General features: G+C 34.4%; 3 protein-coding genes across 5 annotated transcripts; 1 reads left to right on the top strand and 2 right to left on the bottom strand.

The window, feature by feature from the left end:
* The first annotated feature begins 38,809 nt into the window (after positions 1-38,809).
* Positions 38,810-41,731, top strand: LOC133309308 (jasmonate-induced oxygenase 2-like). The gene is made up of 3 exons (XM_061510070.1): positions 38,810-39,342; positions 40,721-41,054; positions 41,483-41,731. The coding sequence occupies exons 1-3, from the start codon at positions 38,810-38,812 to the stop codon at positions 41,729-41,731; spliced, it is 1,116 nt and encodes a 371-aa protein (XP_061366054.1).
* A 6,467-nt stretch (positions 41,732-48,198) lies between these two features.
* LOC133309306 (myb family transcription factor PHL7-like) lies at positions 48,199-54,770 on the bottom strand. The gene is made up of 6 exons (XM_061510068.1): positions 54,659-54,770; positions 53,930-54,015; positions 49,406-49,445; positions 49,235-49,292; positions 49,047-49,116; positions 48,199-48,546 (listed from the first exon to the last, which is right to left on the bottom strand). The coding sequence occupies exons 1-6, from the start codon at positions 54,768-54,770 to the stop codon at positions 48,199-48,201; spliced, it is 714 nt and encodes a 237-aa protein (XP_061366052.1).
* A 1,414-nt stretch (positions 54,771-56,184) lies between these two features.
* On the bottom strand, positions 56,185-63,090 carry LOC133309309 (PHD finger protein ALFIN-LIKE 1-like). Of its 3 annotated transcripts, none has more exons than XM_061510071.1 (5): positions 62,844-63,066; positions 62,716-62,748; positions 62,026-62,248; positions 57,540-57,666; positions 56,185-56,665 (listed from the first exon to the last, which is right to left on the bottom strand). In XM_061510071.1, the coding sequence occupies exons 1-5, from the start codon at positions 62,932-62,934 to the stop codon at positions 56,414-56,416; spliced, it is 726 nt and encodes a 241-aa protein (XP_061366055.1). In that variant the 5' UTR covers positions 62,935-63,066; the 3' UTR covers positions 56,185-56,413. The 3 variants fall into 3 exon arrangements, with proteins under 3 accessions (XP_061366055.1, XP_061366056.1, XP_061366057.1); XM_061510073.1 differs by having other exon boundaries at positions 56,186-56,665; positions 57,546-57,666; positions 62,844-63,090; XM_061510072.1 differs by lacking the exon at positions 62,716-62,748 and having other exon boundaries at positions 57,546-57,666.
* Positions 63,091-72,089: the final 8,999 nt, after the last annotated feature.

Genomic DNA, 72,089 nt, shown 5'->3' with positions numbered 1-72,089 from the left:
ATCACATGCAAAATTATCTTTTGATGACACTTGCGGGTACAACTACGTGTTTAGAAAGAAATCTCTATATCCATATTATAATGCTATCTCTCTTTTGGATTTTTACGAAGGGAATATTCTAATAGTTTGTAGATTACCAAATTTTCAACTTTGTTGGTATCTGTACACACACTTTCACGATGCAATGTTTGCCTATTTCAATATTCTAATATTTCACTATTGCAATGTTGACATCTAGCATTTGATTATTGAAATATATTAATATTATAAATTAGCAAACATGAACTCTTTTGATCTATGTATCTGCGCATCTTATTATTATATGAATAATACTCAATGTCAAGTCTTATATGAATAATACTCAATGTCAAGTCTAGTTGAATTTTTCTATTTATTAGGTTGAAGGTATCATGCCACCAATTGCTTTATTAAGCTAAGATTTGAAACATATCGAAAGCTAGGAAATCAAAAAGCATGTAAAACGAAACACAAAAAATAAAAATTTAAAAAATAAAACAATAAGCCTTCGTTACTTTTCGGTCCTTGAGCGTGTGTTAGTTAATTCAAGAATATGCTCATAAGCGATGGAGATATTAGCTAAGCTGCGACAGCTTGTTAATCCCATTATTTGTTTAGAATCATTTCGACTGTGACAGTCCGATGATTTTAGACCATTTAATAATAATAAACGAACAAACAAAAAATAAAGTTTTATTTAAAATTATTGATTTTGGATTAATTTAAAACATAAAGAATAAAAAATTAGTTCGATATCAATTGAAATAGGAGTCAACTGAGCCGTGACGGCTTGTTAACCCCACACATTTTGTTTTGACTCATTTTTGCCGAGACGGCTTGATGATTCAAAATTAAATCAAATTTATCATAAAATTTACAATAACAAAAAATAATAATATGAATATTATTATTCTTTTAAAAGAAAGGATTAGCTGAGTTGAGACAGCTTGTTAATCCTGCAATTATTTCGGATTATTTTAACTGCGACAGTTTGATATTCCGAAACCATCAAATCCAAAACCTTCAAATTATTTTCTTTAAAACTACTTTCAAAATTAAAATCAATCAACACACAAATATTTTCTACAGAACGACGTAGCTTTGAGTTCCCTATTGTACCGAGGGATACGTCGGAGCGGGACTCATCCCGTCAAGCACAAAAATAAAATTTCAAAATTAGTTTTCTTTTCCAACGATCAATTTTATTTATTTAGGGTGAAATAAATATTTAAAATATTATCAATAATTTGCACAAGTAATATAAGGTAACCGTTTCTTAACGGACGGTGTAGGGCGCTAATACCTTCCCTACTCGTAATCGACTCCCGAATCCATTTCTTTTGTTTTCAAAGACCAGTTGTCTTTAAAAATGGTTTTTCCAATGTTTTCCTAAATAAACTTTGGTGGCGACTCCATTGATTTAACCATTCAATATTCTTGCGCCGTCACGTCGCGATACGGTTGCGACAATCAGATTTATCACGGGACTTTGATCGTCCCCTCGATCTTCCTCTGTGACCAGACTTTGATTTGTCATCACTCATCCCTCTAGCAACCAGAGCCTCATTGTTGGTACCTTCAGAACCTACCCTTCTCATCTCCTCAGACAATAAGGCAGCAACAACCGTCTCAAACGACAGTTTATTAACACTAGTACCAATTGACACAATGATGTGCTCCCAAGAGTTGGGCAGTGAACACAACAAGGTGCAAGCTTTGTCTTCCTCATCCAGGTTAATGTCTATAGACGAAAGTTGTGCACAAATAGTATTAAATTCATTTAAATGAGCAGAGAAAGAATCACCTTCGCTCATCCGCAGATTATACAGCCTCCTTCGCAGGAACAGCTTGTTTACGAGTGACTTGCTCTGATAGAGACTTCCCAGCTTCGTCCAGAGATCCTTCGCGGTCTTCTCAGAAGTTACGTTCACCAGAACGTTATCAGCCAGGCATAACCAGATCAGGCTTCGCGCCTTTCGATCGTCTCTGGTCCACGCCTTCAACTCCTTCGACTCGCCATCACCTGACGTTTCTTCACCGACAGGTTTTGTTGGTACGGACGGCTTATCATCTTCGATCACGTACCACACGTCCCTGTCAACGAGCAGAGTTTCCGTCTTCAGCTTCCATAACTCGAACCCTTTTCCTCCGAACTTTTCAACCTCGACCCGTGATTGGCCAGTCGACATCCTCTCCAGATCAATTTCGCAGTTTTATCTATGCCAAGAAAAAACCCTAAATCGCGAAACCCCAATCTGTCACAGGAACCCTGGTCGCAGAACCAAAGCTCTTGATACCAATTGTTGGAAATCGACAATCACACAGAATCGAGAAAATAGAAAAAGAGATAAGAGTAGAGAGATTGACACGATGATTTACCCTGGTTCACCCAATATAGGCTACGTCCAGCTTGTCTGTACTATATTCACCTCACCGCCACTCGTTACAAGTCTCTCGGTTTACAAGGCAAATATAAATAGGATTACAAGAAACCCTAACAGCAGCTATTCATGGGCCTAAGCCCAAACTGCTAAGAAAATTACAATAGAAACAGAGGCCTAAACATTACCTAGCCTCTACGGGCCTGGGGGCGCTGCCCCCCAGACCCCCGCCCGCTCACCTGGGAGCGGGACCCCAGTTGCCTTTCTGCTGACCCCGAAAATTAGGGCCAACATCATAATGTGAAGTATGAGCCATACCCAACAATTCACTTTGGAAATACAAACATTTGTTAATTTAGAGGAGAAAGAATAGGGATCTAACAGAGAATATTATTTCTAACACTAAAAAAATAATTGGCCTCTAACAAACCATTGTATTTGCTTTTTAACATACAAACCACGATATTGATTTAAACCTATCCCATGTAGGATTAAAGGCCCAAGAGGTCCAACAATTATCACTTCTAGGAGAAGGAAATGCGGCTAGTCTACGTATCTTGGTAATCCCACAAACACTCTAACAAACGACATTAGCTGCTCAGTAAATTGCGGCTACACGATATCAGCAGCTCAGGACTTTACAACCTCCTTAATAGCCAATGGCTAGAGGACATGCACTTGCTTACAACTGCACTTATGAAATATAGCCCAACATCAGGTATCACGAACACGGGATCACTTGCAAAGGCCATTTCTGCCCATCAATGAGAATGAACACTATCACACTAAGGCGACATCACTAGGATGTTAAACTACTATATAAATAGAGGTACTAAGTTCAGGTATGGTCATTTATCCATTCAGATTTCACCACATAAGATATCTACTGATTTAAGCGTCAGAGGGCCTTGTATGTACCTCCCTCAGTATCTCCAATCAATACCAAGAACCAGAGTCATACCTCCCATCTCGAAGGACATCTCGCTGATCCGATATACATCTCGCTGGAGTGTCATCTCGCAAAATCAGTTCCAACAAAGACCTAGATATTTAGTGGGCTAGCCTTAACCGTGTGTAATTCAGTCCAATAATTATTGGACTAATCAGGTATCTAATCTATTTAAAAATTGATTAAATAAAAGCTATGCGAATGAAAAAAATTCAAAAATTTATTACTTTTTGAGATTTTAAGTTAAGATATAAGTTTTATTTAACCCGTTGATACTTTGATAAAGTTCCCCCGTACTTTTTAGTAGGGCTTCCCATGGGCACCTTCCTTAGCAAAGTAAAGTTTAACCAGAAAACAACCAAAAAAACCTAGAACCGAATGAGTCTTGTGATCATCAATCTAACAACGCTAATAAAGAATGTCAATGTAATTTAATTCACAACCTTGAAGGCACGAGTACAAGTCAAAGAAATATGCAGGAATATAAATCAAAGTGAAATAACTAAAATAACAAAGAATAGTATGGGAAGAATCAAATAAATCCAAATTATTCAACCATCATCATCATATGTGTAAATAATCAATTCAACCCAAAAGCTTAAACTGGTGGGTGATGTTACATTAATAGTTTTATATATCTCTAACACGTCCCCTCACAAGAAAGCTCATTGGACTTGAAAGGTGGATGAACATCATGCAGCCTACATGTGCTAAGAAATTTCACAAAGAAAATGAAGGACGGCGAGAATCGAACCCGGAACACCGAAAATCTAATACCATGTAAAGAACCAATTCAACCCAAAAACTTAAATTGTTGGGTGATGACCCTTTTAATGGTTTATATTATTCTCTAACATGCCCCCTCACAAAAGAGCCCATTAGGCTTGTAGTGTGAACAATGCATAGACTTACTTACCTGTGCTAAGAAAGAAATTCCACTAGAAAGAAAGTCAATTCAACCCAAAAACTTAAGCTGGTAGGCGAAGCTACACTAATGATTTTATATATCTCTAACAATACATATACAAAACAAATTATTCTCCTTTTAAATGTAACTTTACAAGAGATACAAGAGATGGAAGGTATTTTTTTGAATCCATCCGTGAAAATCAAAGTGACTAAAGGGATTTTGTATATATATAAGTAGGGTTTAGTACATGTGTGTCATTTAAAAGGACACAAGTTGTGTCATTTTAGTGACTTACACAGTGTAAGTTTGAAAAGTTATTTTTTTCACTTTACACGTCAGCGATGTGACTGAGGAGAGAGTAAAAAAAACAACTTTTCAGATTTACACAAAATATGACCGGTCATACTCTGTATAAATCATCTAAAAGGACACAACTTGTGTCCTTTTAAATGATACTTCTTTCTCCCATTTAAGTATCACGCAGGTCGAATTTTATTTGGATTTTCTTCGTCCCATATATATAAACCCTTTGGTTGCATATCTTGTCGAAAAACCTAAACATCATAGTCTTGATGCTATCATAAAAACCTATTTAATCGAAAAATAATATTTTACACAAACACTTACTCGTCAAACTAATCTAACCCATTTTTAACATAAACATGCATGGTGGCTATAATTAATTAACACCATGTTAGAACGAACAAGTGGACGACAAACCAACGAGAAAAGCCATTCAAGCTTTTGAGGAAGTCTCCCTAATCTATATTAAAAAGTTATGCATGGGGCCTTTACCATGGAGTCGTATTTGGGAGGTTAAGCAGGAAAAATGAGCTCGAAAGAAACTATGTGAAAGGTTCCACCATTATGGGTCCACGTACTGGCGGGATTTACTTTTTTTTTTTTAGTAATCTTTTTCGTCTTCGCTGTTTATTTAGATATCTTTATTTTCGAACAATGTTGCTTTCTTCATTAAAGTATCATGATATAAAATAAATTAACTACCCAAATCCTTTGGCACAGTTGGTCCGGAGGCTGTGTTCCCTTAACCAGTGGTCTCGAGTTCGAGCTCTGGGTATGGAAAAAAAGGATTGGGTAGAGCCGCCCCCGCAAGGGTCCTACGGTGCTCGGTTTGGGATTAGTCTCACCCCCGAAAGGGGGTGGGGATACCTTTCAGTTTACTGAAAAAAAAAAAAATTAACTAATTGGGTTGGTTGCAAATTTAAGCTAAGGGAGTCTCATTTAATTGGGCACAAATTAAGTGATACCATCATCATATGTCTCATTAATATGATATATATTCAGCCTATTTATTATGATTTTTCGTTAAGTTGGGTAACCTATATTGGTTAAAAATAAGTTAGATATATCTTTGGAGAGGGGGCGCGGAGAAAACCTGAGTTCGATTCTCATCAAATATATTTTTAGACATGGGAGATGAGCTTTAATTGTGACTAAATCCCAAATCGGAATTAGTCTTATATCCGGCTCAAAAAATTGAAACTTGAGAAATATCTAAGAGCCAACTCACTTGAAAGAGATAATTAAAGTTGGTATACCCAATAAATAAATAAATAAATAATATCATACAAGCGAAATGATTTATAAATTAATTGCAGGTTAGTTCTGAATTAATAAGTTAGGCTCCTTGACCACCTAAATATACTCGATTTTTCAACTTTCTTTTTGCTTCATGTGATAAACGAAAATCTTGAATTAAGTCTTCAATTAAAATGAGCAAATAGGAAACGACCATAACTGGGACCCTTTAGTACTTTTTCTACTAAAGTATAATCGATTGTATTAATTATTTTAAAACGTACGTTGAAGTCATCTATTGAATTAGCTCAAAGGGTAAAGGAGTTATTTACCTCTTTTTGAATTTTTTTTTTTTTGGAAATATTCCAATCGGTTCATCGCTTCGCAACTAATTCGATTCGGGGCGGGTCCAGGATTAAGGCTTTAAACCCCTCCCAAAGGTGGTACTGGGAGGATTCGAACACATGTTCTCTCTCCACTTGCTCAGCTCTCATGCGCCAACTGAGCTACTACCATTTGGTCCCTCTTTTTGAAACTTGAGTTTGAATCTCAACTACATCCCTTTGGCATGATGGCTTGCTTCGTTTGGTAATGTACCCTTTATTTGATTGGTGTTAGTTATAATTACACTCCTAATAAAAATAATTAAGTCATTAGGTTTGGTTTAAGTGGTGAGGAGTTTGAGTAATTTGTATTAGGTTATGTATTTAATTCTCACTTGTATCAAAAACAAATATAATTAAGTACCTATTTAGCACAAAAACTACATAATTAATAGCAATTTAAGTACTATATATGTACAAAACTTGTAACATATTCTTAACCCACAGTGCTTAAATATATATTAATTAATTTTTTCTAATAAATCATTATTTTAAAATAAAAAACATTGTATTGATGGGTGTTTACAAATTTCAGTGTCCTTGAAGGTTCAATCATGCTCAGTTGTCAGTGCTTATAAATTGATTTAATACTCAATCTTATGTTGATCTAAAATTGAGTCAGATTACCATATCTGGTCAGACAGAAATCGTTTGATGAAAAGAAGTAATTAACTATATATCTTGTACAAAAATCTTGGTGTGTGTTGTGTGAAAGAGCAAAACTACAAGTGAAAATTAAGATTCAGAGCATTAACTGCCTTTTTCTAACAATTTCCAACGTCGATATCCCATTATGAAAACATTTACACATGTGATATGGTTGCCTTATATTTCTTTGACAAAAATGTTGGGATGTATTGTGTGAAAGAGCAAACTACAAGTGAAAAAAAAAAAGAAAAAGATTCGGAGCATTAACCCATTTTCTCACAATTTCCAACGTCGATCTTCCTTTATGAACGCATTTACACATACGATATGGTTGCCTTGTATTTTTGTGACAAAAGCGATTGCATGCCTAATTTGATAAGAACAATTATGCATGGTGTGTGTGTTTTAGCCACACCATGAATGGAAAGAAGTCCCTCCTAGACTTTTAGCCACTTGAGACGTTGTGTGTGTTTGGTTGAGTAATTTTTAAGGGTTTAATATCTTTCATGTTGTAAAAGATAATTTTATCTTCTACACATATAAAATGTATGCGACTCAAATTTTTTCTCTTTCTCTTCTCTTCATATATCTTTATATAGGTCTCACACATTTTTATATATCTATAAGAGATAAAACAACATAAGAAATATAAAATCCAAATTTTAATATGTGAAAGTGCAAATTATAAATGAATGCACAAATAATCTCCTGCACGAATAATCAAATTGTGGGGCCCACTATAATTTAATACAGAAAAAACTATTCTCATGTCAAATTGTGGGGCCCACCATAATTTAATACGAGAAAAATTATTTTCATGTTATATGAGACAAGTTTTTTCTCTTACACATCCTTCGGTAACTGTGTCATATTTTTCTTTTCTTTTATTTTTTTCAAGTGGTGGAGCCCACTAGTTTGTCTCTATGATATAAGATAACTATCTTCTTTAACATGAGATTAATAAAACCCATTTAATACATAAGAAAAGGTTAAGGTATGGTTTTTTGTGAGTGCCGGAGAGAATCATAAATGAAATCAAATTGTGGGGCCCACCATAATTTAATGCATAAGAAAAGGTTAAGGTATGGATTTTTTGTGAGTGCTGGAGAGAATCATAAATGAAATGGTCCAGAGCATTAACTCCCTTTCATAACAATTTCCAACGTCGATCTCCTTTTATGAGAACATTTGCACATGTGATAGGGTTGCCTTATATTTATGTGACAAAAGAGATTATTGCATAATTGCTCTATCGGGAATGAATTTTCTTATGTTAAAATTTTATGATCAGAAATTTTTGTATTTATTTTTTTATTAATAATAATTGGGTTCTTTTTATTGAATGCATGTGAAGAAAAAGATAGACACAGAAATTTAAATGTAATATTTTAACATGAAAGGATCAACTCCTTTCTTATGATGTCTATAAATGAAAAACAAAACTCCTAGAATTATAGCCACTTGAGGATTGAGGTTGTGTGTGGTTATGGTTGAGTAATTTACTGTCACATTGCTCCATGCACATGGCAGTGGAATTGACTATGGACCTAGAAGTGATGCTAAGTTGCTAACAGCCTAACATCACTACTAATGTGTAATGTGAGTTTTGCACATGTTCTTGATGTCAGAACTTGGACACAACGTTTTCACAAAAGCGAGTCTAAGATAAAAAACAACCAATATCAATATGAAATATTTATGTTTGGCGACAATATATCCAACAAAAAGTAAAAATGGTCCCCCAGACCAGACACGCCAAGGCGAAGCAATTTATGCTTCTATTTAATAATTGTACTATCCATTTCTCCGGGGTACGTAATTAGCACAAACCAAATCTGATTAGAATTTGAGTACACCATATGTTGCGGATTTCCGCAAATATATGGGTCATACATATAATAAAATAATGAGTAAAAATATTGTTCTTGCGAAAATTAATAATTTCAAGCACCAAATAGTTATATTTGATTTATTTGGATGGATGAGAGGGATATGAATTGGATATAAGAACAATAAATTTTAAAAGAATAAAAAATGTGAATCAAATCTAATAAAAACTCAAGAACAGAAGAATTAAGGAAAATAATGATTAACACGAAGAAGTTACAATTTATGATGCACTCACACTTCAAAAACTCAGACGTGTCGTGTCCGACACTTCTCGACACTCCGATATTTTTCGACACTTTAGCACGCGTTGCAAATACTCAAAAAAAGTTCAAAGATTGCGTTGCGTTGCATTTTTAATTCTAACCATTAGATTCGTTGGATTACGATTACAATTTTATTGAGATTAATATAAATATTTGGGATATCTTATATTTCTTTGCAAAATTGATGGGTATTATAAGTTTAGCTTTATTTTTTGTTAAATTTTTGAATATTAAATATAATATACACTACATAAATTTAAAATATTATTTAATATCAAAATCTATCATAACGTGTCGAAATTTAATATTTTTTAGAATTAATGTGTCGGAATGTCGTATCGTGACATGTTCCATATAAACATTAGTGCAACATAGGTTACAATGACGAAAACAATTAGGGTTTAGATTTTCTCTAATTTTTTCAGTGGTGTAACTTAATTCAATTCTCAATCAATTCCCCTGTCAATATCAACAATCAATTCAATATAATTAATTAAAATTTAATTTCTTGGTATCCTAACCCTTTACTACATCCAAGAAACTTAATTTTTTAGCATCTCTTAAAAGTGTTTAAGCATTACAAGAGAATTATTAAGTTTGCACATTTTAATATGTTTATTCCTAGAATCATACAAAGATATGGTAGAATTATACAAGTCTAGTTCAAATGCCAACGGTCTTATATTGTTGTACATAAACCTAAAATAAATCCACATGGATAAATTTATGGAAGCATTACACGTAGAATAAGTACCTTATTGAAAGAAAATATTGTATTGAAACTGCAAATCAAATCATATCAAGATTCAATTGAGTTTCATCTAACCCCTACACAAGAAATTTAGAAGGTGCTAAAGATAAGAACAAAGTAGCAAGAAGTAAAAGAAAACTTCATAAAGATCTTGGGAAAGAAGGCCATTTGGTCTTGAAATCCTAGATGTCTCCTCTTCCATTAAAATGCATCCACAAACAAGTCTCCCTTCAAGAAAAACTCACAGTTGTTGCTTTTATTAAAAATTATGCCCTAAAAAATTATAAAAGTCATATTTATAAAGACACCAGCGCTAGTTATTGAGCGCTCAGGGACATTGACCTTTTTGCCATTGTTTTAAATAGTATTTACCAGTATGCTACGATCCAATGAAATTTTCCTAAAATGCCACGTCACATTCTCGCTACATCACCAAGCGAGACTAGATTAGACACGTGGCAGTGTCTTGCAGGCCACCAATCTCGCACAGCAGTGTAGCGAGACTCATGGTCAATGTGGCAGACTGCCACATCTGCAAAAAGTTGTCCACGTTCTTAATCTCGCTAGGCTACCCAGCGAGAATAGGTGTACCTTTTCCATGTGTCAGTGCCCTGGCCTATCTCGTTGGGCTGCTGATCGAGAATTGTTGAAACCATACAACCAACAAATGCATGTCATCCACGTATCGCATCCTCACCAATCTCGCTGGGTAGGCTAGCGAGTTATATGCAGCCAACCCCCTATATACACTCCACCACCCATCACTCTCAACTCTCTCACTATCTCTCTACAAATTTTCTCTTTCTACAAAATTTGTCTCTCTAATTGTGGATTTTCATTTTAAGGTTAGTATTTATTTTTTGTTATTGTTGTTATTAGCATGTGTTAATATAAAAATCATAGAATAAATGACATGTTTAATATTTATTATATGAATTAGTATAAGTAAATTTTAGGATAGTTAATTATTTTAATTAGTAATTAGGTTAGTATTTATTTTTTATTATTGTTGTTTTTAGCATTTGTTAATATAAAAAATATAGGATATAGATGACATGTTTAATATTTATTACATGAATTAGTATAAGTAAACTTTAGGGTAGTTAATTATTTTAATTAGTATTTAGGTTAGTATTTATTTTTCATTGTTGTTGTTATTAGCATTTGTTAATATAAAAAATATAGGATAGATAACATGTTTAATATTTATTACATGAATTATTATAAGTAAATTTTAGGGTAGTTAATTATTTTAATTAGTAATTAGGTTACTAACTATTTTTTATTATTGTCATTATTAGCATGTATTAATACAACAAAATCGTAGAATAAGAGACATTGTTAATATTTATTACACGAATTAATATAAGTATATTTTTGGATAGTTAATTATTTTAATTAGTAATTAGGTTAGTTTTTATTTTTTATTTTTTTTATTATTAGCATGTATTAATACAAAAATTCCTAGGATAAGAGGCATTGTTAATATTTATTACAAGAATTAGGATAAGTATATTTTAGGATAGTTAATTATTTTTATTAGTATTTAGGTTATTATTTATTTTATTTTAATGTCATTTAATTTAATTTGATATTATATTTTAAATTAAGTCAATAACAAGGAATCTAATATTGGTTTGATTTTTTATAATGTTAATTTATTTTTATTTTTAATGTAATGTTATAAATAATTAATTTTAACGACACATAATTTAGGATTGTAAAATGTATAATGTTTGAGATATTTTTTTTGTTTTCACTATATTAATATTTATAATTAGCAAGACTATGATTGTTTAATTTTAATTTTAATTTTATAATAGATTCATGGCATCCCATCCTAGTTCACCGCATGATTCATTGTGTGGTTCACCGCCCTATGAGAACCATGACCCAACACCTCCTAGATCCCCAGACTCTCCTCCTAGGTTGATTACACTGGGGGGCCATTGACCCGTCTCTTTTGACATTATATGAGAAGCACATATCCACATACGTGTGGAATGGTGCGGCAGATCGGCGACTTAATGTCAGGATGGCGGCCACACATGATCCTATGCACATACTTGAGGATATTCATCCGTACTTGAGGCTGGCAGGTTTCTTTCACGTTGCACGACTGCGCAACCATGATGTGAGTATGCATGTTTTGTTTATTGTGGTTCACATGTTTTAATAGTAATATTGTGAATACTTCACCCTTTTTTATTGTTCTAGATTGACCATGTGCTTATTTCTGCTCTTGTGGAGCGTTGGCGGCCAGAGACACAGACATTTCATATGGCCCACGGTGAGATGACCATTACTTTGGAGGATGTACACCATTTGTTGGGTTTGCCAACAGATGGTTAGGTTGTCTCCGGTCGGGCTGGATAGTATGATTGGCGACAGTTGATACATGTGTACCTTGGACTTATGTCCGCCACAGGGCAAGACTTAAATGGAGGGGGGTTGAGTCTACGTTTTTTATTTGAGGCATATGGTGACTATTCTCAGCATAACATGACTGAGGCACAATGCATTATGTACACCGTGCCCTGATCATGCGTATCTTGGGGGGTTGCTGTTCGTGGATACTGCCTTCAGTTTTGTGCCCGTACAATTTTTACTATTCCTTGATGATTTTCAGCACACATGCACTTTTAGTTGGGGTTCTGCGGTATTTGCTTTTCTATATCGTGAGTTGGCTAAAGCGACAGACATAGCTCAGTCAGATATGGGTGGATGTGTATTTCTTATCCAGCTTTAGGCGTGGACGCAATTGCGACGAGTCTCCCCTCCTCTCCCCGACATGGTTGACCTAGAGGCCATATATTATCACATGTATGATGTAGAAGTTACTTTTATTAATGTGGTATATTTGCCATAATTATTACTGATACAAAATTTTTTATTATGCAGATTTAATGTATATGATAGGTGGCAACATCGATCCGCCAACTTGCTTAGATATCAGTATCGCCTGGATGCTATATGCAGGCACGAGATTGGTTGGATGCCCTATACAAAATTGTTTTATCGCCATCTACACATCGTGCTTGTTGTCAAACACCTGGTCTTTATATAGCTCTTGACCCATCTACCAGTTGGGTACTTGTGCTCCATCCATTGTCGGCAACTCTCGATCTGGGCGAGCCCAATTAATGTGTGTATATTGATTTCTTTGAGACCATAATGGAACACTCTCTTATCTTGTATCAGCACATATGCATTGCAATGACTCAACATCTTGTATGTTTAAAAATTAATTTTTAATAAATTAGTTTCTAATTCGGGATACTTACCTGCCACTCTCGGCTCGTGCATTCCAAAAAATGCCCGATAAAGGAACCGGATAACACTCAGCAGTGGATTGACATGGATCAAAATCTCCATCCACATTGATGTCCGATGAGTCACTGTCCGGGACAACACCTTCGTCCACCTCTTCATCGGAACTATCAGTACGCCATGTCGGATCATACATATTGTGAGAAGGAACATTTTCCGCAAATATTGGTGGGGTGGGGGTGGTTAGGGTGACACTAATCTGTCTTCAGGATTCACCACCGGCTCCATATTAATGTCGATGGAGTGAATAGAAGGGAGAGAATGTTGACTGCTAGACTGTCTACTAGAGTCTACTTCCGCATATAGTGCAATAAATGTGAAGTGTGGATGATCTTGAAATGCATCTATTACTACAGGGATAGCTTCATCCTCAACAATCTCTACAGGAACCCAACTTTCAGGTCCCAAGGCACATCTACCAACCAAGCGAGATAGAACTTTCCATCGTTGTAATCTCAGCTTCTGATATATTATCCTCTTAAGTTCATTAAAACTACACCGCCGGTTCATATGAAATATTTTCGTATCTCCTTCGAAAACTTGGCCATTGGGACCAAAATATTTTCTTCCATTGTAATATAATAAGGCAATTACTAAATCATTACATTCACTCATTTTGAAAATAATAACATAAAACTATAATAGAAAGAAACAATTACAAAATCTGACCTGAAATATAAACAAATAAAAGATCATCGATGGAAGTGTTGCTGGACTGTGGTGGTTTAGTTACTATATATAGAAGTATCAAAATCGGTAGGCAGCCTAGCGAGATAGGCCTGAGTGCTGACACGTGGAAATATCTAAACTAAACTCGCCTAGCAGCCCTGCGAGATGCGTAGGGTGCTGACACGTGGAGAAAGTACACCTATTCTCGCTGGACAGCCCAGCTAGATAGGCCAAGGAGCAGACACGTGAAAAAAGTAAATCTATTCTAGCTGGGCAGCATAGCGAGATTAGCCATGTGGTAACTTTTTGCAGATGTGGCAGTCTGCCACATTGACTAAGAGTCTCGATACACTGCTGGGCGAGATTGTGGCCAACAAGACACTGCCACGTGTCCAATCCAGTCTCTTGGTGACGTAGCGAGAATGTGACGTGGCATACTGGTAAATACTATTCAAAATAGTGGCAAAAGGGTCAATGTCCCAGCGCTCAAGGCTCGAATCACAATGTGGAAATTTTGAGTGTGTTGGGTGCCTGGGCGGAAGCCAACTCGAAAGCGACTTTGATTTTAGCATTTTAGCGCTTAGGCGCTGATAAGTGGGCACTCAGATGTTAAGCAACCCAATAGCAATACCAATATTTGCATTTTAGCGCCTAAGTGTTGGCTCTTGGACACTCAAGCGTCGGATATTTTGGACCATGATATTTGTACTCTATCTCTTCCTAATTATCTAAATATATATATATATATATATATATATATATATATATATATATATATATATTGAAATTAACTTAATTAAACATGAAAAGAATAACTTATCAACAAATCATCTAATGACTTCAATATCAACAATTTAAGACATTAAATCTATACTTTTATCCTTAACTTGGAGTTTTAGGCAATGTTATTAAAACCGGCCCGGTCATTGACCTGGTCGAGGTACTAGGTCATAGGGTCACTGGTTCAACCGCATGACCCGGTAATTATATGCAATTTTATAATTTATATTAAAAAATTATAAACATATTCAAGTATCTAAAAAAATTACAAAAAAATTCAAATGTTTTAATATAAAAAATAATAATTCACATATTATTATACAATAAAGGATCAAACAAAAATATAATGATCATGATACGTTGTTCAGAAAACAACATCTCTAACTATAAATCAAATCAAAATTTTTTGCATAGTGCATAATTGAGATAATATTAGTGTTGAAGATACATAACTTATATAAGTCAATAAGTAAACAAATATTCAAATATGTCCATTATGAATTTTTTTTTTTGAAAAAAAATTTGGAATTTTTTTTTTAGGGACCGAGCCAGGTCATCGATTAACCGACCGGATCATCGATTTTCATGATCCAGCAAAAGGACCGTTACTTCAACCGGACCGATTATATGACCGATTTACCGGTTTCTGGATCGACTCGGCCGAGTCGATCCGGTTTTATTAACACTGGTTTTAGGACTCCATTTTGCATTCAAAGCATCATGAATTTAAGGTTTATCACTCTAGCAATTAAAAAATTTATTTGTTAACACATTAGTTTTTTTTTTGGTAAACACCTTATTTTTTAATAATGCAATATTTTTATCTTTATTTACAAAAACCATAAATATATGTTATATTAATCTTTCTTAAAGGACTAATGTGTCTTGTGCGTAAGTACTAATAACACTGACATTTATGGTTCTTAAAAATGAGAATGAGATTTTACATTCTCAAAAACTAATATACTTATAGTGAATTTTTTTAAAATTAATTGAGAAGTCAAAACAGCTCCATCTTATCAATTGAAAAAAAATAAGCCCTCCCGAATTTGAATATTTCGTTAATTCTTTTATGAGAAGGAGAATATAGAATAAATGTCATAAAAGAAAACAAACACACAAAATAAGGGAACAAGAAATTGCATATGAGTTTAGGTAGTAAAGTTTTTCGAAAAATGTAAATATATTCAACTTTTATAAATTACATATATTATATAAGAGAGGTTTCTGACTTTTCTGCTTTATGGTGTCTCCTTCAACAATGTTGTTTTAAGAGGTATATAAATGAGCAAGCTTTATACAACTGTCGAAAATTTATTGTCTTGCTACGCTTCGCACATATCTTAAGGCATGATTCTAAGAATATATAGTCAATAAGAGATATTGTTTTTGACTAAAAGTTTTAGCTCAAGTGGTATAAGTCTCTTTGGAGACTCTTTGATCTCGAGTTTAATTAACTTTATATTTATTTGGTAAATTGACTTCTTCAACTCGACCTCCTTTAATTAGTTGAGATACATTGTACGTTATTAAGGGGGAGTTTGGTTGAGGAGAAATTTTTTGAATACTAGGAAAATGTAATTGATAGGAAAATGGTTAGAAAGTGAGATAGATAGGAAAATGTAAAAAAAAATTGTTTGGTGGGGAAAAACTTTACTGAGAAAATTAGGTAACTTTTAGGAAATGTATGTTTGGTTGGAGGTAAGATATAGATGGGAAAAAAATCTTAAATTACAAAAATAACCCTGATTTTTAATCTTTTTTACGGTGGCATGTTCAAGTGTTTTTTACGGTTACAAAAATTACAAAAACAATCTTCCATGTTTCCGTGTGAAGCTGTTCAAGTCTTGCTATTTGACCACTTCCATGTTTCCGTGTGAAGCTGTTCAAGTCTTGCTCTTTGACCACTGACAAGATATAGCAAGATATTTTCCTTTCACGGGGTACCCAAGTCTTTTGGACAAAAGCCAAAGTCAGCAGATTGGTAGGTTTTCAGAAATACCACATGATCAAAGGATAAATTTTGCCAGCTATATCCATCATAAAAGGTAGGCAACTTGGTTTGCTAGAGTAGTTATTTAGGTGGGTAAGTGAAGAACATGGCTCAACCAAACATGGTCTTGGAATATTCTCACTTCCTACTTCCCCATCTATCTCAACATAATCTAGCAACCAAACATCCCCTAAGTGTTTTGTCTTGATTTTTCTTTGAACATCCTTCTCGATCCGTTGTGAATGCTTCAAATCTGACTTTTAAATATCACTTCAATCAAAGTTAGACTTGATTTTCATCCTTTAATTATATTTGAAATCGAAAAGTTGACTCATGTACCAACATTTAGATTTGTTTAAAAACCAAACTACGGTTTAAGGAAAAGGGGAAAAAATGTTAATTCTTCTAAAAATATATTATGAAGTGTGTTTTCTAAATGTAAAATGTCAGTAGTAGATGCAGGAGAAAAAATACTCACATAAAGTATATTTGATACGTATGAATAATATGAATTATTCAATAAAAAATATAATAAGAAAATAATAATTTTAATTAATTATATTTAAAAAATGTCTGTCTAAATTTTTGAAAGTAATATTATTAACTAAAAAAATCAGTCAATTTTCTTAGTTTAATAGAAATGTAATAAAATATCACTGGAGTTGTTAGGTTTTTAATATAGATTCTCTTATATCTTATTTTAATATGATTATTTTATGCCAAAAATCTTAATTATTCATTCATAAATTAACAATCAATAATTACAGTTTTTTTTCATTTTATGAATTTTTAATTGTAATCATTAATTTATCAATAATTATAAAAATCTTTGCAATGAATCTTCTCATATTAAAATTTCACATGAGAAGAATACTGGTAAAAAATTTAAATATTCTTATTTAAATAAAAATACAAAAATATAGCAATTTAGAACCTATTTAATTTCTAATCTATAACAATCAATTGCACTTAAACTGGTGCGAAACTAACCCAGTATTGCTCCCAATCCCATGTGCAACTCACATGACTTGGCCAAATCCACATCGTTCATTACCTTCTCCCTCCCCTATATAAACCTTTCTCATGTCCATACTTTTCACAATTCCTCTCCCTCATATTTTCTTCTCCTGCATACACTATCTCTTACTTTGCTACTCTCTTTTATGTTTTTTTGTTTATCTATTCAAGGAGGAGTTCAAATTCTGATTCTATTCGTGTGATTTTCTATTATAATGGTAGGAAAGTGGAAGGCTAACGTGAAATAATTTTTAAGGGCAAGAAATTGTCATACACTAATCAAGCGGATGATGGAGATATGGAATGGTAATGGATGACTTCTTCGACCATTTAAAGAAAAATTTCTTATAGTTGGCAATGGATATTGCTGAAGCAAGGCATATTGATTTACCCATCAGGTCAGTAGCTCTCAATTCACCGTAAAATCCATCATCATTTGCTACTTTAGTTGTTAACATGCGTGATGAAGATGAAGATGAACCTACTTGGGTTATGGATGAGGATGATGATAATAACAATAATGAAAATATAGTAATGGAGAATGTTCTTCTTGTCGAGAATGCTAGTGCTTTGGATAATGATGAGGATCATGATAAGGGTGGGACTCAAATCCCGCATGAAGTCTCTGAGGGTAAGTTAGTGAACTACACACCTATATATATATATTGATTTGTTATGAAATTTTCATTGTTTACTAGTATGAATTCATATGTGTAGGTGGTTTATAGATACAATGTATGTTTTGATGATAATAAAATGGCAACAATAAAAAGAGAACAACCTCCATCAAGAGCAAAAAGCATCAACCATATGAGAAGATTGAAGAATTATATTAAAGCCATACAAGAAGAATGATGAGTTAACAAAGTAGCAAGAATATGGATGGACTATAAAGAAAGCTAGTAATGAATCAAGACCAAAAGGAATAGCTAGAAGAGCAACACCAAGATCAAAGACAACTATCCATGGACAACATCTAAGATAAGCTCAATATCACAACCATGGTGAAAAAGGATCAAAACCAACAAAGTGTCAAATATTATCACATCAAACAAATCAAAGCATAAAGCTCAAGTAAAAAAACAAGATTCAAGACATAAGACATAAGACATGAAGCTAAGTTCAAAATCTTATTTAGAATTATATCTCTAGGACTTAGACTCATATATAATGGTATATGTTGAATTGCATCGCATGAGGTCAAAGTTTTTCTTAAAGTAAACATATTTTTCAAATTGCATAATCCATAGCTTTTAATTCTTGAAAATGATTTAAAAAACCCATAGAAAGTGTTCTTGACATTTCTTAGAACCTTAAAATATCTTTTTCAAGTCAAGAACATGCTTTTGAGAAAGTTTGGAGGCATTGAAATCAAAGGCAAGCCATTTTGGACTGCATAATTTGCTGCTGTCAAAAAGGGATTCAAATCCTTCGCTGTAGTTGAAGGAATTCAAATCCCAGTAAAAGGGATTCAAATCCTTACTAGCTAGTATACATATAACGACTATAAATGGTTATAAACAGCTAGTTTTGGACCAAAACTTATATATACTCATTGATTCCTCCTTAAACCAAGCTTGGGCACTACTTGAATCATTATTTCAATCTTCCTTGATAGATTTTATTGCTTTTACACTTGCATAATTCATTCTTGATCATTTAAAGTCTTTTAGCTCATTTGTGTGTGAAAGATCATATACCCATAGGGTTTCAATTAGTAATATCCATACTTTTGAGAGTGTACATCCTTATTCAAACATTTTTTCCATTGAATTTTAGGATTGAGGGTAGTGAGACCCAAAAATATAAAGGTTTCCAAATAGTTGTAAAGTTTGGAAGTTGTTGTAAGATATCCAAGCACCCGTAAATTTGGATGTTGTAAGGTTTCCAAGCACCCATGAAACTTGACCAATATTGAAAGTTTTAATCAAGAGACTTCAGTCTGGACATAGGTCACAAGTGATAGTGACTGAACTAGGATAAATTGAGTTCGCATTTTCTTAACTCTCTCATTTTATTTCTGACACTTTAATTTCTTCCTTAATTTCTCATATGTGCTAGTATAGATTATAATCATTATAGTAGATTTCATGTTATAGATTGTTTGAATATATTAATTAGCCTAACATAAATCAAAGTTTTGTTGAAATGATAATTTAGAAACAAGAAGGGGGCTTTTGTAAAAAATTAATAATATTCAATTCACCCCCTTCTTGAGTATGGAAGCCATATTCCTAATAGTGGTACCATTACTTCTTTTTGGCATAAAATTCCACATTACACATATATTGATTGAGATCATCTAAATGAACAAGAAGGTTATATTGAGGGGTCAGTTCATGGTATATGGAAAATAAGGGATGAGTTATTTGTTAAGCAGAAATTTGAATAAAAAATGGTGCAAATGACAATCAAGCATGATTATATGAATCAAGAAGTGATTGTGATTGAGAGTAAGCCTACAAAGTTAAGCACGAAGTGTCGTTCCATGAAGCCGGTTGTCCACGGAAGGTTAGGGCAATGAAATCGAAGTATGGTGAAATATGGGTAATTACAAAATGGGGTGGAGATCATGATTGCTTGCATGACCAGATTTCACAAGATCACAGACAACTTGATTATGATGTTATTGCTTTGATTATACTAGGTATGTGGATGTAGTTTGTTCTAATACATTAAATATATCATATTTATGTTTGTTGATGTATACATAAAATTTTGTTTGATAGCTATGGTAAAGGAAGAAGCATCGTTGATCAATTGCATTAATGCAAGAGAGGATCACCACTCATTATGGGTTCAAAGTTTCTTATCGGAACATGTGGGATACGAAGCAGAAAGCAATCACAACAATCTATGATGATTGGGAACATTCTTATGCCTCTCTGCCTAGGTGGTGTGATTATATGCTTCGCTTTTCACCAAGTTCGTTTTATCATCTTTAAACAAATGATTATGTTGTCTATCATTGAGTGGTTCCTGGAAAATGCATCTTTCATTGATTTTTTGGACATTTAGATAGTGTTGCAAGGCATTCAATTTCTGCAAATTAATAGTTCAATTTGATGGTACTCGTTTATATGGAAAATATAAAAGAAAATTATTTTGCGACAACTCAAGATGGAAATAATAAAGTGTTTCCACTTACATTTTTTGTTGTTGAGGGTGAGACCTTGGAAGCTTGGTCATATTTTATGGCTAGCATGTTACCAGAAGCTAAATATGTGTCTCATTCGGATTGACACCAAAGCACATTATCCGCATTGGAAAATGTCCATCTTGGTTAGCAGCCACCACAAGCGTATCATGTGTATTATTTTCGTCATATTGCTATTAATTTTAATCAAAAGTTCAGGAATGAAAAATTGAAGAAGGATTTAATGATTCTAGGTACGTGACAACATTCATCTCTCTAATATACATATATTTTCATGTGAATTTTATGTGATGACTATTTTGTATTACATTGTGTCTAGGTTATACTCTATCTGTGGCGAATTTTGAGAAATTTTTGGCGAGATTTCGTGATACTAGTTTTGAGGTTGCGACCTAGATTGATAGCATTCCAAAAGAAAATTGGTCACATGCATATGACGTGGAGGGACGAAAATATGATCACATGACTACAAACTTGTCTGAAGCAGTGAACAATGTTTTACAGGGAACAAGGAATATGCCAATAACTGCTTTGGTTAAGCACACGTACTACAAGCTAGTCCACTTTTTTATCACTAGAAGGCAAAATGCTGCCAAGGAAATTCAATCTCGCCATCTTCGTTGCAAGTATATTTTTCAGACATTGCAACATAATGAACCACGTCTGGAATGGCATCCGGCTCAAGTCCGTCATGTTATAAGTAACATGTTCCAAGTCACAAAGCATATCCAAGGTCACCACTATTCATAACCTAAGTCACTAACTATATCCAAAATCACTATTATTACACATCTATTGTTGTAATTTAAAAAACATAAAAGAAAATATTAAGACTTAGACAGAGCTCCAACCTACAAAAAAACTTATAGAGAAATCAAAGAGAATTTTAGAGAGAAGTCAAAGCAAAATCTAGAGAGAGTCTAAAGAGATGGTAAAAGGGATGAAAATGAGGGAAGAGGTATATATACCCTAAAGCAATACGCAACTAGTTGAGGCTAAAAGCATGCACATTTACCTACTAGTCGCGCCTAAATGCACACGCAATTGGTGCCTAGTCGTGCCTAAAAGCGCAACCAGTTGCACATCTTTTTGGGAGCAATTTGTCCCTTAATATGACTAAACTAATGCGCAATCAATTGCTCCCACTTTCTTGCGTAATTGGTTGTTACACATTCGTAAATTGTTCCAAATTGCTACATTTTTATATTTTCTTATTTAAAATACTACATTTAAATTTTTTTGCCGAAGATCATGGGAATTTTGTGCTTATTTTTTTCTTCACATATATTAAATAAGCAGAATCAAATTATAATCTATTAATATTAATTAATTAAAAAAACAGGTAGACATAAAAAATTCAGATAATTATTTTATATGACATTTAAAAAGAAGAAGATGTATTCCCCAAAAAAATTCCGTGAGGGTTTAACAAAATGATCTAGAAACACATTTTTTTTTTCTCGATTTTTTGATTTGACTGGCCAAGTCGATGCTAACGTTACAATTATTGAAAATGGCACATCCCTAGTTGGATACACAAGGACTTAGGGGGAGCCGAGTGTATGAATCGACAAAGATCTAGATGACCTAGTTAAATTTAAACGTGCACGATTACTGTATAAAGGCACAACACAATTATTTTGAAACCAAATATCTCTGTTGTTGAGTGCTGATGTGACAAAAGAAAAAAACAACTGTTAGTCAAAACTGATACATAAAAATTATTATTTCTCAATGTCAGTATTTTTCAGGTGCAAATTGTTAGTGGATAAAAAAAAATTCAATTAATTTAAAAAATTGTATTTTTTTCATTTCATATAATTTTCAAAACACACAAAAATAATATCTTTATATAAATAATACAATGGATTTTACAATATTATACTAATTTTATTTATTTATTTCGGGAATTTGTTGTTTTTATTAATCAATACTTATAAGACATGATCAATTGATCATTGTAATTGATAAAGATAGAGATAATCCCCAATCCAACACCCGAATATCCAATCCAAATAGTAGGACATGATTGAAAGTAGAGAACTATGTTATAAAACTCAGGGTCAAGTTTCTTATTATTTACCACTGGGGTTAGCCTAATGGTGTGGGATGTATGTGTTAGGAGTGTGTAGTGTAGGGTGTTGTGTTCAATTCCTTGTAACCTCAAAAGTTTCTTATTATTTTGTACGTCTAAACCCTCTTGAAGATGTAAGTTAGAATACTAAAGTCAATGAATGTTTAGTATGTGACTTTCATAATTCATTTATTAAACATATTATGGGAAAGAGAAGAAGTTTTTATAAAAAAAAAAAAATGGAATTTATTACAAATGTGTCAGATGCATCTTGACACACGATAAGATTGTAGAAATCATTTTCAAAAATTAAGCAGGCAAGAATTAATTCATAAATAATGATTTGATAAAAAAGTGATTCGATAATATCCTTTAAAAATTTTAGACGCTTTCTAATAGACATGTTGTGTTTGAACTTTAAAAGAGAGAGAAAAGCAGGAGACACTTATTTATCCTGGTTTATTCCTGATATAGGATTATGTCTAACAATATGAATGGAAAGTATAAATTATACCTAACATGTTCAAGATATAATTTTTTTTTTTTTTTGGTAGGTTACAAGGAACAGAACACACAACCACACACTCACACACACCCACACCACTAGGCTAACCCTAGTGGATTTCTTGTTTTAATGTTATCCTCCAAACTATTGAGAAACATCTCTGAATCACTTCCCAACATTGCATCTTGGGAAATTTTAAATTAAAATAAATTGTTACATTTTAAATATGGGAAAAAAATCTATCATTTAAAAGGACACAAGTTATGTTCTTTTAGCTGATTTACATAAAGTACGACCGGTCATACTTTGTGTAAATCTGAAAAGTTATTTTTTTTTCTCTTTTCTCAGTCACATCGCTAACATGTAAAGTGAAAAAAAAATAACTTTTCAAAATTACACAGAGTATGACTGGTCATACTCTGTGTAAGTAACTAAAAAGACATTACTTGTGTCCTTTTGAATGACACATGTACACTAAACCCTTTAAATATTAATAGTTTTTGTAACGGTTGTTATATAACAATCAACTCGTCATTTTATAATATGTGATTTAAATTTTTTAACAATTAATTTAACAATCAACCCTTTATTATACGTACATAAACCTAATTCACTGATGAGATAAGTGAATAGTCACACCGAAAATAAAAGCAAGATGACAAAACCGTTTAGCACTCCCTGATTGTAGTTTTCCTTATTTTTAATTTTAATAAATGTTGGTTATGATTTTATTTTTTAGTTTATTTTTCATCGTCTCATTTGTTTTAATAAATTTATGAAATTTTTTGAAGTCCTGTTTTAATAGGATTTTATTTCAAAAAAAAAAAATTATTTTGCATTTAAATATCGGTTCATTTTTTTAAAAGGTTACTTTAGACAACTTTGTCTAATGTTCATCCAAACAACATCGTTTTGAGGAAATCATGATGTATTTATAATTTTAATTTATTTCAGGGTTATAATAGTCTTTATCATTTTAATTTTTTTAACCCAAAAACAACGTCGTTTCGGCGAACATTAGACTATCTAAAATAACATTAGATACTTTTTTTTCTTAAAATACTTAAGAAGTACTTATCCAAAAAACAGGATCATGTTTTGGCATATATTTATGAGAAATCATTATATCATTTTACATGAGATAATTATCTAACGTTGTTCTCACATAAAAAATTGTGCTACTATTTTTCTTTTTTTTTACTAGGTGGTGGGCTCCACCACATCATGTGTCTATAGTAAGAGATAACTATCTCAAACAACATGAGAAAATAGAATCTCTATATTTATTGACCTTTTATATTCTGTCTCCTCTACAAAATTAAAAGGAGAGAGAAAAAGAGGGCATTGTGGAGTATAGAAAAAATGTAAAAAAAATAATCAATAAATATGTATCAAAACATGATCATTTCACTTAAAATAACACAAAATCGTGTCTTTTAAAATAAAATATAAATTTCTAAAAAAAAGGGAAGAAAATTATGTTTTTACTTCAAAAATATTTTTTATATCACACTCCTATGAAAATGGGTAGATTACTAACATTTTCTCTTCATTTCTTTTCATAATAAGATACACTCATTTTTATATGAGGGGCAGAGAAGAAATTTTTTTATCCAGAATCTCAATTTTTGGAGATATGATGCAAAAGTGAGTTTTCTGAGATTGTTATCAAAAATTTATTTGGTAGATAAAAATATTTTCAAGAATGTTGGGTTAATTTTCCTAATATTATGTTTGGTTGTTTTTTTCTGAAAAATTAATCCATATTTTCCCATCGTCTGGGATTCCTGAAATACCACCCTATTGATGATATTTTTTGATGGTATTTCAGTTTAGAAAGAACACACAAAATAGAATCCCGAAAAAATAACTTACTCAAGAGATTTTTTTCCAATGTGCTGTCAAACATGAGATTCTAAAAGACCCACCCTCACTTTTCGAGGAGTCTAAAAATAATCTTCCTACCAAACACACATTGAGTGTAATTGAAAGAGTATTTTTGTAAGAAAAACAAGGAGTTTTATAGTTGTTATGTTACATAAGAATAAAACTTTTTCTAGCACACAGCCAAAACGAGACCCACCAATGGGAGCGTTTATTTTGTGCTCCCGGAACACGTGAGCCGGTGAAGGGGAATTTCTTAGAATTAAGAGAAAAGAATAAGAGAGGAGAGAAATTTAGGAAGAAAGAATTGCGATCAAACATCCAATGACTTTTATTGATCTTTTCCAGGATTTTTATAGTAAAACAAATAACAACCTAATGGCTAAGGAATGCTAGCTACTAACTAACTACTGGAAATAAAAATAACAAATTGAAGATAAGGATAACTTAAGGATTATTCCTATCTGCAACTAACTAACAAACTGATAATTGCATAATTATTAAATAAGAAAAGTAAAGACTCCTAGCTAATAAAGCTTTAAACATAATCTTGGAGATGGGCTGGTGGCTTTGTCATGCGTTTGGGCCTCTCATTATCTGGGCCTGCTACACTCCCTTGCCCATCAGAAAAGAGCTTGTCCTCAAGCTCAATGATATCTGTCGCGGGCCTTGCAGTGGGATCGACGACCCAAGTCCTTTCAGCAGCGACGGGATCAACGTGGTTTGGTGCAGCCTGGATGTGTGAAGGAGCAGGTTGATGTGGCGCTATGGCATTGGTCCGAAATCCCTTGGGAAAAAACTGATTGGCTCCAAAGGGATCGGCCTTATCACTAAGGGCGCCTGCCCCATGTGACTCCTCGGTCAGTGTGCGTGACTAATCAATTGCAGCTGAGTGGGTGGATGCATTTATGTGTGATGCAGCTGAGTGGTTGGAGTCAATAATGGTCGAGCTGTTGCCTACTATCTCCTTACCCCTTCCAGTGTTGTCATTTAGTTGTGTCTTCTCCCCATGTAGCTCCCCTTCTTGAGTCTCTTTCTTTGCCTTTGAGTTGTGCAGAGCTGCCTCACCGTTCCAAGTTTTCATTTCTTCTTCATCTTCCCAAGTGGTAGCCTCTTGTGGTAAATGAGCCCACTGTACCAGAAGTTATTTTCTGGGTTTTCCTTGACGCCAAATTGTTCGGGTGGCCAATATTGCACTGGGTGTGTGTTCCAACTCACTCTGTTCCACCGCTAATGGAAAGGTGGGGACTGGTTTATCAGTTCGATGATGAAATGGTCGTAGCAGTGAGATGTGGAAAACCGAGTGTAACTTGGCTTCTGGTGGAAGATGTAAACGGTAAGCGACGTTGCCTATCTTTTCTGCAACTGTGTATGGACCAAAGAATTTTGGTGCTAACTTGTGTGATGATCTGTCTCGTAGGGAAAGCTGACGATATGGCTGTAGACGAAGAAGGGCTAAATCTCCTGGTTGAAAGGTAAAGTCTCGCCTCTTTTTGTCACCAATCGTAAAATTATACCCCAGTAACTTTGCCAGAAATTGTTGCTGTTCTGGTGTCTGTATCACTTGATTCATCAGGTGGTGCAAGCTCTTATGGTCCGTTCGTATGACGAAACTTGATCCTAAGAGGTATTGACGCCATTTGCTTACTGCCGACGTAATAGCATACATCTCCCTTATATAAGTTGATTGAGTTTGCATGTGTGGGGAGAGTTTCTTACTAAAATACGCTACTGCCTTTCCATCTTGGAGCAATACGGCTCCTATACCTGTTCCTGATGCATCTGTTTCAATTATAAATTGCTTGCTAAAGTCAGGCAAAGTGAGAATCGGTGCTTCAGTAAGGCACTTTTTTAATTCCAGAAAGGCCTTGTTAGCTTCTTCTGTCCAATAAAATTTGCCCTTTGTGAGGAGATCAATGATTGGAGAAGCTATTTTTGCATACCCTTTATTAAATTTTCGATAGTATCCTGAAAGCCCTAGGAATGCTCGAACCTGAGTGACCGCAGTTGGAGTAGGCAATGCTAAAACGGCGATGACTTTATCTTGGTCAGGTGCGACACCTGCACTAGAGACAATGTGTCCCAAGAACTAAATAGAGGATTTCGCAAATGAACATTTTGAAAGTTTCGCATACAATTGGTGTTTCCTCAAAATATCCAGGACTTGACGTAAATGATTGACGTGTGTTTGTAATGTTGGGCTGAACACTAAGATGTCATCAAAGAATATGACCACAAAACGTCGGAGGAGTGGTGCAAAAACATCATTCATTGTTGCCTGAAAAGTGGAAGGAGCATTTGACAACCCAAATGGAAGAACCATAAATTCAAAGTGGCCGTGGTGTGTTCTGAATGCTGTCTTATGAATATCCTCGGAGTGCATGCGAATTTGGTGGTAACCAGATCGGAGATCAAGTTTGGAGAAAATTGTTTCCCCGTGAAGTTCGTCCAACAATTCATCTATGGTTGGTATAGGAAATTGATCTCTGACAGTGATTGCATTTAAGGCCCTGTAATCCACACAAAATCGCCAAGTACCGTCTTTCTTTTTCACCTGTAGGACAGGAGAATTGAATGGGGATTGGCTAGGGCGAATGATTCCTGCTGATAGCATTTCCTGACATAATTTTTCAATTTCGCTCTTTTGGAAATGTGGGTAGCGGTAGGGTCTAACTTGGATAGGTTTTGTGTTAGGGAGTAAATTGATGTGGTGGTTATATGGACGGTGTGGTGGTAAGGTGTTGGGAATGGTAAACACATCATTGTAGGTGGAGAGTAATTTTTGGATGTCAGGTACAATATGGTGGGGTTCTGTGTCATGTGTTTGTGGGGTATTGGGTGGGGCAGAGTGAGGACGGTTGAAACACATGAGGCATGAAGTGTATGCATCCGTGACCATAAGTTTATTCAACTTTGCATATGATATAAGGATTGGGTTGTCAGGACGGTGTCCCTGAAGTTGAATGTTGTTGCCCTAGTGGTTAAAGGTCATGAGTAATTGGCTATAATCAGTAAGAATTGGTCCCAAGGTGCTGAGCCATTGAACTCCTAGGACAATATCTGCACCCTTTAGCTCCAAAGCGTACAACTCCACCGAAAATGAATGAGACTGCATCACTAGAGGTACCTCCTTGCAATATGCCCGACATTGAAGTCCCTCACCATTGCCTACCTGCACAATAAATGGCTCTAAAGTCTGCAAAACCAATCCCAAATAAGTAGCCATTTTATGCGTGATAAAATTATGAGTGCTGCCTCCGTCGATTAAAACCTGAACTTGTTTTCCAAATATCGTTCCTGTTAAACGAAAGGATCGTGGAGAATAATGGCCAAATAAGGCGTTCAAACTGATCTCAGAAAAAGAATTAAGAATCTTATCTGTAATTGGAGATTCTGTTTGTTCTTCAGAGTCAGACGGGGGTGGATCATCTTCTATGCCATCAAAATAGAGCAAGGTGGCTTTCCCTTTGCATTTGTGGCCAAACACGTATTTTTCATCACAACTGTAGCAAAGCCCTTTTTTCCCTTTTACGTTGCATTTCTTCTGGTGAAATTTGTTTAATAGGAAGTGGGGATGTTATGGATGGATATTTGGTGGTGTTTGATTGATTGGCTGATGTATTTGGTGTGAACGGTGGACGCGGTGTCCACTGTCGTTGGGCTTTGTACCCTGTATTTGAGTTTGTGTGCTGGTCCTCATATATTTTTGCCAGTGAGAATGCAGCATGGATATCTTGAGGGCGTTGAATTAGTACTTGGCTCCTAATGTTCGGTTTGAGACCGGCTACAAATAGTGCTCTTTTGAGTGTAGGAGAAAGGCTTGATACTCTGCTAGCTATGACTTCAAAACTAGCTTGGAACTCACTAACCGTGGTTTGTTGTCGAAGGTTGGCAAGGCATACTGCCGGATCTTCAAACTCCGACGGTCCAAAACACCTTTGCGCCGCCACCACGAACGCTGGCCAATTGGGAATAAGCCCATCATTAAAAAGTCCTTGGAAGCAAGAATTCGCTGGTTTGTCAAGGTTGAAAGATGCAATTAACACACATTCTGCCTCTGGTATCTGATGGAATTCAAAATATCTATTGGCATGAAAAATCCAATCAGTGGGATCGCCGTCTGCAAACCTCGGAAAAGTGATTTTCGTTGGTTGTGTGCGATTAATGCCTGTGTTATTCGGCTGAGATTTGTAGGGACCTGAACCGAGAACTCCAGATCCGTCGGACTGATTTTCGAGAATTCGATTGATGTCCTGCCTGAGTATCGCAAAATGTTGATTCTGATGTGTTTGCGATTGCAGCAATTGTGCTTGCGAGTCCTGTAATGCTAATTGTTGTTGTTCACGTACGAGTTCTGCTGCCTCGAGTTGTTTTTCTAGCGTTTCTATGCGCTGAGTCATTTCACGCATGCGTGTGTTCTCCGCCATGTGGGAGGGAGATCAGATGAAAGCACCAATGAAGGGGAATTTCTTAGAATTAAGAGAAAAGAATAAGAGAGGAGAGAAATTTAGGAAGAAAGAATTGCGATCAAACATCCAATGACTTTTATTGATCTTTTCCAGGATTTTTATAGTAAAACAAATAACAACCTAATGGCTAAGGAATGCTAGGTACTAACTAACTACTGGAAATAAAAATAACAAATTGAAGATAAGGATAACTTAAGGATTATTCCTATCTGCAACTAACTAACAAACTGATAATTGCATAATTATTAAATAAGAAAAGTAAAGACTCCTAGCTAATAAAGCTTTAAACATAATCTTGGAGATGGGCTGGTGGCTTTGTCATGCGTTTGGGCCTCTCATTATCTGGGCCTGCTACAGCCGGCTAGAGAGGGGAGGGAGAAGGGAGGAGAGAAAAGAAAAGAGATTGAAAGGAAGAAAGAGGAGAGAGAAAAGGACCACTACATATTTTTCCCACCAATGGAGAGAAAAAAAAAATGAAAGCGCAAATAACGAGAAGTTTTACTTCTCCATATGCATAAGAAGTAATAAGTCCAAAAACAAAATTATTAAATCCTAAAAATAACTTATCCTGTCAGTTGTTTCAAATATTGAATATCATTAGCTGCTAAATTAGTTACAGTTTGATGTTGTTGTTATTTTTTTCAAGATTGTATTCCAATATACTTTAAAATTTATAAATACTTAAATTTAATAAATTAAATAAGCACTTACTTTTTTAAGGGAAAACTATTGAATCCAAATAGGCTATAGCAAATCATCCTTTATGCTCTTAATTACTTAAAGAGGTTTGTTAATATGTGTACAAGTTAAGTACTTATTATCATTAATTAAATTATCATAATTACTTAAATAAAAAATATTAAGTATATTTTTAATACTTATATTTTTTCGTTGAATATTTTTTTATTTTAATTCCATAACATGTGATGTAAAGATATATATTAACAAATCACTTAAATAAAACGGCTTTTTGACCCTTGTGCCCTTCATTAATTAATTAATAACTATTTTGTTCCTTATCCAAAATTACCTACCAATCTGCCTCTCTTTAATCGATTACTTTGAAGATTTAATCGATTAAATGGTCAAAACTGTAAAAAGTTATTGACTTGAATATTTAATCGATTAAATCTCTCTCTTAATCGATTAAATATCCCTCTTAATTGATTTAATCGATTAAAACTTATATTTAATGAATTAAATATTCCAAATGAGCGCGAAAGCATTGATTGAATGAGACAAACACGATATTGGAGGTTTTTTGAATTTTGAATTTAATGTAATAGGAGTTGATTGCGATTTGTATTTAATAGGAGCTGATTGCGTCCTATTAAATACAAAACGCAATCAGGATTTGACCTTTGTTGCGTTTGGTTATTTATTCTTATTGATTTGTTTCATATGCATGGAATCTGCTTTTGTTTATGAAGGAGATTTGACCTTTGTTGTCTGTTGGGAGACTTAATCGATTAACTTGAAGATTTAATCGATTAAATCTTCAAGTCAACCATTTTTGCCAGTTTTGACTATTTAATCGATTAAATCTTCAAGTTAATCGATTAAATCTTCAAGTTAATCGATTAAAAAAGGATATATTGGTATATAGTTTTGAATAAGGGGCAAAATAGTTATTAATTAATTAATTAAGGGTAAAAGGGTCAAAAAGCCTAAATAAAACAGTATAATATTATTTAAAAATGTTAAAAAGTATTTATCGTTTTATTTTTAAGTGATTAAAAAAACTTTCAAGAGGATTGAATAAAAAATGATTTTTTAATTATTTAGAAAGTTTCAAATTAAGCATATGGGCGTGTGTCACGATCTTACGTATTGACATGCGACATTTAAAACAGCTGAAAGAAATGTTTCCCACGTGATAACAATGTTGAAGCCTCACAAACTAGTTGGATCTTTGATGTCGGCAAAATTTTATCTCTAAGGTTTCCCTTTAAAAATTTCTCCATTCAGATAATATATATATATATATATATATATATATATATATATAGATATAGATAGAAGAAGAATTCGTTTACAAATTTTTTTATACAAATTGCACTACGTCTGACCGGTAATACTTCACTCAAGAGTGTATTACCTACCGGTCAGACATAGTGTAGTTTGTAAACAATAAATTTGTAAATATAACATTCCTTATAAATATATATATATATATATATATATATATATATATATATATATATATATATATTGGAAAGAAATTTTCTCATGTTGCGAGAGAATTAATTCTCACATTATGACCCTTCGATTTACGTACAAAACTTTTTTGTCTCTTTTTAATAAATATGGGGTCCACCACTAGTTGAATCACAACATGAGAATTCAATTCTCATGCAACATGAGAAAATCAAACCTCATATACATATATATATATATATATATATATATATATGGAAAAAATATTTCTCCGGCAATTTGAGATAAGTTTATCTCCGGCCACCCCAAAACTACGTCGTTTTGTTTATTTATTTCCTTATATTAATTAATTCACCTTTGAATGATTATAATTCCTTTTTTTTCTTTCTCTTCCTTTATCACCATTGATTCATCTTTGTACGATTATGATTTAGTAGCCGGAGATAACGTTATCTCTGGCAGCTTGAGAAATGATAAGCCATATATATATATATATGGGGTTTGATTTTCTCATGTTGCATGAGAATTCAATTATTATGTTGTGACCCTTCGATTTGCCTGCAAACTTTTCTTTTTCCTTTTTTAATAAATGTGGGGCCCACTACTAATTGAGTCACAACATGAGAATTGAATTCTCATGCAACATGAGAATTCAATTCTCATGCAACATGAGAATTCAATTCTCATGCAAGATGAGAAAAATCAAACCCATATATATATATATATATATATATATATATATATATATATATTATAAAGCTTCGGGAAATGGCATAATGATAAGGAAAGAGGTGTGTATGACAATCATTCTATTCTCTGGCACTGTTTCTGAAAAGAAACAATTCTTTTCTATTTTTGTGTCTTGGAACAGTTTCTAAGAAAAAAATGTGTTTGATAACATGTTCTATTTTGTTCTGAGAATGAGAATTATTTTTGATAACACAACAAATAATATAATAAAAAATAATTCCTATTAAATATAAAAAAAAAATTGGATCATCACTTTCCTTTCCATATGGTATGGTTGTGGTGGTGATGGTGGTGATGGCGGTGAGGGTGGCATGGTGGTGGTGGTGGCGGAGGTGGTACGATAGTGGTGGTGGTAGTGACGAGGTGATGATAGTGGTGGTTGTTGTGACGACAGTGACTGCGGCGTGGACGGTGGTAATTGTGGTCGCGACATCGGTAGTGGTGGGGATGCTGGTGGTGGAGGTGATGACAGTGGTGAAGGTGATGACAGTGGCTGCGACAATGATGGTGGGAAAATGGTTGGTGGCGGCAACAATGGTGGCAGTGGCATGGTGGTGGTGGTGGTGGTGGTGGTGTTGGAAGTGGTTGCAGCGGTGGCGATGGTGGTAGGTGACAGTGGTGGTGGTGGCGGTGGTGGCTAGAGGTGGCAATTTGGGTTGAACCCAACGGGTCAACCAGCTAACCCGCCAAAACGGGGCGGGTTGGGTTATACTTTTCAACCCACCAGCCCACCTCAACCCACCCCGCTTAATTGTGGATCAAAACGGGTTGGCGGTGGGTCGGGCGGGTTTGCCCGCGAGTCAGCTTTTTTTTTTTACTAATATGTAATATTTTATTTATCACTAAGCTTTTGTGATATGAATTTTTTTTATCTTAGTATTCCCCTAGAAAAAATAAAGTAGAAAAACTTTATTTATTACAAAGGTTACCAATATATTGAGGCAAAAATAAGTTCCTAAAAAATATTTTCTGAATATTAGTATACATTTAGGTTTGAGATTGGGAAAAAACTAAAGAGATTGTGAAATGAAAATAAGAAATATTATAAAATTAATAAAATATAATTATTTTTTATTTTTTATTTTATTTTTTACGCTGGTTGACCCACCAACCCAACACAAAACGAGGTGGGTAGGGATTTTCAACCCATATCAAAATGCGGGGCGGGTCAGGGCGGGCCGAACCGTTTTGCCACCTCTAGTGGTGGCGATGGCATGGTGATGGTAGTGGCACGTGTGGTGGTGGTGACGGTATTGGCTATGACGATGGTGGTGGTGGTTGGTGGCGGCAGCGGTGGTGACGGTAGTGGTTGCGGTAATGGTAGTGGTGGTTGGTGACAGTGGTGGTGATGGTAGCAGTGGTGACGTGGTGGTGGTAATGGTGGCGATAGTGGCAACGACAGAGGTTGATGATGGTGGTGGTGGTTGATGGCGACGGTGACGGTGACAGTGGTGGTGGCGGTGGTAGTTGTGGTGGTGATGACGGTGACATGGTGGTAGTGATGGGTGCAGGTGGTGGTGATGGTGGCAGTGGCATCGTGGTGGTGGGGGTGGTGACGACGGAACTAGTGGTATGACAGCAGCGGCCACGATGGTGGCAGTGGTCGTGTCGAGATGATGGTGATGGGGGTAATGATGGTAGAGGTGGAGAGTGATTGAGAGGGATAAGTGTCATTTTATGCCCGGGAAGAAAAAAAACAAAAAATTTCTGATTCTTTTTTCTGTTTCCCGGCACAAAAATTAAACCGGATCATCTCGGGAAAAAAAAATAAACAAGTTTTAACAAACAAGTTTTCTATCCATTTCTGTTCCCGAGAACAGAAATTAAAAAATAATTGATTTGGAAAAAATTGTTATGCATCCTAGGTAGTTTATAAGTGACTAGTGATTCCAAATTTATACTTTTTTTTTTTTTGGTAGGGGATATTTTGAGTTCTAATTATAAAGTTTATAGCATAATAAAAGTTCATACTAATTTATTCACTAAAGTATTTCCGCTTAAAAAATATTTTTGTGTTATTCAAATTCATTTATTTTATTTTAGTATTTGTTTTCAAATGTTTGAGAGAAGATCTTTTTACTGAAAAACCTTTTTCACACAAAATGAATCCAAATGTGGACATTGTTTTCAAATGGAAATGCTTAGAAGTAAAAAGCCAACTAGTCAGGTTAGTGAAAGTGATTTTTTAAAACATGTATTTTTTTATACTAACTAAAAGAATTTGTACACGTCTACAAAAAAAAAAAAGTTACATTTGTACACACTTAAAAAAAATTCTACCCTCTCACAATTAGTAAGTCCCAATTACATTGTCTTAACTTGACTAGGGCTATATATGTAAGAGCAGACACAAAAATATCATACATTTGTGCGATAAATTTATTTTGGACAATACTTTCCTTTTTTATATGTCACAGAATTATTTGTTTGAGATATTACTAGAGATACGAAGGACACCAAAGACATACCCTTTTTCTTTCAAGGAGTTAGTTAAGATATTTTTTTGGTTGGTTTATTTTAATTTCATTTTTAATTTATTTTTTATATAAACAAAATTTCCAATTTTATCTTTATATATAAATAAATTTTCATCTTAGTTTCATTTTTAGTTATTAGTGGTGTTTCTATACTCTGAGTGGGAAGATTAATATTTTCTCATGTGTCTGAGGTTGTGGTCCTTGCAGTTTGTTATCTGTTCGATTTAATATTAAATTCATGGGCAAGGATTGGCATGATAGTTAAGAAAGTTTAAATTTCATCCAGCACATAAAGTAATTAATTAGTTGGGCAAAATCGATTAAGGATTAGGCTCATGTCTCACAATAGCGTGAGTTCAAAATCCTGCTGGCCGATACAAGGATTTTGTTGGTGAGCGATCTGTGATTCCTTCCAAAAATTTTCAAAGTGGTTGGAGAGTCTATGTTGTCCCTACTGGAATATTGGTGTCTAAATTCGCCTAAACTATTTTATACTAAAAAAAGTAATTAATTATATTAAACCGATGTGGACTATACTTTAAAAGAACAAGGTGACTGGAAAAGTTAAATGGAAATACCTCCCAGTTATATATAAAAATAAAAGCTGCTTACACTTATATACACAAGTGATATGAAAAACAAAAAATTTAATTATCATATTAAAGAAGAATAGAGTCTACTGTTGATCATAATACATGTTCAACAAGGGTATATATAAAATAAGGGAAAAATTACTCTTATGTTACATGTGATAACTTTCTCTCCTACACATCATTCGATAACTGTGCCATCTTTTTCTTTTCTTTTCTTTTTATTTTTCAGGTGGTGGAGCCTACAAATTTATCTCTATGACATGAGATAATTTATCTCCTTTAACATGAGATTAATAAAATCTATAAAATAAATAAATCGCTTAATTATTAAGGAAATTTTGTGAGAAACAAGAATCAAATTTAAGCTTTACAAGTGTTTCAATTCATCTCAATTTAACCAATTCGCATTGATCTTCAAATTTAATTAGGCTAGCTACTCCATGGTTTTAGTCTTTTATTAGATGTTTGGGAAGGCATATTCTCTTTTAGGGGACGTTTGGTACAGGAGAAAAAAAAATTTAGTCGGGAATCCTAATTTTCAAAAATATAATTTTTACATTCAGTTTATGATATTCGTAAATTTAAAATTTAAAAAAAATTCAGTTTCTCGGACGTACCAAACGCTCCCTTAACGTACATATCTAGAAAAGCCATGGCCTAGCTGTAGACAAGAAAGCCAAAGTCACGGACCCAATCCTGTTTTGTTTTATACAAATCTAGAAGCCTTGGTTTCAACTTTCAAAAGTTCTTAATAACTGCCTTTGGTTTTTTTGTCACACTTTGAATGATTGATTTATATATTTATTTTAGGTGACGCATATGGGGGACCTTGTATCTTTTACACACGGATGCTTCACAAAAATAGTAAAGATATTTCATATCGAAATTTGTACACCATATTTTTTATATATGTAGATCAATAATATCTCAATTATTAATTAATAAAATATATAAATTAGTTGAAGAAAAAAATCTGATTTAATAGTAAATTACTTGTTGGTTTAGGCTTATAATCGTCCAAGTGAAACTTAGATAAAGTTTTATCAACCATTTCAAAACTAAACAAAACTCTAATCATGTTTAGATATGTTGAATGCCGTTGAAAGTTAATTGTAACCAAAATGAGGAGGGGAAACTGAGCATAGCTTGACTTGTTTTTTTTCTTTTGACCACTAGCTTAATTAAAATGAAGAAATGTTGGACATATTTTAAACATGAGTGTCGACATGACATTCAAATACTTGAATTCGATGTGCTTAGCAAAAACAGAGAAATAAGAAAAGGAACAATTCAATCACATGGGGACTGTTCCTATTTGGGCTAAACGGACATGGCGCTTGATTATATTGCATATGAAAATATGCTGGTATATATAAACAACAAATATGAGCAATTTGTGGTCTCAAAGTGGCCTAAAAGTAATTTGCAGAATAAGCATATATAGGGTCGCAGAAGGTTTTTTTTTTAAATAAAATAAAAATAAAAGTTACTCATATCTGTAATATCAAATAATAATATAATCAGTCAAACAAAAATAATATACTAATTATCCTTGTTGTAATAATAATAATAATAATAATATAATAGAAGATTATAAATTTTATTTCGGCACATAATTGACAATATTTTATACTCATTAAAAATTAAATTTCAATGAAAAATGAATTGAAAATGTAACTTACAAGGTATTAAAAATAAGAAGTGAGAAGAAATAATAATGAATGTCATGTCAAGCAGGACGTGAAGGAGCCCGTGACCAGAAACCACCATCAATGGGAGCAAACTTTGGATACTACCGTCATAGGTAGTACTGTTCCCAAATTAGAAAGCAATAGGGGCATAAAAGGAAATGGATAAAAAATAAGGGATTAAAATGGAATAAAAAATTCCTATTTTAGTAAAATGATGTACCCAACTTGGTACAACTGTAGTATTTAATTTAAAAAATTTCCCACCAATGGGGTTAAACTACAACAATTGTAACAAATGGGTTTGACACTATATCTTAACTCAAAACCAAGGCATTGAGTTTATGGATCCTTTTACTTATATGAATAAAAAATAACAAATGTCGTGTCAGGCAAATCCTGGAAGAGCCCATTGCAGGACACCATCCCATTTAGGCATTGGGTTCATAGGTCTTCCCACTTATATGGATTTCACTTATCCCCCTCAAATGTGAAACTCAAGTACTTAACCCGCCTCTAGCCAATCACCAAGCTAAGCTCGAACCCAACTCGGTTCTAATACCACTAACAGACGGGCCAGAGGGAGTCCGTGGCAGGGAACCATCATCAATGGACTAAGGTTAGCCCAACGATATGAAGTGAGTCTGACATCATGTCTCTCAAAATCTTAAAACATTTGTTTATAGGTTCTTCTACTTATATACATTTCACTTAACCCATTATCAGTCAATGTGGGACTCATCACACTTGAATATCTCAATATGTTGTACACTTGTAAGATTATAATTAATTTTAATAAATATTGAATTAGTCAAAAAAAAAAAAATACCAATTTTTTATGAGAAAGGGAGAGATATGTCGATGCAAGAGAACACGGACGACTAAACCACATAGCACCAACACCTAGTGGACCCTTCGGCATATTCTGTGAGCCATACACTTCCTGTGGCGCAAATCACAGTATTTCGTTTATTTTCACTTCCAACATAATCAGCCAAAGTTCATAACATAGGCTCATCATTAAGCTATAGCCACTTTTCTGCTATGAGATTATCAAATTGGTTCCTCTTTCATTTGTATAAATAGAATTGCGTTATGAGAGTTTAAATTTCAACATAGGAACAAAATTTAGGAACAATTATTATATATGTAAAAGCCTCTATATCTGTATTGATTATTTGGCGGTAGTTCCTGTTGGAGATCGATCCAAATCAAATAGAATAGTGGGTAGTGGCTCTTATTAATGATTGGAGGGTGTCATTATATAAATGATACTTAGTCTTATTTTATGCAAAAATTGAACCAAAGATTATATTATATAATATTTTTTACACGTATAGAATATTATGGCCACATTCCATAAGCAATTCAATTTCATCACGGCGCCGAAATTATGGCATCTCATGTTATCTATATATAGCACGCTCTTAGTTGCTCCCAATCACACTACAACAAGCCACAAAAACACACTTAAGGCACTAGCTACTACTCCAATCCCTTTGTGTCTTTGTGCTTCTCTATACACACAAAAAAAATGATGAGTTGCCAAGCATGGCCAGAACCCGTGGTTCGAGTCCAAGCCTTAGCTGAAAGTGGCCTAAGCTCAATCCCTGCATGCTACATAAGGCCCCACTCCCAAAGAGCCACAAACACAACCACCACTTTTGCTCCTCACCAAGCTTCTCAAACTGATCATAATCACGTTAACAACAACATCCCTGTCATTGACCTTCAGCACCTCTCCGGTGAGGACCAAGTCCTCCGAGAGGAGGCCCTCCGGCGCGTCTCCGAGGCGTGCCGGGAGTGGGGTTTTTTCCAGGTGCTGAACCATGGGGTGAGCCATGAGTTAATGAAGAGTGTTAGGGAATTGTGGCGTGAGTTTTTTAACCAGCCACTTGAGGTGAAGGAGGAGTATGCTAATTCCCCTACAACTTATGAGGGTTATGGTAGTCGCTTGGGAGTGAAAAAAGGTGCCACTTTGGATTGGAGTGACTACTTTTTTCTCCATTACATGCCTCCTTCACTTAGGAACCAAGCTAAGTGGCCTGCACTTCCATCATCCTTGAGGTATGCATGTAAACATTTTGTGTTATAATGATCTTTATTGTATGTTTGAACTTATGGCCAACTAAATTAAAACTTTTTTAGCTAATACGTCTTTATAAATATCTAAAGATAAGGCTACGTACCTACAAAGATTATCTTCACCCTTATTTTGATTAGTCGGGATTTTATGGAGAAGATACATTTTATCTCCTACACACACTTTTAAGTGTGTGGGGTCCACATGAGGAGAAGAGAGAGAAAGAAGAAATATGGACCCTATACATCTTTATGTGTGTACAGGGAATAAATTTATCTCACGAGAAATAATAAATACTTGATATTTCTTTAATTTGTTTCTAAGTTGTTATTTTTTATTTTATTTTTTTCTAATTATTGTCTTGTTTGGTTAGATGCGGATGTGGCTACTTATATTTACTTGGAATTTGTTGCTAAACTTAGTGGGGTACCAACTAATTAAAGTGATGCTTTTCATAAAATAAAAGTGATATTTTGAAAGTTTTGGATCTGTCAGATTGAAGGGTGTTGGGCAAAGCCGTGTTACACATGAAGTGAATCTTCAATTTATTATTTTAAAGTAAAGTGTTTTTTTGACAAGTTCAGCCTTGGAGGCTTGTAGCTACCAAAGGCTGGTGCAGCCGAATGTTCTAGTAATTAACGCTTCTTGAACACTTTTTTCAAGCGTAAACACGGACACTCTCTACACCCGCATGTAAAACGTGTGGTTATATTGGGTAAAGAGTCCCACGTCAAAGAGATTAAAGATTGATGAGGGGCAAATGGTTTCATGCATGATATGAGTCTACATATTACAATATTCCCTCTTTCATGGTCAAATGCCAACAAAGAATAAAATATGCCTTGTCTAAAATACGTAACCAATAAAAATGGATTGTGGCATAAATTTTATTTTATTTTTCCATTTCATGTACATATACAGAGGAGCCAATAAATTTCATCTCAACCACCCCTGCTTTACATGAAATAATTGCTTTAAGTATGATCATCATGAAATAATTTGGTTAAGTGGTTTTCGGTCTCTGTTTGATAACAAATGTAAGTAGGACCTTTTGCCTTAGAGTACTTTACATTGAAGGAACAATTTTGTCGCTATCCGAGATGAGGAAAATAACATCAAAAACCTTTCCTCGTAAAATTGTATTTATATTTTTGGAAAATATATGTCTCGTGTTACTTGACATAATTTTATCTTATGCATACACAAAAAATGAATGGAACCCACTTCTTTTTCTTTTTCTTTTTCTTTCTCTTTTTTCTTTTTAGTGAGTTTCACTGTGTTGCATGAGATAAAATTATCTTATACAACATGAGAAATATATATTTATTTTTTTTACTAATTGGTTGTTTTGTGATATGATAGGAAAGTGATCGCTGAATATGGTGAGGAAGTGGTTAAGCTAGGAGGAAGGATACTCAAATTGATGTCAATAAATCTTGGCCTGAAAGAGGATTTTCTTCTTAATGCATTTGGGGGAGAAAATGAACTTGGTGCGTGCCTAAGGGTGAATTTCTATCCAAAGTGCCCACAACCTGACCTCACTTTTGGTCTCTCCCCTCACTCAGACCCTGGTGGTATGACAATTCTTCTCCCTGATGATTTTGTGTCTGGTCTTCAAGTACGCAGAGGAAATGACTGGATCACTGTTAAGCCTGTCCCTAATGCTTTTATCATCAACATTGGTGACCAAATTCAGGTCCTAACTCTCTCTAAAAATTTTCCAAACTCTTACTTATTGAAGTTGGATTGCTTGACCATTTTCTCTTATTTTATAATTTTTTACCATTTTGTCAATATTCCCAAAGTATATATCAAAATGTCATCTTCTCAAATTATATACCAATATGTTCTTATTTGACCAAACCCCTTATCCTTGGTAAATTATTTACTCGAGTAAGTATTAGTCAAATTTTGGTTAAATAAGAGCAGATTGATATATAATATAAGAATAGAGGCAAAATGATAAAAAAAAAATTAAAACAGGGACAAAATAATCAATTAATTCATATATCATGTCACTAGTCATTTTCTTTGACATAATATAATATTTTACTGAGTTCAATATTTCAACAATTGGTGGTTGTTACTGATTAATCAATGTTTAATGCCATGTTTATCTTTTAGGTGCTGAGCAATGCAATATACAAAAGCGTAGAACACAGGGTGATTGTGAACTCAAACAAAGATCGTGTTTCCTTGGCCCTCTTCTATAACCCGAAGAGTGATTTACTTATTGAACCTGCTAAGGAGCTTGTGACAGAGGAAAAGCCAGCCCTATACTCACCAATGACATATGATGAATACAGACTTTACATTAGGATAAAAGGACCTTGTGGAAAGGCTCAAGTTGAATCGTTGACTTCCCAAACATGATTCTGAATGTGTCATTTGCCTATGATAACTGTGATTTGCATCTAAATAAATTAGACACCTTGCTCTTCAATTCGATGGTTTTTAAGTTACCATGTTTTTATTTTGGGGTCTACAGTTGAAATTGTAAAAGAACAACTTGAATCACACGTTGGAATTTTCATTTCATGTTTCTTCTTATCTCAAACCAAGTCTTTGCCTTGTTCTATTCCAGAAAAATTTAAATTTTGAATAATGGTAAGTGGAATTATGATGGTAAAGGAAAAAGATAAAACCATGTGACATAAATTTGACCAATTTGAATCTAGTTGGGTTGACACGTTTTCATTGATGCATGTCTTTCAACTAGAAAAGATGATTATAATATTTAAGCTAATTGAACAATTTTAATTCAATCACGTTGTAAATAGGCCTTGAAATAAGTCAACAAGTTTGCAAATATCTTTAATTTTTTTTTTTTGGTAAGTATATCTACCTATCCCAATTGCAAATTTAGAAAATGCGTGACAGGTTCGTTCACCTTTTAGTCCAGGAGTGGACCTTTACTTGAGTAACTATCATCTTCTTGTTGGGACAATCGTACGATAGGAAAAAGGTGAAAATGATGTGTTTCTTCTTGTTATAATAATAATAATAATAATAATAATAGTAATGAAATATGAAAATGCACACAGCAAAGCACTTTCGCATTTGAAAATTCAAATCATACAAAAACTATGGTATTTATGGTATACTTATGCTGATTATCTCTTTGAGACGAGTTGCCTTCTGAGCATTCACATAAACTTTAACTCTTTGTGTCAGTTATGATATTAATCTCGAGTCGAGTAGGTTTTGCTCCCATGTGTTGGCCATTAATTCCTTCATGTATCTCGGCCAAAACATACTCAGCTTCTTATGAGTTCAAGCACTTCAGCATTGGGGAGTGCAACCCCTTTCTATATAGTAGATCCTCCACGATGGTATACAGTGTCGCATCTCGAAAGATTCCATTGAATCTTTTGGCAGTGTTCCTTTTTTCAGGAAAGTAACAATTGGCTGCCTCCAATCATCTGCCGATGTGATTACCATCACGCAACTCGGCTCCGCTATGCTCTGTTGAACCATGGTTCTGTGGTTACCCGCGTTCTTAGTACTTGCCAATTTGGACAAGATGTCAGCTCTGTTATTCTCTCCTTGAGGAATATGAGTGATTACCACTTCCTCAAATTCAATCATAATTTCTTTGACTCTGTTCAAATATTTCATCATCAAAGGACCTTTGGCTTGATACTTGCCATCAATTTGATACTTGCCATCAATTTGTGAAGTTATGAGTTGGGAATCACTAAAAACTTTCACTATTTTAGCCCCATGTTCTTTGACCTGCATCAGTCCAGCTATCAAGGCTACATAGTCTGTTTGGTTTTTTGAAGTTGGAAAGTTCAAATGTAGGGAGTGCTCTATTGAAACCCCTTCTGGACTTTCAACTATTATCCTGGCTCTACTCCCATTGTTGTTTGACGAACCATCAACATAGACCTTCCAAATGTCATTTTTCTCTGTGGTTCCTGCATCTGCCGGGGTGATCTCCATTATTGAATCGGCCAAAGTTTGGGATTTGATGGCATGCCGACTTTCATATGTTATATCATATTCTTCAGAGAGCTCCCCAATTAGTCATCCTCCTAGTCAAATCCGACTTGTGTAACATTTGCTGTATTGGTTGGTTAGTTTTGACTATTATTTGATGTCCTTGAAAATATGGCCGCAGTATTCTCATCGTGGTGAGCAAGGCGAATGCTACTTTTTCTAGTTTTTGAGATCTCAGTTCAGGACCCTGAAGAGCCACGCTAACAAAATATATCGGCTCTTGGCCTTTATTCGTTTCTTTCACCATCACAACACTTATTGCTTCTTCTCCAATAGCCAAATATAAAATTAGAATTTCTCTTGGTTCTGGCTTTGACAACATTGGTGGTGCTGCCAAATATTTCTATATTTCTTCAAACGCGGATTCACAATCCGGGTTTGTCCATGCTCAGCTTCTTTCTTCAATAACTTGAAAAATGGGAGGCGTTCTTAGCCGACTTAGGAAGGAATTTGGTCAATGCAGCTAGCCTACCCGTTATTTGTTGAACCTCCTTCTTGCTTTTAGGAGCCTTCATGTCCAGCACAACTTTGCATTTATCTAGATTTGCTTCAATTCATCTATTGGTTAACATAAAACCTAAGAATTTTCCAGCCAGGACTGCAAATGCGCATTTAACCGAGTTCAACCGGATCAGATATGCTTTGAGCTTCTGAAATGTTTGGTCTAGATCTTGTACATGGCTTGTCATATCTAATGATTTAATAAATCATATCGTCTATGTAAACTTCCACATTTTTGCCAAGTTGGTCTTCAAACATTTTATTTATCATTCTTTGATATGTGGCTCCTGAATTTTTGAGCCCAGAAGGCATTACATTGTAACAGTAATTGACCTTTTCAGCAATAAAAACTATTTTTTCTTGATCTTCTAGGTACATTGGTATTTGATTGTAGCCGGAATAAGCACCCATGAAGGATAACAACTGGAAACCGGCTGAGTTATCCACTAGTTGGTCTATCTTGGGCATTGGATATGAGTCTTTTGGACACACCTTATTAAGATCTGTGTAATCCGTATAGACCCTCCACTCCCCACTGGGCTTCTTCACCATGACTACATTAGCGAGTCATGTCGTATATTGGATTTCTCTTATGAAGCCAGCATCAAGCAGTTCTTTCACATGTTCCTCTAAGACTTGTCTTCTTTTAAGTCTTAGCTTCCTTTTCTTTTGTGCAACTGGAGTTGATCTGGGATAGATTGCTAGCTTATGACAACAGAATTTTGGATCAATCCCTGGATTTCATAAGATTTCCAAGCGAAATCATTTTTGTTGTTTTTTAGAAATTCAATCAACTCGGCTTTGACCTCAGAGTTGATGGTATTACCAATTTTGGTAAATTGACCAGGCTCATCTCCCAAGATAAGATCTTCCAGCTCATCATCTGGTTCTAGTCTTGGAATAACAGCTTCTTCTCTTATATTCAACTCAACCATATTAACTGGTTTGCTTGAGTGTTGAGAGTTTATCTTCTTCCCAGCTTTATCTCCTGGACGAATCTGGGGTGGACTCAAGTGTCCACCTTCATTTTCTTTGACAGCTCCAAAATTACACTGTCGTGATTCTTTTTGATCTCCCTGAATGGTGATGACCACATTTTTGTTGCTCACCATCTTCAGCTTCTGATGTTTTGTGGAAACCAGCATATCCCACTTATGCAGGGTTGGTCTTTCTAGGATCACATTGTATGGAGAGGGAAAGTCAGCAACAATGAATCTTACTCATTCTAATTGGAATGTCTCTTTCATTCCCAAAATCAATTTAAGATCTATGTATCCCTTAGAAGGTGTACTTTTCCCATTAAAGGCTATCAGGGTAGTTTTGCAAGGCTTGAGATCTTCTGCATCCAAATTCATTCTTTTGAAAGTATCCCATATGATGATATCTGCAAAACTGTCAGCATCTATAAAAATCTTTTTAACCTGGCAATTCACCAGGGTTCCTGTAATAACCAGGCCATCTTCGTATCCCGGTAGCACACCTTGTATGTCTTCTTTAGTGAAATATAGCAGAGAAGGATCCGATTTATTGGTATCTTCCTTGAGTTTTAGTCGATCTCTGAATGAAAGTACTTCTCTGAGATACTGATAATGGATATTTTATTGCATTTATTTATCACTATTGATTAGTATTTTACGAGTATTTGGAATGAAATAATGGTCTTTTGGGTTAAATTAGATTTCTGGTTGTTTATTGGGTTTAATTTATTTTCGTCATTAATTTCTAACTTTACGTTACTTTAGTATTTTGATCATATCTCGCTCCACAGGTGTCCGATTGAATCTGTTCTTGTTGTGTTTTAAATATAACTCAGAGGGCTACAAATGCTATGAAGACAAGAAAGCCCAGTTCGGAGAGAAAGATGATCAAAATTAGAGCCCAAGTCACAAATGAGTTGCTGGGATTTTATTGAATTAAATTTGTAATTAGAACCCAATTCTATTTAGGCCCAAGACCATTTATTTAGTTTTAATTCTATTTTTATTTTTATAATGGACCGACATTAGTTGAACCCTAACCCAGTTTGGATGGATTTAAAATGGTTCATTTAGAAAACTTGTTGGCAGTCTTCGTTTGAGAGTTTGTACGATCAATAAATTGTCTCTGAAGATTAATCTACATTTTTCTGTTATTATTCTTCTTCTTCATTTTAATTTTGAATTATGTTCATCTTATCCATGCTAGGCTAAGTACCCTTTAATCAACCTAAGGGTAACGGATTCCATGTATTAGTTTAAAGGATCTGTGTTTCTCCTTTAATTAGATTCATTTCTCTTCCAAACTCAGATTGATATCGTGCGATTGTGGATATTCAATCTGAGATTCGCGATTGCGATTATGGAAAGAGATTAATCATCAGATTTGATGATTAGATTGATTAACCCTATGACCTTAAGTCAAAGCTAATACTCTGTGATTGTATGAGTAGAAGCAACGTGTTTGACTAAACGTTAGGCGATCGCTTAGAGAGGATTCTTAAATGAATAAAAGGATTCTGATTCAATTGAGATCAATCACGATTTTGGTATCTTTTTATCCGAGGAAAGACATTGTAGGAATCCTAGCCTTAGGTTGGTTAATTTAATTACAAATTTCAATTTCAATTTTTACGTTCTGTTTAATTATAATTCAAAGCGAACAAACCCCCCCCCCCCCCCCCTTTTCATTTCTTTTTAATTTGCGATTTAAATCCTTGAAATTTTCTTGAGAGACGACTCAGGTTTGCACTATGTTACAAATTTTTTTATAAACCTTATTTATTTTATTTGCACGAGTTCGATAGCTCGAGTTTGACAGTTTAACAGCACTATATTTTTTTTATTTTTTTTATAACCTCCATCACGTACGACTCACATTCCTCGCCGACATTAAACCCTCCTCTATCTCTTGCATTCTTCTCATATTTTCATCTTGAATTCTCCTAAAATCCTCCTATCGTCAGAGGTTGTTACGGTTTTCCATATCCTCCATCCGCCTTATGATCTCAACAAATGCGTTTTGGGCACGGGATCTGCAGCAAATGCAACGCGGACAGCAGCATGTGTAGGATTTAGAGGAGGAGGATTTGCAACTCAATTTCGAGAAGCTGGTGTTGAGACTGTGTCCGAGACATCTTCACTTACGTGAACAACATCATAATCAATCTCATTCTCTGGTTGATGTTGATTCTGAGGTTGGTCTACCTCTTCCACCACAGGGTCCAGTGGAAGATTTGGATGTGGTGGCACCGCTACTCCTTGTACGAACCGCCATTGTCAGTTGTGATCGTGGAAATAACGATTTTACTGCTTCCCAACAGACGGTGTCAGTGTTCTGTCTTAAAGACAGAGATGTCTAGCCCAATAGAGCTAGTATGTTGTTTTTGGATCTGGATGCTCTCTCCAAGGTATCTATGGATTAGATATCCTTGAGTCAAGCAGATCATTATACACAAAAGAATAATAAACTGTTTTGTCAAAAAAAGGGTGTATGCACAGTGACAACATAACAGTAAGAGAGAGAGAGAGAGAGCATACGTATCTGTAGGTTTTACCTCTTATTTATAGAGTTTACTTATTGGTATCGAATTCTGGACCTTTAGTGCTTCTGCTAATGGCTCAAGCCCATATACTATGTTATCGTATTAAGATTAATATCCTTGATGTATATTTTTCCTTAACTATATCTTATTTATATTTGAATTGTCCTTTATTAGACTTATCAATAGATGAGTCTCGTATATGAGTTCATAACAAGAGCCAACATCATAGTATCAAATTTTGGATTATTTTATCATTGTATGCCCTAGAAATGTCAATTATGAACACATGACATGTATGCGCAATCGCAAAACCAAAAAAAATTGTGAATTGGGTATGATTGTAAATGTAACATTCTTTGTAAGTTAGAATTATTTATATAACAAAAAGAATATATGATGCTCATAATTAAAAATTTATATGAAGTTGTAAGGGGCCATCAAAACTTATACGAATAAAAAAAATATAAATAACAATTCACAATTAAAGCAATATATAAATTTGAAAGGCGTAATCATCATTGATAACCCCTCCCACGCCCTACCCCTCATATATATATATATATATATATATATATATATATATATATATATGTATGCAAGATTTAGCCAAGCTGAAACTTTTATTTTCATACAACATTATATTACAAACATTATTGTTTATTCCTTTCTAGGTCCTCCAAGATATAAATGTCCCCATGACTCCATGAGAATGCTTTGATTTGAAGGCCCAAAAGATCAAGCAGACACTGTGTACAAGATCGACATCATCATAGTCATCCTTTTTATTAGGCAAACATTTATTATAATTATACAAAATTTATAATAAGAAGCCAGGCACTAAAGGTGATTGACATTCTGCTGCAAGCTGACTCCAAGAAAGATTCCAAGTTTGATTGTAGAATTCTGGTGTGGTGGATGATACTAGTTCAAAATTTCTTGGAAAAACACCCTCCTCTGTGATCCTTTGTTTTTTGGTTGATTGATGTTCTTCCTCATGTTGTGCTTCCAAAGATTCATATTCTTCAGAAAGAGAAGGTAGAGGTGTAGCTGCAGCAACAAAAGGTTTGCAACCTTTTCCAATGATTGTTCTGCAATGGTAACTTTGTCCAATTCTATCCAGGTAATTTCCTTGTGCTTCAATTTTTTCCTTCATGCTTCTCTCAACCTTCCATCCAAATAAAATAAAGGATGGGTAAAAAAAAGAAACAAAATTTTTCTTTTTAGTAAAAAAGAGCACCAAATTCGGTGCTACCAGTGCATTGAAGTTGGGAGTGAGTGTCGTACATTAAAATACTTGAGAAAAACTAATGTTAATGTTCTATCTTATATTAATTAATAAAACATGATGGTGTGTAGATAACAATTCCCTTCAATCTTTCTAGAATTCTTGACCAAAATATTTATAAGGACTATGTTTTAATGGGATTTGATAGGTCTAGTATCCTGTTTATAGTATACTTATTACACAACATTTGGATTAATAAAAAAAAAACCAAAAAAATTAATCATTTTTTACTTTTTCCTTTACAAATCGCAATATAATATTTTTAATTAAGATGTCAATAAGATTAAAAATTGTTATGTGAAAGTTTTCTAAAAGAATTGACATAGTATTGCTACAATGTCTATCTATATAAGGATATGTTGGTCAAAGAAAAAAAATACCTCTACTTGATCACTCAAGCTTTTTTGCACCTCCTTCTGCATTTGAAGAACTTCCTTTAGCTGAAGAGCACTGCTCATTTAAAAACAGTGATAGTAAAAATATAATTAATATGTTATTTGATTCAAAAAAATGAAAATTGAAAAGGAGAGATAAAAACTATTGTTTAAGGATCGAGTTATTGACTCACGATATAGAACTAAAATTCGGAAGTATATCTGATATGCTTCTCCTCTCAAGCTTTCCTCCTTCTGAATGAAAAGTTATAGAATATAAATGATCAAGGAACCAGTTTATAAGTTCACATGATTTTAGTTTTAGTATTTAATCAGTATCATGACTTGTCCAAATTAAAACTTACTTGTGGTGGACTCTGGAATCAATTTGGAGATCCTGTATTTCTGAACACATTCAAAACAAATTCATTAGTTACTGTTTAGAACCTAAATTGTATTCTCAGTTTTCAAATAAATTATATGATTTCACTCTCTCTTTTTTATACCAAATGGTGTCCAAAGTCCCAACGGACCCAATTAATCTAGTTTCACTTTTAATTAGGACTCAATTTTGATATTTTTAAAGTTTAAGAATTTCAAAATAAATGTGCAATTGAACACAATAGTAACTTTATTTAATCCGTCTGTATATAATATTATAAAAAGATCCACTTTCATATCCAATCTTTTGATTTTAAAAATTACTATTATTAATCACTTAAACAAGTTTAAAAAGATATAATTATAAAATTATAAATACATCTTCTTAATCATTTAAAGACTTAAAAATAATGTAAAAAGGACAAAATATTTAAACATGTCTTAGTTTCTGAACTGTTAGTGTGGTGGAAGAGCTAAGTGTGTAATCTCAAAGGGTGTGAGAATCACTATGGGAAAGTTCTTGACAGCAATGGGTGTAGGTTATGATACACGGACACGGGACACAACACGACACGACACGCCGACACGTTAATTCTAAAAAATGTCATATTTGAACACGTTGGGACACGTTTTCATATTAAATAAAATTTTTGTAACTTGAATGTTACTTCTATAGTTTAAAACTTATATATATATATATATATATATATATATATATATATATTGAAATTTTTAAAAATCATATTATTTTACTGAATTAAAAATTGAGATAAAAATTTGTCAGTATAAGTTATTAACTTATTATTATAAAATTACATTTTAATAAAATCAAATTAAGCATAAAATTTACTTTTGGGTGTGAAAAAAACAATTATAACCGGCCCGTTAAATTTAAAAAGCATTGGTCAATTATGTAAGCCTAATAGTAACATTAAGTGAGGGCATTAAGTTAGATTTGGCCCGTTAAGTTAAAAAAAGATTCGCCCAACTTTTACAAAACCTAATATTCACATACATTTAACATTTCCATACACTCAGTTGTAAGCCGCCGTCGCATCTTCTTCTTCATTTCTTCTTCCCCCTTCTTCTTCATCAAGACTGTAATTTTTTTTTCCAGAAGTTTATGTCCGCACTTGCGGACATTGGCGCATAGGTAGGTCCGTCACTGATCTCTTCTCCTTTGTTTGAATCGAACTTGAGTCTCTTCTCCTCTGCTTCTGCTCCTTTTTATTTGTAATTTTTTTTTTCAAAAAAAATGCAAAACGTGTCCCAAAATCCACATACATTGACCGCGTGTCGGATACGGTCAAATTCGCGTGTCTCAATAGTCAACGTGTCCTAAAAAGTCAATCACGTGTCGGACGCGTGTCCTAACGTGTCCGTGTCCGACACGTGTCGGACACACATTTTTTTCCAAAAAAGGCGTGTCCGTGTTTCACAGGGTGTAGGATATAACAATGAAGGGGGTGATGAATGACTACAATGGCTCTTCAAGTTGACAAAGTAACAACTCATACAAATAGTGATGTTTTTAGTGTTCTTGGTAAAGAATGAGGGGGTATTTATATGTTCCCATTCGATGGGAGAGTGAGTCAATTCAACTATTAAGGGGAAGAGAAAATGTAGCCTAGGCAAGGCACATAGCAGCTATTGTTGTTGAGATATATAGTCCCACATTGGTTGTATGTGCAACTAATTTGGAGTTTATAAGGCCTTGGGCACTCCCACCCTTTGAGCTAGCTTTTGGGGTGGTGTATTCCAAGGTTCTTTACATGGTATCAGAGCTTGAGTGGCTATAAGGTCACAAGTTCGATCCTCACCGCCCCCACTTTAAAGTGGAATTAAAATAAAAATCACAAAAAGGTAAACCAAGAATTGGGCCTGTGCAATATCCACGCTTCTAGGGCTCTCGTGTGAGGGGGCGTGAGATATATAGTCCCACATTGGTTGTATGTGCAACTAATGTGGAGTTTATAAGGCCTTGGCACTCCCACCCTTTGAGCTAGCTTTTGGAGTAGTGTATCTCAAGGTTCTTTACAATTGTCAACACTATTGTAGTTACTATGCAGGGAAAAGCATAGAGGGAGAGGCATTTTGGTGCATGTGCCAGACAAAGAGGAGGGGAGTGTATCCCAAGTAAGACATTCTAATGTCTTATATTAAAGAATCTGTTGTATGGGTGCTGATATGGCAGCAGTGTCGAGGCTGCTTGGACACCAGAGAGCTAGTGCTGCAGGGATAGTATGGGCCATTATCATTGGGCCGGTGATATTGCGCTGATTGATTGGGTCAGTCAGAATAGTTTCCAAATTCAATTGTGTTCAAACATTTATCAACTTTTCACTATATAATTATGGGTTTCATTTTTCTCATATTGCATAAAAGAATTATCTCCTGCAAAAAAAATAACTATGTACTAAGGGTAGTACATAGTTATAATGGTAAAATTATTTTTTCTCTTTTTTCCATGTCAGTCGACAATATCCGAGGAGAGAAAAAAAAATAACTTTAATATTATAATTATATATTATCCTTAGTACATAATTGTTTTTTTTTGTAAGAGAAATTTTTCCAGCAACGTAAGACAATGATTTCTGTATAATTATTCATAATTTACTTCAAACAGTCCTATTTATTATTTTCACCTTTACAATATATATATATATATATATATATATATATATATATAGAGAGAGAGAGAGAGAGGTAGGATCCTTTGACACCTCATTTGAGAGTCGTTAGATCAAAAAAGATCTACGACTCTGATTTGTAAGCATGTGACACCATTGATCTTTTTTTATCTAACGGCTCTCAGATGAGGTATCAAATTTCAAATTTGATACTGGTGTTAAAGGATCCTACCTCATATATATATATATATATATATATATATATATATATATATAAAACAAACATGAACTGGCATGTAAGGGTATGCATGGAGCGGTTCATAACCGGTTTTGACAAAAACCGAACCGAACCAGTTTTAAACGGTTTGGTTTTCAAACCGAACCGATTTTCTTTTTTAAAACCGGTTTTTATTTATCCAAACTGGTTTGAAACCGATTCCAAAACCAGTTTATGGTTCAAAATCGATTTTGATTTAAAATCAATCAAAACCGGTTTTAAATCAAAACCAATTATTAAGTTCAAAACCGATTTTATAACAACTTCAAAATCGGTTTTTGATGAGTTGTGCTATTTTATTTATTTTTTTAAAAATAAAAAATACCTTTATTATTTATTTATTGCTACAAATATCTAGATTATTTTGATTAAACATTAGAAGGTCCTTTATTTATTTTTTGCTAAAAATATCTAGTCTATTTTGATTAAATATGAGTAGGCCCACTATTGAAGCCATCAACATGGATTCATCCATATAGAGGTGATGCTCACAATCATGAAAATTCTTGTTTTAACCATAAATATGCTCACAATAAGCAAAAACATAAAGATAAAACTACATTATCAATAATTTTAGTAGAAACCAAACCCACCATATGAAAAACTATATTTGAGTTTTCTAGGCACAAAATGCAATTTTCTATTCTAACTCACATTTTCTCGTACAATATCAATGAAAAAGAAAGAGGTAAACATAATAAATCCAATAAAAGAATTAATAAAAAACCATTAAAAAAATGGATATGGTTTGGTTATTTTGGATATCCAAACTGTTGTAAAAATGGATAACCAAAACTAAACCAAAATTAAAAAACTGGATTGGTTTTTTAAACCATTTTATAAAAATCAATTTTTGAAACTGGTTTGGTTCAATTTATGAATTGGTTTGGATCATTTAGTTTTTTTAACACCCCTACCGTATCAATTCAATAGTGTGTAAAGTGTAAACCAAGGTTCTCTGTTGAAACTACAAATATTAATAAATACATCTAAAAAAGGTACCGTATCATTACTTGGGCCAAGTTTAGGCTTAAACGTTTTTCTTGTTTTTCCTTTTTTTGGGTGACTTCGTGAGTAAGTTGAAGATGGATCCCTATTGAATGAGCACTTTAAGCAATAGGCCCACGAATGACTAAAAGAATTTATAGGTATACTTTTCTTTTGTATTTTCTTCTTCTTCTTTTTCTCAACAATTTTTATGGCCATTAATATAGGAATAAATTGCAAAAGTATTAGTACCCAAAAAAAAAAGTCCAATGTTATATCATTTTTAGGAATAAAAATATGTTTACGAACTTTTTATTTATAAATTTTAACAAACTCAACTATGTGTTTCAGATAATACAAATATTTATTTCACAAAATATATAGTTGAGTTTATAAAAATCTATAAATAGAAAATTTATAAATATAATCATCTTCATATTTGTATGCGTGCGTATTTGCTTTTGCTGAACTTATAGAAGAAATATAATGGAAAATTTTGCTAGGTTTTCAAATTGAAATTGATTTATGCATCCACTACTCATTTCACGTTCCTCACATTTTCAATATGGAAGGATCTCCATCACACAAAAGGAGAGAGAGAGAGAGAGATGAACCTGCAAGTGGCTTTTGACATGATAAATATTCAATTCTGAAACACCCATTGCTTTCATCCCCTTTAATATACTTTTTGGTGTTGCCCCTGACAAAAGCATATTATATTAGTGGCAATAATTCTTAAAACTTACAAGACAATATTACTCCTAATAATTCAAATAACACACCCATATAACTTCACTCTGTAATTAAACCTTTACTTATGTCTTTGTATGTAGTTCCAACTAAATTATATCTTACGTACATTTACCCTATATTTAAAATATTTTAGAAAAATTGATAGGGATAGCTTTACTTCAGGTTAACCAATGATCTTGAATTTGAGTCATACAATTGTGTTAAAAATTTGATAAGGAGAATTTTGTTGCATTTGTGATCCTGTCCGGCTCCATTGAATTAATCAATAAACCGATGGAGCAATTTTGTTTAAAAAAAAACAAACTTGAAATAATACAATACAAAATCACTTTAAAGATTTCAAAATCAGGAGATAATTTTTGTTATAAAGATGGTACCAAAAATTGAACTTCAATAATTTTCTAAAAACAAATCAAAATTCTTTACCACGATTACAAATCTTAGTGGACTTAATCGATTAACAAGAGATTGATCATTTGACATATTTCCTAAGAACTTAAGAAATTTAATATGAAAAATCAAGGTTCCAAATTTACACTATATGTTATATGATGCTGAGTATGGTTAGGACTATTGATGCAAAGACTTACTATCAGGACCACCAAGCCTATTTACAGCCTCCACAAAGCGATCATGGAGTTCTTGTGACCAACGTAAACGTTCTTTGCCAGTGGCAGAGCCATCTGAGCGACTTGAACCCATAACTGAACTTTTTGGGGGACTAAGAGGCCCAACTCATTGTGGTAGTAAAAAAGGAGGATTATAGTACACATAGTTGCATACAAGGACAAAAACAGTTGTTGTCGATGTCCACTAAGGTACATGGGCTGGCTTAGATTCTATTTAGTGTCCGTAATTGTCGAAAAAAACCAAGTATATGCTTGTTCTAAAACTTAACATTTCGTGTCTTAAGTATTGTGTTTTATCCTTGGTCTTTAAGGCAATGATTCATTTGGCGAGAATGTCTATGATTCAGTCAATGCCCTCAATTAGAAAATTACACACCTAGTTTCCTCGTCAACTCAAATTCATTACTGGAGAATTTGGCTTTACATATGTTGGAATGTATGAAAAAAATTTAATAACATAAACCAACACTTCCAAAAAATTAAGACACATGGGTAATTTTATATTATATCTTTTTTTTATATCGACCTTAATTATCTCTTTAAGACAAATCAACCCTTAAATATCCTCACATAGTTCAACTTTTTGAGCCACAAGTTGAGAATTAGTTATAATTAAGGGGCAAGATATATTTACCACCGAAAAAGTTTACCACCTTTATAACCAACCTAATCTCCGTTGATTTTCGTCAATCTAACGGTTATAATTTTTTGATCGCATTTATTAGTTATTTATTAATTTTCAATAAATTATAACCGTTAGATTGACGGAAATCAACGAAGATTAAGTTGGTTGTAAATGTGGTTAACTTTTTTGATGGTAAGTATATTTTATCCCTATAATTAAATCTTTTTGTCTCTTCCCAAAAATATATTTGTTGAGAATCAAATCCATATTCTCTCTCCATTTACTTAATCTGCATTGCCAACTGAGGTACAAGGTAAAAATTTAGACCATTTCTAACAATCTCTTCTATGCTACTTAAGGAAATGGAACACCTGCATTGAAGTTTTTCTGCTGATAAAAGAGAAAAGAAATAAAAATAAAAGAATTGATTCCTAATTTCTCTCTCAATAAACTGCACCATGCCTCTTGCAATTCCCGCGGCTAAGATTCTAATAACCAAGATGAAATTTCATAATTAAAGTAACAATATTAGCCAAGTAAGTTAAATTTAAAAGTAAGTTTTTAGGATGTTCAAGTGGCCCTATTTCAGAAACAGCAAAGTAAGTTGTAGAGAGATTTATTTCACCTTCAAGTTAACTAACTATCTGGCATTTGGTATAACAGTATATCATATTTGACATGCAATATAGTTTATTTTCTTCTTTTTTTAAATGCCTCTATGCTTCATGATGCACTCCATTCATATAATCTTTTCATTAACCAATCAAGCAACATACCTAAAGTATCATTAGAAGAAACTCTGGTGGGGAAAAGGTGAAATGACCACCTTTTATTTTCCGAAACAAGGTTAAAAAAAAAAGTTCAATGTGTACATTCAAGCAAATATCAATTAATTGAAAAATCAGAATTCATCATATTCTATTCTATAAATATATAACATACACTAAGAATTCATCTTGGTGAAAACAAACTTAATCCCAGAGAAATACGGCATTAGACATAGACACTATACCTATTACATGAACTTCTCTTAAGTGATGTAACAATATTACAGTATCTTGTCAGCCACAACATGACATATTGGCTTCATCCTAGGGCCTGCCCCTCCTCATGCTGCATGATGGACATTTATATTGCTTGATGCTCTCAGCCTTTGCAGGAGTAATCTTCACACATTTCCCATGGAACCACCTCTCACATATATCACAGCCAATCCAAAATTCATCCGCATTGTAATTTCCGCCACAGCTCCCACAAAGAGTTTCACTATGCTCATCTTCATCCTCCTCATAACCCTCATCTGCAAACTTTGGGTTGCTTTTAACTTGCCCATCACTAGATCTCTGCAAATAAATGTACAAGCCTGCATCATATACGGAATATACTATGTGGCATGGCAAGGCATAGTTTTGCACACCCCGGAAGCCCTAAATCATTGTCTTATTTCAATTAGTTGTAGTGATATACAAAAACAGACACCATGGAACTGAGAACTGACAGCTTTCTAAAGTGTAGTCAATCATACTTTGTTTTCACTGATCTTCTCCATGAGCCTAGAGGAAAGTAAAATGTGACACTGAAAGATTCTGAACTTAGTTCGACAATTACAATAAGTTTAGGAGCAAGAAACTCTAAGGCCTAGTTAGCACTTACGTTTCTACTCTCAAAAGCTGCATTTGGAAGTTAACCAAGAACACTAAAAAAGGACAAACCCCAATGCACAAGACTCCTCGACTTGCAAGGATAAGGATGAAAGTTGATTGTATACAGCCTTACCCTTGCAATTTTGCAAAGAGGCTATTTCCTATACTCTAACCCTTCCGATCACAAGGAGCAACCTATGGACTGCTCCAAGACTCGCCCTCAAACACACTAAAAAATTAAAATAAAGGCGTCAATATGTCTAGAAGCATGTCTCAGGTTTGTGTTTCCCGTAACCTTTGTATTCTCATCATGATTCACTCATCTTACCACTCAGAATCACCATGTTAGGAAATACTTTTAGAAGCTAGTTGTGCTTTTGCTTGTCAAACACACACTAAAAGAAAACTAAATATTTTAATTATTTTAACAGTATAATGACATGGATATAGTGACTTTCATTTCATTATTAAATTTTAGAAGCTTTCAGAATGCCAAAGCATTACCAAACCAAGCCTTTGAACTAATCTCTGCAGAACCAGCCAAACGAAACAATTATCACTAGAAAAGGAAAACATTAACCTTGGTGCTTCCCCGAGATTTGCTTCCACTATCCACAGTGGGCTTGTCCTTAATTGGTTTCCTGTCAGTCACAACTTCAAAAACGGTGGGAAGATCGTTGATCAAACTAAATAAACGTTTCCTGCCACAAAGAATCAGAAAAACCATCAATAGAAGGAACCATATGCCAATTACCAATTGCAGTAATTTCTAATCGATGGGAAAGCCAAAAGGGAAAAAACAATAGTAGCCGTCCTGGATAGCAGCACAAATCAGAGAACCCTAAAAATGCTATAGTGGTATAGCGAATTGCTGAGCATCCACTATATCTAAAATAGCAGATTGCAAAGTGGCTCTCTATACCAAAGATAGCAGAAACAGCATAAATAATTTATAATACACATAAATAAATGCTCAAAAATAAAAAGTTGTCAAAATTAAGACATATTCATCATTAACAATCAAAACTCAGTTTAAAGACACTAAATATCATTCATCTAAGGCTGGAAATAATATCTGAGGTTAGAAACAGATGGATTTGGAGTTAAAAAGAACTAAAACCAAACATCTTAGCATACTGTAAAAATATCCAACAAAAAAAAATTACATGATTGGGAATTGGGACACCTTCAATCACAATAGGTTTACGCTAAGGTTCTGCATTGAGTCCTTATCATTATGCCTTAATTATGGATGAGCCAGCAAAAGTTATCCAAGACAAGGTGCCATGGTACATACTATTTGCAGATGATATTGTGCTTATGATGAGTCCAAGGCCAGTATTAACACTAAATTGGAATTATGGAGAAGCACGTTGGAGTCTAAAAGATTAATATTAAGTAGGAGTAAGACTAAAACGGAGTGTGAGTTCGTCGTGACAAGAGGAAAAGATCAAGAATTTGTCAATATGCTAGAACAAAACGTGCCCAAGAGAGATGTGTTTACATATTTGGGATCAATCTTGCAAAAGGTGGGAGAGATCGATGAGAATGTAAGCCATATAATTAGAGCAAGTTGGATGAAATGGCATAATACATGGCACAGTGCATCCATAGTAGTTAATAGTGCCGCTATTGCGTGCAAACACACTTCTGTTGCACATCGTGGAGACCATCCACTACAACCTGCCACACGACGCAATGGTTTATGGAAGCAGCTGTAGCGTCCGCTTTTGAGGGAAAATTGCGGTGGAATTGCGCCGCTACAAAAAAAACTTTCAAATTTCGTTTTTTGCCCTTTGTATAATGACCCAACAGTCTTTTTTATAAGGGTTAAATTGCCTTTTAGCCCTTACTTGTAATCTTACTCTGCACTCTCTCTCTCTTATACGTCAAACAATGAAAAAAAAAACCCCAAGCCAGTAGCAAACAACAGCGGCCAGCCGTTCCACTTCCGACGAACGGCGATTGACTTCTGGCGACAACTTTTTCTGTTTTGTGGATAGTTATCAAATGCGGATTGCGGCATGTCGCGTCCAACCCCAAAAAACGCTATAGCGTTATAGCGGGTTGCGGTAATAACGGAATAGATATATGACAGAAATAATGACAAAAATAAACATTTTTTAAAGGAAGAGATAGCAGAAGTGACAGAGACAGACGCGGATAGACTAAAAAACCCTTAAATTTTATCGGTTACACATTTGAATTTAGGACAAAATTGACATTTTGCCTTATGACAGCAATATGACCGTAAATGCGATCGCAATGGCCGCTATTGCGTTCCGGTGTGGCGCGGTGCGGTTTCTTGCGGCGAGGCACCGCAACGCCCATACGGCGCGGCTCGCGACGCTATTGCGGCGCAATTAACTACTATGGTTTTGTGTTCTCTCCGTTTTCTTCTTATTTTCTTCTCTGTTCTCTTCTTCTTTTAAACTCTTCTCTCTCTCTCTCTCTCTCTCTCTCTCTCTCTCTCTTTCTTGTAAACTGACCAGCAGCTATATGTATTTTATTTTTTTCACAAAAGTCTGCTTATGCAAATTTTTTTTTTTTTGTGAGCATGCAAAACGTATTTTAACTCTCTTTTCTTGTTTTTGGTTTGTAGTATTTATTTTTGGTTTTTAACTCTTTTTAAAAAAAAAAAAAAAAACAAATAACCTTTATATTATTTTTTTTCATGGTTTTTTTATTAAGATATTTTTAACTCTGTTTTATTCTTTCTTTGATATCTAATTTCATTTTTTTATGTTTTATGATGGTTTTTTTTTCTTTTTTTTATTCTTAATAACTTGTTATGTTACTTGTATTGAGAAATTATTCTTAATATCTTTATTTTTTAACATATATAAGTGTGGTATATCTAGCTTCTATTGATCTATTCCGCTATTTCCGCAACCGCAACCCGCTATAAGTTTTTCAGGGGTTGCCGCGATAGCCCGCAATCCGCATTTAACTAGTATGAGTGTATCGAAATTTTTGTGTGATCGTAAAATCCCTTTTAGGCTAAAAGGAAATTTTAATAAAACAACAAAAAGGCCTATTTATACAGAGAAGAATATTTGCCAACAAAGAAACATGAGCATAAAATGGGAGTAGCGAGAATGAGGATGTTAAGGTTGATATATGGTAATACAAGGATTGATAAGATAAAATATGAAGATATTCGACAAAAAAGTTACAGTATCAGAACAAGAAAAGATGAAAGAACATAGATTGAGATGGTTTGGACATGTTCTTCAAAGACCCTTAGAAGCTCTGATAAGAAAAGAAGTCCGTTATCAAAAGCATGAAATAAATAAAGAGGTCAGCAAGTACTTAGGGGAAAATAGTAAAACAAAACTTAATGAAGTGAAAATAAATCAACGTGCAGTTTGTCCAAGGACAGAGTGGAGGAAGCTATTAGTATTATGCAGGGATAGAATTTGTGCTATTAACTTTTATTTTCCCTTTCCTTCTCTCTCTCTTAAAAAATCTATTTTTTTTTTAATTTTTGTGTTTTTATTTATATATATATTCATTATTTATTTTTCCTTAATTTGTTCTTGCTTTTGCTTTTATATGGGTTCATTGATTGCCGAACTCAACTTGTTTGGGATAAAGTTGATATTGTTATGTTATTGTTGTTGGGAATTGAGACACTGTGATTGGCAGTTGAGAGACCTGCATAAGCGCTGAGCAGAAGATGGAAGTGCTGTGAACAGGACAGCGGATGGAATAAGTTCAGTAAAGTACAAACAGAGGCTACCAGAACAGGGTTGTGCAAACTGACCGTGGCCAAAAATAGTGTGGCTTGCTAAAAGTGTGATGGAAAAGGGCTGAAAACATGAGTTATGTCAAAGCCTTGAAGGTAGGTTTCTAACCCTAAAATCAGTTCTAAAGGAGAAAGGGGAGGGCAGAATTGGGTTTTCACCCCTTGCACAGCATAGGGTCTGCAACAGCCACGATCTACGCTACACGAAAATGTGACACTATGAAAAGCCTGTAGCGGTCAGAGGCCGCTACGGAAAGATGATGGCATTATCACATGCCATTGACTATTGGAAAAACTAGAAGAAACCAAAGCAACAGTGTAAATATATTCAACAATACATATGAATCATGATAAATAACACTAATTACAAACATTTCCCTCAAGAATCCCCTTAACAATGCACTAAATTCTGAGAAAAAAAGGAAAACCCCAGTGTACAAAAGCTCCCAACTTTGTAAGGGTAAGAGTAAGGGTCGATTGTACGTCACCTTACCCTTGCATTTTTGCAAATAGGCTGTTTCTTAGACTTGAACCTGTGACCTTCCGGTCACAATGGAACAACCTTACCATTGCTCCAAGGCTTTCCCTCTACACTAAATTCTGAAAAAGTGAAGGAAAAATAAAAGTATGAATGACAAGAGGCATTTCAGAAGTGATTTGAATTTTTTGCCCTGGTAAACATCCCTAAATGAAACATCCCACATAATTGTTGTCAGTTAACAATTGCCAACATTTGTTTCACTTACATGCTGAAAATATCCCTGAATTAATATACTTAAACAAACCCACCTTCTAAGTCACAACATTCATGTTGCATGCAGTATCACAAGTTAAATTCAAATTGCCAATGTCATATTTTATGGTTGATTACAGACCCAAACTTTCAGAGGCTACCAGAGCAGTCAGCATGGCTACTCCTGCTGCCAACCTCAAATTCATTTTATTTTTTTTCAAATAAATGATTTGCTGCATAAGGAATCTCAGCTGATGTTTGCTCGTAACATAAGCTTGTATTAAGAAACCTTTTACTGCAATATAAGGAATATATGTATAAACCTATCTAGCATCACATCACAACAGACCACAGAGAAATTTGGACCATCACCACTTTGTTAAAAATTCATAATTTCTTTTGAGGCATTCATCCATCATAATGATTTAGATGAAAGTTGAGCAGTAGCGCTAACTCCAATTGTAACCCATAGTTTTCAATATTAAAATAGGTGTTTAAAGATGTCCTTAATGGATTGAGAGCCACAATGAACTTGAATAATTACCACATGTAAGCATGACCACCAAAGCTAGATTGTACCTTTCATTGCGGTTGAGACGAGCTCCAAGATAAAAGGCCACAGAAAGCAACCATGAATCACTGTGCACAGCAACCAGAGAAAGCCAGTCCCTGCGGTTCATGCCATCTCTAGCAAAGTTGATGCCAAGAGCTGGCTCAGGTAGCTCCGGAGGAACTTCCTCTGCTGGCAGAGTCACTTCCCAGGCTTCATTGGGATGTCCATAGAGGCACAAGTTCTCCTTATCTTAAACAAACACACCAGAAACTTCGAATTTAATGGAACGACACATAAATTAATTATTACAAATCCACATAAATCAATAATCTCAATTAAATTGAAATTCAAATCCATCAAAGTAAGCATGGATGTGACCCTATAATCTCAAATGTCATACAGCAAATGCAATCCTAGTCAAATATAACGTTCCCGGAAGAACTATACAGCACCAGTACCATGCAAACACTGACTTTTTCTCATTTTTGCACACCCATTTTGTTTACCTCAATTTCTGTTAAAAAAAAAGTCAACGTTGTAAACTCCAACAAGCATGCAAAATTCACACAAAACCCAGAAACAAAATTGCAAAACAAAACGAATACAAACAAAACAAATAAATAAATTTAAAATTCAACTTTTTTAAACGTAAAACAAGTAACGCATGAAAAATATAAAACAAAATAAAAATCAGATCCACTACTACTACCCTTTACCTGGATCACAGAGCCCGTAAAATTCATCAACATCTGAAAGAAGAAACAAACCGAGAAAGTTAAGAACTTTGAGATGCAAAGCGTGAAGAGAAAGGGACCCAGATACGAATTTGGAAAGATAACGGTACCTTGAGTGAGAGCACGAACAACACCAGTTCTTCGAGCACTGTAGTCCTTGAAGATCTCTTCAACTGTGCGGGGGCTAGAAGCCATTTCCATAACCCAATTTGAGAGATCTAAGAGAAATGAATTGGGATTTGGAGAAACTAGATCAAACTGAAGAGAGTGAAGGAGTTGGGAAGGGAAAGAGGTTGTAAGGGCGAGACCATGAGAAAGGATTGAAAAAGGATCAAAGGGTAGAAAATGAAAATAAAAGGAAGTTTGTGTAAATAACGCTATTTCTTTCCTAAATTACTTCCTCACTATTAAGGGGGTAAATGGGTAAGCTTATACGCCTACGTTAAGTATGGTATGGTCCGACCTTTCAGAAAAATAGAGTAGGCTTAGGCTTTCAAGAAAACTTTTTTAACAAATAGGCTGTAGGCCAATTTTATCAAGTCTGGCCCAAAGGCTTGTAGGCTGGCTTATTTAATTTATTAAAAATAAAATAATACAATAATATTTATTTTTTGTGGCATGGCAAAGTACCAATACCAACCCTAATTTTTAGATGAATGACATTCTCTTTAAGACTTTATTTCAGCACTCGATAATTGTATTTTTCTTATTTTCCCCATTTTTTTGACTTTATTCCTCTATGATATACATTCTAAAGCTGGGGTATTATGTTGACTCTTTTTTGTTTGTTATTTTTTTCTTATGAGAAGTACTAGTGCATTATGAATGAAACTTTCTTTCTTTTATACAATTATTTTTTTTGCTTAGTATCTACAGTGATAGGCCTACAAGGCCTAAAGGCCATGTCGGACTTTCTTAATTTTAAAAATAGGTCGAGCTTGGCTTACAAATAAAGCCTTTGATAGGCCAATAAGTCAGATAGGTTGAATTTTTTTTTACGTAGGCTTGGGCCAGGAAGGTCAAAGCCCAGCCCAGCCCATTTACACCCCTACTCACTATTGCTTCTAAACCAGTGGTATTAAATAGGGTTGTGCATGGGTCAGGTCGGGTCAGGTTTTTGTCCGATTCGACCCAACTTGGTTTTTATAGGTCAGGTATTTTGACCCGACCCGCTTTAATTTGATCCAAGTCATGTCTGACTTGGATTGGATTTTGTTGAACTAGTTCAGAACCAGTTTGGATCTGACCTGACTTGGTTTCTGAAGTGGGTCTGACTTGGTTTCTGAACTGGGTCAAATCTGACCTGACCCGTTTTTGACTTGGTCACAAAATTTTGTCGAAATTTTTACGTTGCAAAAGACGAAAATTTCGTCACAAAATTATTTTTTCGTCGAAATTTTTACAGAAAAAATATTTTCTATTGAAATTTAGTTTCCGTCAACAGTTTTGACGAAAATGACTTCTTCCATCAAATGTTTTAAACGAAAAAAGAATTTTGTCAAAAAATTTGACGGAATGTTATTCGTTCAAAATTTTGATGGGAATGTGTTCTGACGGAAATTATTTCGAGGGAAATGTTTCATTTGAAACTTTCAACGAAATTTAGATTCTCTAAAGAATTTTGACAGAATATTTTTTTCGTCAAAATGTTTTTTTTGTTAAAAAAAATTTACGGAATTTTTTTATAGAAATGTTTTTCGTTGAAAATTTTGATGGAAATTTTTATCAAAAAACTTGACGAAAATATTTAGTTGAAAATTTTCGATGGAAATATGTTTCGCTAAAAATTTCAACAAAATTTTTTTTTTGTCAAAAAATTTAACGAAATATTTTTCGTTGAAAACTTTCGCCGAAATTTGAAATCTGTAAAGAATTTTGATGAATTTTTTTGCCGTCAAAATTTTTTTATGACGAAAATATTTCCGTCGAAAACTTTCGCCAAAATTTGAAATCTGTAAAGAATTTTGATGAAATTTTTTGCTGTCAAAATTTTTTGATGACGAAAATATTTCCGTCGAAAACTTTCGCCGAAATTTGAAATCTGTAAAGAATTTTAATGAAATTTTTTGATGGAAATGTGTTTCGTCGAAATTTTCAATGGAAATTGTTTTGAGGAAAATATTTCATTTGAAACTTTCGACGAAATTTAGATTCTCTAAAGAATTTAGACAAAATATTTTTTCTGTCAAAGATTCTTATCGAAATATTTTTGTCAAAAAATTTTACGAATTTTTTTTTATAGAAATGTGTTCCGTTGAAAATTTTGATGGATATATTCTTTATCAAAAAACTTGACGAAAATATTTAGTCGCAAATTTTTTATAGAAATGTGTTTCGCTAAAAATTTCGTCGAAATTTTTTTTTGTCAAAAAGTTTAACGAAAATGTTTCCGTAGAAAACTTTCGCCGAAATTTGAAATCTGCAAAGAATTTTGATGAAATTTGTTTTTTCACATAATGGGTATGGGTCTAGTTTTGGGTCAGTGGGTCAATATTAAAACGAGTCAGGTCTAAAACTGACCCAAATAAAAGTGGGTCAGTATTTAAACCAGTTCAAAAAATATGGGTATTTATGTGTCGGGTCAAGGTCCGATCAAGGGCAGGGCAAGTGAACCAGTTTTTTTGCACACCCCTAGTATTAAACCCGGTTCACACTGGTCGAGTCGAACTAAAAATCGATCAATAGTTGTCTTTTAATATTTATGCAAGTAGCGTGTAAGTTTATGCGACAACAAATAATATAGGACATATTTAAGATTCAATTGTCGTTTCCATAAGGGATCACGACGTATTTGCTTTGAAAAGATATTGCAATTGCTTTATCGAAAACTAAAAAAAAAATTAAATTAAATTAAAAACATATCGCTATTCTAAAACTTGATGTGAAGAAAATATTTTTGAGAAAATTTTGAAAGTAAAAAGAGGGCCTTGAAGGTCGTAGCATGTGAGAGGGGAAAAACAAATTTTTTCCGCAAGCGGAATACACATGCATATCAAGATACATACTTTAAGACGTATGTCATACCTTGTTCGTGAAGAACTCAAGACGATCAAAGGTAGGTCTAAAGGGTTCAGACCCTCTAACGTTGATCCACACCACTTGCGTCTAGATACAGGAACTCCTTCCAGTAAAGCAGCCAATTGATCACCACAAAGAGGCTTGATATTCACTCAATGTGTGATGAGAGGAGGCTATGTAAAAGTGTTTGGAAGAGTGAAGTTTTCTGAGAGAAAACCTCACAGAAGTGGCGCGGGAAATTAGGAGAGAATGGCTTGGTTGGTTTTCTAAAAACCCTAGAAGAAACATATATAAAGAGGCGCACAAGAGGAGCCTATTTGTTAAAAACAAATCAGATTTTTAATCAATAAAAATCTCTTCCAAAAGGGCGCTCCATCAAAGAGAGAGAGAATAGGATTTGTTGCAAATCAAATCTCATCAAATCTTGTCAACAACATCCTATCATATATTTATGATATATTAGGTTCAAAACCTAATCAAATATATGATCATAAATCATCATATAATCAGTTATATGGTGCGCCCCATATAGCCCAAATAATGACCAGATACATTTGAGTAATCAAATCACTCAAATATTCTCTCGACAGATTGTATCTTCTGGAGCTGATACTGATGACTAATCATCAGCCATATTAGCGCCCCATATCTCCTTGGATTATGTCCAAGAGATTTTCTCTTGATATGTTCCAACAAGATCTAATCTTGTTATATTCCAACAAGATCTAATCTTGTCTTTTTCAAACAAGATCTTATCCTATCCTTTTTCGTAATGAAACAATTTTCATAGCCAATTCTAATTTAATTATTAAATTCAAATATTAAAATATTCAAATTTAAACTTTCAAACATTCAAATTCAAAATTCAAATTTCAAATTTCAAATTTCAAAATTCAAATTTCAAAATTTCGAATTCAAATTTCAAATTTCAAATTTAAAATTCAAAATTCGAATTTCAAAATTCAAATTCAAAATTTAAATTTCAAAATTTAAATTTTAAATTCCAAAATTCAAAATTTAAATGTTTGATAATTAATTAATTTAACTAATTAAATTAATTAGTAATGACTTGGACTATCCAAGCTCATTACATTAACCAAGCGCCCTCCACCCCTTTAGGTGGAGTTCCAAACTACTTCTTGGGCTAATAACTATTATAAGGCCCAATACTTTTAATGCTAGAGCATCTAGACAATTAGGTGTTTGTGTGTGACCCATTAGGTCCAACATAGCCACTGACATAAATGGGCTTGGGCCCAATAAGCCCACAACTCATCTAATGATAACACAGAGCACTAGCAATGCTTTGTTGTCCCAGAACTAGTTCGATTAATGATTTGATCATCATATTAAACATATTTGGTTGCCGTATGTTTGTCCCTTCGTCTCGGTTACCTTCCCATAAAACCTAGGGTAAAGAAACGTATCATCCCTTGCGGTTTAGGGTTAGCTTTTTATGAAATAGGGAGTCTTCAATTTACTGACTCTAAAGGTAGATCATCTTATGATCTCTTTTGCTATGCATAGATTCCCGAGTCACTGTAAATGTCATCCCGATTTCTCCGGTTTAAGGATAACCTAATCTCTGTGACGAATTCCTTCAGCTTATCACCCTAGCCCTGTGCCCTATCAGAACATGCCCAAGAGCATACCTATGAATCTCCATGTTTCAGGCAGACGAGGTATACAGTCAAAGCATGCCTTCTAAAACACAGTCTAAGTGATAACTTCTGGTCTAAGGAAAGACATACCCAAATATAAAGAGACTACTCTAATGATACTATCTGTGAGATTTCCTCATAGAGTCTCTTTGTGGGTCCGTTCAGTGCGAGCTATACTCTTATAGGTCCACCCACGACTTTAGCTAAGACATCTCCATATCTGTAGCACATGAGGTCTATAACTTGTATCCATATACAAGTAGATAAGTCATGCTAGTCTTACCCGAGATTATTGACCTCATTCTCAGTATCTCTAGATTAGGAACATAATATTAGGAATAAGCATCCGGTATTCTTGAATCCTCATGATCGTGATCTCATCACAGATATTCAAGAGATACCTATTTTATTCCACGGGGTTTATCAAGTTATTCATAATATATTAACATTAATATCGAGACAGAATTATGAAACAAGATAAAGAGTGTTTTTATTTATTTGCGACAATATTAAAAAGGTCTACATCTATGTCCTTATTTAATCATAAGATTGTCTCTAGGACACCCAAATACTAACAAGCTCTCACTTGGCCTAGAGCCAATCAGACCTAAGTCGTATACCTAAAGCCTTACAATGACTATCATGTTTTCTCTGAGAAACAGCCTTTGTCAGAGAATCGGCTAGGTTATCATCAGTGGGAACATAATCCATCTTTACATCCATCCTATCAATGATTACTCTAATCAGGTGATATGTGCGGAGCACGTGTTTAGATCTTTGATGAGACCTAGGTTCCTTTGACTGCGCAATGGCTCCAGTGCTTTTGTAAAGCTACTGTATGGGCTCATCTGCGCTTGGAACCACCCTTAGTTCAGATATGAACTTCTTGATCCACACGGCCTCCTTAGCCGCTTCTGAAGCAGCTATGTATTCAGCTTCTGTCGTTGAATCTGCTGTTGTCCCCTACTTGGAACTCTTCCAAGATACTGCCCCACCATTTAAGGTGAACACGAACACTGATTGTGACTTACAGTCATCTTTGTCACTCTAAAAGCTGGCATCAGTGAACCCTTTCACTGAAAGCTCATCAACCCCACCATAGACCAGAAACGCATCCTTAGTTCTTCTTAAGTACTTTAAGGATAGTCTTAATTGTTGTCCAGTGACCCTCTCCAGGGTCAGACTGGTATCTGCTCGTAATGCTTAAAGCATATGAGACATATGGTCTCGTACATATCATGGCATATATGATGGATCCAATAGCCGAAGCGTATGGAATTCCACTCATGCGATCCTTCTCAGGCTGTGACTTAGGACACATAGCCATTGAAAGATGTACCCCATGACTGACGGGAAGAAAAACCTTTTTCGAACCTTCCATGCTAAACCTATTTAGCATCTTGTCAACATACATGGATTGAGATAAACCCAGCAGCCTATTGGATCTATCTATATAGATCTTTATACCAAGTATAAAGGCCGCTTCTCCCAAATCCTTCATGGTGAGGCTTTTTGAAAGCCACTCTTTCGTTATTTGTAATGTGGGGATGTCATTTCCTATTAACAATATGTCATCTATATAAAGTACCAGGAAAACGACATTACTCCCACTAACCTTCTTGTAAACACAAGGTTCATCCTCGTTCTTGATAAAATCGTTACTCTTAACGATTTCATCAAAACGAATATTCCAACTCCTTGATGCCTGCTACTATTGCAAGCATGATCCCAATAGATTTGATCATGGCAACCGGTGAGAAAGTCTCATCATATTCAACTCCTTGTCTTTGACGATACCCTTTTGTCACCTACCTAGCTTTGTAGGTCTGAATGTTGCCATCTGCATCAGTCTTTCTTTTAAAGACCCATTTGTTCCGATAGGAACTATTCCTTGCGGTTTAGGAACCAAGGTCCATACCTTGTTTTGATACATCGAATCCATTTTAGATTCCATGGCTTCGAGCCATCTAGAAGAGTCAACATCCTTGACTGCCTCTTCGTAGTTACGTGGTTCATCATCCTCGACGGTTTGCTGATTCTCAATCACAAACCCATACCTTTCAGGTGGATGGATGACCCTCATACTTCTACGGAGTTGTGTGTTTACTTCTCCATTGGAGAACGTCGCCTGCGGAGCAGACTCGGGTTCCTCAATCTGTTCTTGTGGTTCTTGTACTTCTTCAAGATCAATCTTACTCCCACTGGCTCCTTGAGAGATCAAATCCTTCTTAAGGAACTCAGCATTCCTGGACACAAACACCTTGTGTTCATTCTTGGAGTAAAAGCAATCCCTTAGAACCTTAGGATACCCCACAAATAGAAATTTAGTACTCTCAGCACTAAGCTTGTCTGATGCCAACGCTTTGACATAAGCCAACGATCCCCATACCCTGAGGTAACTCAGGTTGGGTCTCTTACCGTACCATATCTTATATGGTGTGGTCTGAACAGATTTAGACGGTACCCTATTTAGAAGGTATGCCGCTGTGTCTAAGGCATATCCCCAAAACGATTTTGGAAGTTGAGTCTCACTCATCATAGACCTAACCATGTCTAACAAGGTCCTATTTCTCCTTTCGGAGACACCATTTTGGTGTGGTGTGTAAAGTGCAGTAAACTGCGAGAGAATTCCATTTTCTCTTAGATAATCCTGAAACTCATGGCTCAGATATTCACCACCATGATCTGATCGCAATGACTTAATCATCTTGCCACGTTGTTTCTCTACTTCATCAGTAAAGGTAATGAAATAGGAGTATCCTCCTCTAGCCTCAATAGACATTGGGCCACATACATAAGAGTGAATGAGTTCTAATAACTCACTAGCCCTATGAATCTCAAGCCCATTGGGCTTTTGACGAATCATTTTCCCAGCTAGACAAGATTTCATATTGTCCATAGGATTCCAAATCCTTGGAATCTAGGTATCCATCTCTATGCATCCTAGACAATCTTGTTTCATTTATGTGCCCTAGTCTATAGTGTCAAAGATAAGATTGATTATCTATCCTAGGTCGTTTCACATCTACATTGAGCACTTCAGTTCCCATTTCCAAAACATACAAGCCATTTATTAAAGAAGTAGTACCAAAAACAATATCATTCAAAATGATAGAAAATGTACCGTCCCTAATAGTGAAAGCAAAACCATCTTGTTCTAAACAAGAACTAGAAATAATGTTTCTAGAAATGCCGGGAACATAAAGACAATTATTCAAATGCAATAAAAAAGGCCCGTAGGCTAATGAGGTATGTATCTCCACCAGCATGAGAAGCAACTCTTGCTCCATCACCAACGTAGAGGTCCACCTCGTTCTTCTCCAATCTTCTAGGGCTCCTAAGCACCTGCAACACATTGCAGATTATAAGAACCACAACCGATATCCAATACCCATGAAGTCGGATTAGCACAAGAATAATTTATCTCAATCATGTGAATACCTGAGGTAGGAGCATCACCATGCTCCTTCACACTCTTCAGGTAGTCTGGACAATTCCTCTTCCAATGGCCATTCTTGCCACAGTGGAAGCACTCAGCTTTGCTCTTGTCATTCGAAGCCTTCTTACCCTTTCCTTTTCCCTTCTTCTTCTTGGGTTTTCCTTTGGGTTTAAGGGAGTCACCTTTAGCAGGCTCCTTACCCTTTCCCTTGGTCTTGCTAGGCCCACCAATCAGAAGAGATTGTGTCTTATCCTTCTTGATAGACACTTCAGCAGTTGTTAACATACTTAACAACTCAAGAAAGCTCACTTGCATTCCATGCATGTGATAATTCATGATGAATTGACTAAAAGAAGGTTGAAGTGAGGTGAGGATTAAGTCATTACTTAGTTCGGCATCCATGACGAAGCCTAGATTTCCTAGCTTCTCAATCAGACCGATCATCTTAAGAACATGACTGCCAACAAACATGCTCTCTGACATCCTGCAAGAGAACAATTCTCTTGAGGCCTCATACCTCTCATGCTTGCCTTTAATGTCATACAACTCTTTTAGATGTAAGACAATAGAGGGAGCATCCATATGCTCATGCTGCTTTTGCAGTTCAGGCGACATGGATGCCAACATGATGCAGACAGCCAACACATTGTCATCCATGTGCTGTTTGTGGGCCTCGAAATCATATTCCGTGAACCCATCTTCCCCTTCCTTAGGAGCTACGGGTAATGCAGCATGTAGGACGTAAGCAATCTTTTCAGCCCTTAGAACAATTCTTAGCTTCCGATACCAGTTTATAAAATTTGGACCGGTCAGTTTGTTCGTATCAAGTATGGAGCGCAGTGACAGTGTATTAGTCATACTAATTAACTGAAAATGTAAAGATAAAAATTAATTAATATTTGGACATGTAGTAAAAACAAATTATTAAAGACTTTTATTAATTTGCCCCTCCCACTATTTTATCTAAGTCAATGACTTTCCTTTTGACTTAGGGTTATTCTACTTTTACACTTCTAATACTACTTACCTTCCCAACTGGGTTGTAGCATTTTATTAAGGGTTTATTAAGTCTCATCAAACGCATTAATATATTATCATGCTAGTCGTAACCTATGTCATACATCTAACGGTTTAAATTAGTCGCAATTGGACTTGCATAATAATCATACAAACGCGATTTAGTCCAACTCATGCATACTAGACGTCACAAGCCATAAAGCATACATATCGCGATACTC

Source organism: Gastrolobium bilobum, unplaced genomic scaffold (genome assembly GCF_033153095.1).
Source record: "Gastrolobium bilobum isolate Gb01-03AN ecotype WA unplaced genomic scaffold, APGP_CSIRO_Gbil_v1 utg114103, whole genome shotgun sequence".
Lineage (NCBI taxonomy): Eukaryota > Viridiplantae > Streptophyta > Magnoliopsida > Fabales > Fabaceae > Gastrolobium > Gastrolobium bilobum.
Note: the sequence above shows the minus strand (reverse complement) of the source record. Positions and strands in the feature narration are given on the sequence as shown.

Coding starts and splice junctions, on each gene's coding strand:
- LOC133309308 (XM_061510070.1), top strand. CDS start 38,810: ATGATGAGTTGCCAAGCATGGCCAGAACCCGTGGTTCGAGTCCAAGCC. Junction 39,343..40,720: donor GCACTTCCATCATCCTTGAG/GTATGCATGTAA, acceptor GTGATATGATAG/GAAAGTGATCGCTGAATATG. Junction 41,055..41,482: donor ACATTGGTGACCAAATTCAG/GTCCTAACTCTC, acceptor TTTATCTTTTAG/GTGCTGAGCAATGCAATATA.
- LOC133309306 (XM_061510068.1), bottom strand. CDS start 54,770: ATGGGTTCAAGTCGCTCAGATGGCTCTGCCACTGGCAAAGAACGTTTA. Junction 49,446..53,929: donor ATGTCAAAAGCCACTTGCAG/GTTCATCTCTCT, acceptor GAATGTGTTCAG/AAATACAGGATCTCCAAATT. Junction 48,547..49,046: donor GCTTGAGTGATCAAGTAGAG/GTATTTTTTTTC, acceptor TTTGGATGGAAG/GTTGAGAGAAGCATGAAGGA.
- LOC133309309 (XM_061510071.1), bottom strand. CDS start 62,934: ATGGAAATGGCTTCTAGCCCCCGCACAGTTGAAGAGATCTTCAAGGAC. Junction 62,749..62,843: donor TGTTCGTGCTCTCACTCAAG/GTACCGTTATCT, acceptor TTCTTCTTTCAG/ATGTTGATGAATTTTACGGG. Junction 56,666..57,539: donor GGGGAAGCACCAAGGTTAAT/GTTTTCCTTTTC, acceptor ATTTATTTGCAG/AGATCTAGTGATGGGCAAGT.